This window comes from Triticum aestivum, chromosome 6B, assembly GCF_018294505.1.
Source record: "Triticum aestivum cultivar Chinese Spring chromosome 6B, IWGSC CS RefSeq v2.1, whole genome shotgun sequence".
NCBI classification, from domain to species: Eukaryota; Viridiplantae; Streptophyta; class Magnoliopsida; order Poales; family Poaceae; genus Triticum; species Triticum aestivum.
In genome coordinates, this window is record NC_057810.1 from 181181250 (window position 1) to 181253338 (window position 72089).

At 44.7% G+C, this 72089-nt stretch overlaps 3 protein-coding genes across 5 annotated transcripts; all 3 read left to right on the plus strand.

The window, feature by feature from the left end:
* Positions 1-18285: 18285 nt before the first annotated feature.
* LOC123136455 (pentatricopeptide repeat-containing protein At4g21065) lies at positions 18286-22787 on the plus strand. 3 transcript variants are annotated; one of them, XM_044555830.1, is made up of 4 exons: positions 18286-19729; positions 20348-20420; positions 20559-20665; positions 22720-22787. In XM_044555830.1, exon 1 carries the CDS (start codon positions 18301-18303, stop codon positions 19720-19722), a length of 1422 nt encoding a protein of 473 aa, XP_044411765.1. In that variant the 5' UTR covers positions 18286-18300; the 3' UTR covers positions 19723-19729; positions 20348-20420; positions 20559-20665; positions 22720-22787. The 3 variants fall into 3 exon arrangements, with proteins under 3 accessions (XP_044411765.1, XP_044411764.1, XP_044411763.1); XM_044555829.1 differs by lacking the exon at positions 22720-22787 and adding an exon at positions 20777-22246; XM_044555828.1 differs by lacking the exon at positions 22720-22787 and adding an exon at positions 20796-22246.
* Positions 22788-23390: 603 nt separating this feature from the next.
* LOC123139072 (uncharacterized) lies at positions 23391-31277 on the plus strand. Its single transcript, XM_044558889.1, has 7 exons — positions 23391-23487; positions 23576-23836; positions 23919-24139; positions 24219-24531; positions 24616-24717; positions 24793-24956; positions 31145-31277. Exons 2-7 carry the CDS (start codon positions 23768-23770, stop codon positions 31275-31277), a joined length of 1002 nt encoding a protein of 333 aa, XP_044414824.1. The 5' UTR covers positions 23391-23487; positions 23576-23767.
* Positions 31278-36701: 5424 nt separating this feature from the next.
* On the plus strand, positions 36702-40481 carry LOC123136457 (OVARIAN TUMOR DOMAIN-containing deubiquitinating enzyme 2). Its single transcript, XM_044555831.1, has 10 exons — positions 36702-36831; positions 36944-37049; positions 37598-37693; positions 37791-37836; positions 38554-38662; positions 39200-39291; positions 39368-39430; positions 39518-39636; positions 40054-40129; positions 40223-40481. The coding sequence occupies exons 3-10, from the start codon at positions 37629-37631 to the stop codon at positions 40277-40279; spliced, it is 627 nt and encodes a 208-aa protein (XP_044411766.1). The 5' UTR covers positions 36702-36831; positions 36944-37049; positions 37598-37628; the 3' UTR covers positions 40280-40481.
* The last annotated feature ends 31608 nt before the right edge of the window (positions 40482-72089 follow it).

The window sequence follows — 72089 nt, forward strand, 5'->3', positions numbered from 1 at the left end:
CGACTGTGGCATTTCTTTTAAAGCCCTTTATGTGGTGTCGCTCAGACGCCCGACTGTGGCATTTCTTTTAAAGCCCTTTATGTGGTGTCGCTCAGACGCCCGACTGTGGCATTTCTTTTAAAGCCCTTTACGTGGTGTCGCTAAGACGCCCGACTGTGGCATTGCCTGTTATTTGTTTCATAAATTTTTATGCTACCATGTTATTGCATTTTTATAAATAACTTGCTTTCACGCATCAGAGTTTCATTTATCTTTTGTGACTGACGTCATGAGCATAAAATATTTTCAGCACATCATTGTTATATTATACCTGTGTTCACAATGTTTGCGAGTACATTCAAAGTACTCATTGGCTTGTCCCTGGCTATTGTCTTGGCCAGATTTTCTTGCTCGGAGAGGAGCGACGCGATGCCAGCCCCGGAACCCACTCAATGGAGATAGCAGCCTCGCGAAGATAGGAGTTAACCTGGTCAGCTGTTCCCGTGGGAAATGGAGTCCCATAGACACTGATGTTTCACAACCCGCTTCCGCCATCAACCACTAGAAACCATTTGTTGTACTCACAGGCCAGAATGGTCTTGTACTACATATTTTGTATTTTTGCTTGGAATTTCTGTATCAAGTTGGAGCCTCATCAGCTAACAGTAATCCTGGGGCTGATGAGCACGACAGTCTTTTCTGGAAAATTTATTACCCGAAAAACCGGTCGTGGCAATACATCATTCAAAATACACTCATAGACCGGCTACGGTCAAATCCAAATGAAAAGAAGACAACCCCAAATGCTAGATCCCCGATCGCCCCAACTGGGCTTCACTACTGATCATCTGGAAACAAAACATAGTAACGACCAAGGTCCTCATCAAACTCCCACTTAAGCTCGGTTGCGCCACTTGCGCTGGTATCCTCAGTACCTGCATCTATTTTGGTAGAATCTGTGAGCCACGGGGACTCAGCAATCTCACACCCTCGAGATTAAGACTATTTAAGCTTGTAGGTAGGAAAGGGGTAATGTGGTGGAGCTGCAGCAAGCACTAAGCATATATGGTGGCTAACTTACGCAAGTGAGAGCGAGAAGAGAAGCAACGCATCGGTCGAGAAGCTAGAAGCGATCAAGAAGTGATCCTGAAACTACTTACGGTCATGCATAACTCAAACCGTGTTCACTTCCCGGACTCCGCCGAGAAGAGACCATCACGGCTACACACGTGGTTGATGCATTTTAATTAAGTCAAGGGTCAAGCTCTCTACAACCGGACATTAACAAGTTCCCATCTGCCTCATAACTGCGGGCACGGCTTTCGAAAGATAATACCCTGCAGGGGTGTCCCAACTTAGCCCATCATAAGCTCTCACGGTCAACGAAGGATAAACCTTCTCCCGGGAAGACCCGATCAGTCTCGGAATCCCGGTTCGCAAGACATTTCGACAATGGTAAAACTAGACCAGCAAGACCACCCGACTGTGCCGACAAGTCCCGATAGGAGCTGCACATATCTCGTTCTCAGGGCACACTGGATGAGACAGGCTACGAGTAAAACCAGACTTCGAGTTTCCCCTAGGTGGCCCCGCAGGCGGCTCGGTTCGGACCAACGCTCGGAGGAGCACTGGCCCGGGGGGGCTAAAATAAAGATGACCCTCGGGCTCACGAAAACCCAAGGGAAAAGTGATAGGTGGTAGGTAGTCAAATTGTAAAACCAAGGTTGGGCCTTGCTGGAGGAGTTTTATTCAAAGCAAACTGTCAAGGGGGTCCCATAAATCACCCAACCGCGTAAGGAACGCAAAATCAAGGAACATAACATTGGTATGACGGAAACTAGGGTGGCAAGAGTGGAACAAGACACCATGCATAAGGCTGAGCCTTTCACCCTTTACCAAGTATATAGATGCATTAATTAAATAAGAGATATTGTGATATCCCAAAATATCCATGTTCCAACAAGGAACAAACTTCATCTTCACCTGCAACTAGCAACGATATAAGGAAAACCAGGGGTATGGGAGGATGACAGGTGGGGTCCTTCTGTCATACACACAGACGGTGCATAAAAGAAAAAGGGGGGATTTACTTGCGCTCGCGGGGGATCGAACCCGGGTCGCTGGGTTGCAACCGAGTGGCTCGAGCGACTGGGCTAGACGACGACGGCTGACAGAGGAGGGGTTCTTCTCCTCTTACCAAACTGCTACGGTGTCTACCAAAAACAGAGGAAGCAAAGGAAGGCAAGGGCGCGGCCAGAGGCGGCGGAGGGATCAGCGGAGCACCTCCGGCGACCTAACGGAGTGGCGGATGGGTGCTACGGGATCACAAGAGGATCCCGCGCTCACGCTTGGAACGCACGATGCCCAACGGCGACGGATACACTGCCGGCGACGAGGTCCAGAGAGGGCGGCGACGAACTCGACCACGATGAGCCGCGGGGTTAAACAAGCAGCAGCGAGCACGGGTCTACCCTACGTGATACGGAGACTCTGATGGACATGCGCAGAGACGCTAAGGAGGTCGGAGCACTCACCGGAGACGAGGTCCGACGGCGGCGAGATCGGGCGCCCGCGACGGCCGCGGTTAGAGCATGCAAACGAGGGGGGAAAGGGGGCAGGAAGCTGTGTGTGCTCACCACAAGCATGCTGGTGCGCTTGGTTTGGCGGGAGGTGGACGAAGACGGTGATGGTGATGGACGAACACGTTCGGCGGACGGGTTCAAAGATGAGGAAGAAGAGGTCGTTGCAGGGGCTCCGGCTCCACGTAGTCGATGACGAGGACGTAGGGGACAACGGGGAAGAAGAGGGACACGCTAGACGGGTAGAGATCGACAGAGAGCACGCCGGCGATGAGGACGCGCTCCCCGATGCGTTCGGGATGGCAATGGCGCGATCGATTTGGTGGCTAAACCTACCAGGAAACGGCGGCGGCGGACGAGGGAAACCCTAGGCGAAGCAGGGGACAAGGAATTGGGGCTTAAAAAGGCTAGGGTGAGCGGCGCGAGCTCACACGCGCTCGTGCTCGCGGTCCCCATGGCGACGGCGAGAGGAGAGGGAAAAGGTGGGTGCGTGGAGCAGGGTAGGCGCTGACGAGCGGGGCCAGACTAGCCACGTGGCGAGGGTCTAGCGGGGGTGCACGCGCGCGTAGGTGAGAAAAGGCAGGGAGGAAAAGACCGAGCGGGCCGGCTGGCGTGCTGGGCCAGCTGATGCGGGGTGCGAGCTGGGCCGGCCTGGGAGGCCGAGGCCCAGGGGTTGCTGCTGCTGGCTACTCTGCTGATGCTTTTCCCTTTTTCCTTCAGGCAGAAAACAAAAGGAAAAGCACAGGGGAATTTGGGAGGATTTTGAGAAAAGTGACCATATTCTCAAGGTCCTAAAATTGTGTAGTATTTGATAAAATTGATTTGGGCATTTTTAGAGGAAGTAAAATAATTCAAGTTTGAATTGAGTTCAAACTTGAGCCATTTTAAAAGCTAACCAAAACAACTTATAAAAAGGCTGAAATTTTACAGGGAGGTAAATGACATGGTGACAGAATATTGAGGCAAAGTTGAACATTAATGAAGGAGGGTAAGATGGCACTTGCAAAAAGAAAGAGAAGGAGAGATGGTGATGCATGGAGGTGGTGATGCATGGATCACACATAGAACATGCAACAACATATCATGCATGCATATCATGGAAATGCAAGTTGACATCAGCACAACAGAACATTGATATGCACATGATGCAAACATATGATGGCAAAAAGGAATATGACAAGAAGCCCAAACGCAATAAGACAAGGTAAGCATGGCAACGAAATGAGTAGAACAACATAACAAAGCAAAATGAGACAAAAACATGGGACCTCGAATGGAATTGGATGGAGACCAACATAGATATATTGCCAAATATGGAAGTTTTACATCTGGGGTGTTACAAGAAGGGACAGGGGAGTAGACTCTGTGCTCTATATTGTACTACTCCTACATGCGTCCAAGCATGGGAGAAAGAGGAGAGACGTTGCATTTTTCTATTCCTTCAATCAATCAATCAGGGAGCTTCGGTTCCATCTTTTTGGCTTTGGCAATGCCGTCCACAATGGTTCCCACGATGCCAAAAGCTATTTTCACATTTGGCTACACATTGTGGATGCCCTTAACCGTACCACTTGGTTTTGCTCCTGTGTGCTATCTATACAAATCTCAATTATATTGATCTAAAAAATTATAGAATCAAAGATTAGTAAAAAGGAGGTGATTTTGCCGCGCGGATGGCGGGGGAGGTTTCTTATTTTTGGAGGACGTTGTCCTGGCGGTTTGCTAACATGTGGTCCCACGTGTCAGTGCTTTACCAAGCTAATCCGCGTCCCACATGAAGCAGAACAACGGCAGAAGCAACACGTGGTTAAGTTGAAGAAGATGAGGGAGAAGCGACCAAGCTGATCCGCGTCCCACATGAGGCAGAACAACGGCAGAAGCAACACGTGGTTAAGTTGAAGAAGATGAGGGAGAAGCGACCAAGCTGATCCGCGTCCCACATGAGGCAGAACAACGGCAGAAGCAACACGTGGTTAAGTTGAAGAAGATGAGGGAGAAGCGACCAAGCTGATCCGCGTCCCACATGAGGCAGAACAACGGCAGAAGCAACACGTGGTTAAGTTGAAGAAGATGAGGGAGAAGCGGATTCAGCAACGAGTGAAATGATGGTTGCTTCGTCCCTCCAACTTCTTTTTTTAGCATTATTACTTCGTCCCTCCAACTTAACTGCGGGAAAGGTGCAGCTTTGTGATTTGATGCCTCATTGCTCACTACTACGCCGGCGCCATGACTGGGGTGCTTCACCCCGGCTGCTCTGCACCGTATTCCGGTATGGCACGTGGACCCGGTAGCTTGATGTCCCACATGTCGGCGAAAGGGACTAGAAGATTTATGAAAGCGAGCGCTCCACTCTTACGACGGAGGAGTAGACGACACGACGGCCAGTGAACTGTCACTTGTACTGTATAGTACTATAGTTTTGCTGTTTCGCATGATCCATCGATACAAACCTGATTAAACAGGAAAGGGCGGGATTTTTCCCGTGCGGTAGATGATACTGGCCATACATTTCAAAGGTAATTTTAATGTATGCAAATTGAATAATTATAAGTAACAATATGATATCTAGTAAAACTAAAAACACATTTGATTTATTGTGTTAGAGTGTAGTAGTAGTGATGTATTGCATAGTTGTTAGATGTAACATGCGAGAACGTGTAGAGCTGTAGTTTTGGAGGGCCTACAGAGAGAAAAGCGTAGTACGGTCACCGAACTTCAGAATAAGCTGATTATGGTCACTATATACGTTTTGCGGTGATTATCCGGTCACTTGCTCACAGTTCAGCATCGGATTGCACTCTGTTGACCGGCCAAATAGTCTGCGTGGCGCCATGTTGACTAGTTAAATTGACCACGTTCCTTGTGGGTCCCACCTGTCAGTTCGCATAGGGAAAAGGTCAGATAAACACAAATTTACGCAGGCGCGACAAGGCTCCAACCCATGCGCGGGAATCACCTGGTTGTGTATGTGTCTGTCAGGGCCTGATGTGTGCGCATGCACATGTAGGTTGAGCACTTGAGCGTGAGAGTGTGTGTTGGTCGTGTGGTGTACTGGTGTGTGCATGCATGCGTGCGTGTGTGCGTGTGAGTGTTGCGTGCGTGCATGGCTACGTGTGTATGTGTGAGTGTTGTGTGCGTACGTGGGTGCATGTGTTTGTGTGAGTGTTTCGTGGATGGAGTTCGTGTGCATGCGTGCGTGTGTGTATAATCACCACACCAGCTCCTGTGTGTTAAAACAGACGGCTCAGCATACCAATACAAGGCCACCTTGTCCGCTGTGCCCGCGGTCATGACTTCGCACCACCGTTAAAATATTTTTTGTCGTTTGTTTTCATTCTTACTAGCAAGATGCCCGTGCGTTGCACGTAACATCAAGATGCATTTGTTTGACTTGTTTATCTTGTGAGAGAAAAGGATGAACGAGGGAAGGCCTTATTTGCAAATGTGGAGAGGTGTGTGGGTACCTTTTTGCAAAACTGTCATAGTTTCTTTCCTATCCGTCAGATATAAACTGGACAACCTATATTGCAGGATGGCAGGCACACCATCATCACCAACTCTGTTTTTTATAAGAGTGTATTTTATGTATTTTATAATAGTGTAGATGTAGAGTAGATACAAGTCGATAGGTGGGCACGATGTTAATGAGATAATGTGATGCAACACTAGATGAGGTGCCACGTGGAGCGTTCAACTGGTCAACTAGTCATGTCATGAGCAAATACAAAGTTGCACGGTGAGCCCGTGACTGTATAATAACCACTAAACGTAAACGGTGACCGTAATGAGTGGATTATGAAGTCCAATGTATGTATCGTGCTTTCACTTCAAATACAATGATCGTCATTGCATATATCGCGAGAGAAAGATGAAACACGCGTGAATTTTCTGGGGGCTTAATTTTAGAGGACATGGAGATAGTTTTGTGTGCATATGTGAAAGGGGCGTACAGGGGGGTATGCAATGGAGAGAGAGATGCTCTTCGTTTCTCTTTATTATGACTAACTTTGTATATAGTATAAAAATATACAAATTCACTGTGCGGAATAAATATCATTGTGGGCACAATGCAATGCAAATTAGCGTTCGTACTCCTCCATATAACTTTGTAATGTTGTATATATGTAGAAACTCTAAAATAATTTTTTGGCCACACTTTATTCAAAAGGAATGTTGTATGCGAAATAAACGTGAAGAGAGGGCTTTTTAGATCAATGGGGTACGTGATGTAACATGTGTGAATGTGTAGTTGATGCATTTGGCGGGGCCTAGAGAGGTATGTGTGTGTATTACGTATTCGAGAGAGGCATGGATAGAGGGGCCGACGGGGGTGGGGGTGGGAGAGATAGCACGAGAAATAAGGGTGGTCTGGAGAGAGAGACGAATATGACGTCACGACAAGAGATTCTATTCCCTTGAGTGTGTATATGCAAGGGGGGAGGGAATAGAGGCACCAGGAGAATTTTTCTATGTGTGTGGTGTTTGTGTTGGTCTGTGTGGGTGTGAGAAGATAATGAGATGTGGGGGCAGAGGGTGTGTCACCGCGTGAGGTCCGGTGGGTCGAGGTGAGGCCCTTTGTTCGGTTCCGTCCTGCGCCACATTGGTCGGCCCATGACACATTTAGGAAGACCCATGGATGACTAGTCGTACAAGACAAAGATAGCAGAATTGTGAAGGACTCTGTGTCCACTGACAAAGCCGGCTAGGATTTGTAACCCTAGGTTCTCGGACTAAGGTAACCCCTTTATCTCTGATATTACTATTCATCCAACCTAACTTTAAGGGGCATCCTACAGAATGCTCTGCTAGAATCATACTCGTCGATTAGGAAGAGAGGTGTGAGATAATGCGTGAGAGACAAGCGTAAAGATAATGTGCGTACATGAGACACGTAGGCAGGTCCATGTATATAGAAAGGGTCGATGAGGATTGTGCGTGTGTATGTTTGCGAGAGGAAGAGTGCTTGTGATAAAGGTTAGTGAAAACAGTTGTAAATGGTTACGAGAGGGAGGGAGGGTTATATCTAGAGAATGTGTGCGAGAAAGACACCTCGGGAGAGAGTGTGTGAGCATGTGTGAGAGACCGCCGATGGAGAGTGAAACTACACGTAAAAGACTTCTCTACACATTGATTAAAGATATAAATTGTATCCAAATATTAGGATGGGATCATGATATTTGCAATTCGTGTAAGGAGCGGTCATTGATCCATCAGACATCTAGATTCTATCGAATTTGAGCATGTCTATGTTATTATTCGACACAATTGATCGACATAGTTAGTATTTTGAACTCCAGACAATGCATCGCTTTAGCAATCGAATATAAACGTGAGTATAGTTCATGTTGTGTGTGTAAATCACATTATACATACGAAAGTTACACAATGGACATTTATAAATAGCTACCTATGAACTAGTATACATTTGAATTCAACCTAAGGTGGTTTAAAAAAATCGAATTCAACATGAAGTCCATTCAATTATTTGAATTTGATATCATGGCATTTGTAAACCATACCTAAATTATGGGGGCACCAATCTTTGCTCTGATTTTGTACATAATAGCATATGTAGTCGTGTACAAAATAGATTCAAATTTAGCTCCTCCATTCCAAAATAATCGTAGTTATAGGATTTTCAAGTGTCAAAATTTCAAAAGAAGCGGATAATTTAATGAGGTTTTCAAACATACAAGGTCAAATATAACGTTGTCTATTTAGGTCAATCCTCATAGTTCAAGAGTACTCTAAACGTGAATGCTTGTGTTTCAAAATTTCGAACGAAGCGCCAAAAGAGCCTCTACTCGCCCGAAACCGCGTGAGACCAATGTTTGGTAGTACAAGGAAATTACTTTTCTAATAACTCCGACCTGTGAAACCTACCGGCCCGACGTCCAAAGGTCTAAACCGGGGTAGGTTTGTAGCTTCATCTAGACGCCACGCAACCGCCTCCGAAAAACATTCATACACAATGGCCGCCTAAGCACACATGCGCACGGCCGAAATCGCTCCCGCCCACTATTTGGGACACCTGGGATTACCATCCTACCCCCAACTCGCAGTAGGTCCGGAATTTAAGAGGGGGAAAAGTTTGTACTTTCCCCAAATTTCAAACAAGCGCGTCCCATCTTCTGTTCAAAAAAGCCAAAAACAAGCGCGTCCCAGACCGAAACATGGTTCCCCCCACCCGCCCGATTCCCCATTCGTACTCCGTGGGCGCCAAAACTACCTCTCCACCAGCCGCGAAACCCTGGCATCCTCCGTCTGCCACCCTATCCCACCCACCAACCGCCGCCCTCCTCCATCACGCCGGAGTCGATACCCCGACGTCGTCGTCCACCGCAACCTCAACCGCAACGCCCTCCACGGCTAGTAGTTGAAGCCGAGGCCGAGTCGTCCGTACCCGAGCCAGTTCAACCACGCCGTCCTGCGCCTCACCGCTGTCACTCCAACTTCGCCACCCTCCACCGCACCAGAGTTGTTCCTGCTACGCCGTCCTTTGCCGCCTCAGATCTGCTTCCCCTCCACCGACATTCAGCCACAGCAACACAGTCAACAATTTGGCCATGGGTTCATCCAAGCCTGCACCCTCCAGAACATCGGTTTCCCCGGTAAAAACAAGAAGATCGGCACGACATGTGGAGGTGACTACACCGACAACCGAAGAAGGTACTCCTCTTCCCTTATTTGTGGAAATCTTACGTCTCTGCTTGCACAGTATTCATCCCACAGAAGACACTAGTTGACCGCTTCTTCTTGATACCAGATGTTCCTAGTAACTCGTGATGCACAAGGTTTCTCCTCATATACTATTTCACCTTAGCTAGAGGTCTGTCGCCCCCCCTGAATTTCAATTTCTGGCCAGTTGATTCCCAATTAACGGAAGCATTCCCCGGTGTAACAGGCGCTAGTACGACTATTACACCGGGGAAGCAGCGCCTTGGTGTTTATCTTAGGGGCGTCTGCGGCCTAGAGCTACTGGCGCCCGATTTGGAGGTCGGCCGGGATTAAAGGGATGGCTTGGCGGCGCTGCCAAGCACGGCGGTGGTGTGAGGTCAATGGGAGGGCGGGGCGGCGGAGGCACGGGTCTGGGCTGGTGGTCGCTGGTGGTTCGTGAAAGATCGTCAACAGCGACTGGCGGAAGGTAGACGAAGGCCATCTGCCCGTTCCTTATAGATCAGGCGGTTCATTAAAAAAAACGACTGACCTATTTATTTTCAGTTGACTGTTATCTTAGATATGACCACATGTGGTGGTGTGCTCGAGGAGTACCCGCATTTCCTGTGCTCATATATTACAAAATCATACGGAGTAGAATCTAATTTTGTTTGCCATGCAATGTTGTAGAGCTATCATATGTCTCCTGCCATTTATTTTTAAGCCACCTGCTATCTGCTACTTTTACAGTGCACTAGTTCTGCACACACTTCACCCATACTCTCACTATTGTGTTTTTATGCAAGGGTATTTTAGACTCTCTTGCCGAAAGAGAAGCAGCAAAGAAAAGAGAGAAGTCGCTCCAGCTTGGTATACGGGTAGGCAAGACACGTTACAATGCTATAAAGGGTGCAGTGTCAGCAGATGGAGACGGTAAATGTAGCTCTGTAGTTGATGACCTCGCTCAAAATGAACCACCATCCCAGGTACTTGCTTTAACTTCGCGGTGTCATATGTGGTTGCATGTTGGTGTCTAGCTTGTATTTGAAAGGCGGAAGTTGGTCTTTATTAAGATAAGGAAAGATATTTTTACATGAACCACCATCCTGTGAGCACCAGAAGACAAATAGCTAGTCAAGGCAGTGGCCGAGCCAGTGACAAGCCCAGCAAAGACATGCATCACCTGGAAGCCAACTAAAAAGCCGCGATGGTGGTGAAGCAGCCCGCCTCCCACCAGGCTCTTAGGTCCTAGATGATCATGTTCACCACTCCAGCCGGATGTCTAGCTTGTATTGCTTCCGATTTGGTTAAACTGCATCTGCTTAGCTTACACATTATACCTTTGAATATGACATGCCTTTCTGTTTTTGGTACATACTAGTACATCTGTGTATTAACCATGTTCTTACATCAAACTAATGTTCTTGTGTATCCCTCATCAATCACTTATGACGAGGCAGGCAGGCAAGGTGACTACTCCTCATTTAAAGAATGCAGCGTCAGCCTCCCGACATGATTCTCAAGAAACAGAAATGCCAGATGAAGATAGTGAACGTAGATCTGTAGTTGATTACAACATTTCCCCTACACTAGCATCGCAGGTGCTTGCTCTAACTTGGCAGCGTGATATGTGGTTGCATGTTGCATATGGTGTCTAGATTGTAATTCTTCCAATCTGGTTAAACTGCATGTGCTAGTCTGCTTAGCTTATCTAATGACATTATACCTGTTAATGTGACATGCCTTCCTGTATTTAGTACATAGTACATCTGTCTATTAAGCATGTCCTTACACAAAACTATTGTTTTTTGTATCCCACATCAATCAATATGACGAGACACCTTTAGTATATGCAGTGCGATATTAGTTGCATCTTTCATATGATTTATAGCATGCGCTGCTTCTAATTTGTTGAAATTCCATTTATGATGGGACGCTTTTAACTTGGCAGGTCATATTGGTTGCATCTTTCATGTGGTGTCTAGCTTGCATTGCTTCTTATTTGCTGGAATGGTTTCTGCTTAGTTTACACAAACAGTTGTGAACATGCCATGCCGTCCTGTTTTTCGTACATATTCCATCCTGGTATCATGTGTTTGCCTTACATCAAAGTAGTGATTGTCAGTATCATGCATGAATGAGTTCTGAAGAGAGAATTTTATTGCTTTTTCTTGTCGGTTTTACTTGACAATTCAAAATCAATAAAGCGGAAGGAAGTTAGCAAGGCAGCGGATAAAGGTGCTCCTTCCGAACGGAGGGCCTCTACAGTTTCTACTCCTCCACACCCCCAAGATGATTTCCAAGACAACACATGCATAGACACTCAACAAAGTTGTGTTTATGATGAGCACGTCTCCCCTAGTGCAGCATCACCGGTGCTCCCTCTAACTTGGCACTGTTATATGTGGTTGCATGTTATGTGTGATGTCTAGCTTGTATTGCTTCTAATTTTGTTGAATTCCATCTGCTTACTTTACACATTATACTTGAATAAGACACGTGTTCCTGTTTCTAGAACATACAATATCTGTCTATCACACCATGTTCTTACATCAAATTACTACTGTTGTGTAACCTGCAACAATCACTTATCATAAGACACGTTTGACTTCGGAGTGTGATATAGGTTACATCTCACATTCTTTTCTAGCTTGTACTACTAATTTGTTGAAATGGCACTTATGACGAGACAGTTTTAACTTGGTAGAGTGATATTCGTTGCATCTTTCATATGGTGTCTAGCTTTCATTGCTTCTAATTTGTTGAAATGCCTTCTCCTTAGTTTACACATCATAAGCTGTGAATATGCAATGTGTGAATATGCAATGGCACTAATGACGAGAGACCTCTAACATGGTAGTGTGATGTTGTTTGCATCTTGCATATGATTTATTTCTTGTACTGCTTCACATTTGTTTAAACGCCATTTATGATGAGACACTGTTAACTTGGCAGAGCGATATTTGTAGCATCTTTCATATGGTGTCTACCTTCCATTGCATTGCTTCTAATTTGGTGAAATGTCTTCTTCTTAGTTTACACATCATAGTTCTGGTTATCTCTTCCGTCCTGTTTTTCATACATATTACATCCTCCTATCATGTGGTTGTCTAACATCAAAGTTTAGTTCGTCTGCATCACGCATCAATTTGTTCTGAAGAACTAAATTGTTATTCGTTTTTCTTGTCGGCTTGACTTAACATGGCACAGAGAAAGAGGAAGAAACACAGAATGGCAGGGAATGAGAAGCGGATGAATCCTGCAGATTCTGCTGGTACTGATGGTGCAATAGAAGGTCAAAGTCCAGCGGAAAATTCTACAAACACGGCATCCCATGCTACACGAGTTGCAAAAAAAGCCAAACAGAAACAAATAGCTGCCACCAAACAAGCAGAGACAGCCCTAGTTCTTGCAACACCTACCACAGTACTACCAGCTGCACGACTTACTCGTGCGTCAACTGAGCTAGCAGCACGTTCCCAAGCTCCCTTGCCACCTGACACTACTTCCCAAGCACTCTTGACACAAGACGAGTTGGCAATATCAGATGAACCTTGTGAGCTTCAACAGCAAGAAGGTAGTTGCTGGAGTCAAGTTACAGTTGCATGCTTCTTTATATGTAGTCTCACAGTTTGATGTACACTAACACTTCCTATGTTCGTTGTTGGACTAGCACCTAGGCGCAAGAGGAAACAAACATCAGGGATAATGCTCGATAGGTTAACTAAATCTAGAGGAGGAAGAATGGAGATCCGTTTTGAGGCAGGTTTAAAAAGGCCACGTGATGCTACAGAGTCAGCCAAGTTAGTATCAGAGGCAGCGGTTGCCGTTAGGTGTCATGTACGTATCCTCCCAACATGGATTCAGTACAGGAATGACAAAGACGAAACCCAGTTCAACACCTTCCTCGACCATTTATCTGTAAGTATGGTTATGTATGGAAACTAGTAATATCGTCTTGCTCTGTCCCATACTTTCTAGGTTGCTGATAATGAGACTCCCATAATTTTCAACAGATGAGGTTCAAGTTGGATAGCCAAGATGATGCAACCAGACAAGCTTGCACCCATGTTTTCAAGTCTGCTCTGCGACAGTATCGGTATAACTTGAGGAAAACTCACTTTGAAGGCAAGGCTAACAGTGAACTTTCCCAAACATCTCCAGTGGAAAATATATCGGATGAAGACTGGAGGGGCCTTGTTAAACACTGGTCTGATCCGAAGTATCAGGTACATTATATATATGTGATCAGATCACATGTTGAAGTCCTATTTACGCATGTGCCACACAAATCTATCTTCTTGTAGGTGAACTGTTCAAAGAACAAGGCCAACCGTACGAAAGTGAAATTCCAACAGACGACAGGATCTCGTAGCTATATTGCACACTGCGAGGCTCTTGTAATTAGCTGTTGTTTCACTCTTTTCGCTGTACCATATTATCAGATCTATATTGACTTGTTCGAAATGCAGAGGAAAGCCCGCAAGGACCAAAAAGTACCTGAACCAAATGCTGTGGAAATCTTCAAGGACTGTCACACCAGCAAGAAGAAGGGCATGACTACACCAGTCAAAGCCGTTGTTGTAAGTCCTTAATCCTCATGCCTTTTAACTACTACTTACTCTGACTTGTGCCTTGAACTGCATGGTTTGCAGCCAATGTCTATTACTCTTTTCAATTTTATACACAATTGTCTTAGCGTATCATTGCACCTTACAAGGTTTAAAAGAGAGGAGTGATGTTCCTTTGATCTTGACCCGTAATCTAGTTCCGTGCTGGACTTGCCCACACAACGTTACAATTGCCTGTTTGTCTGTTCTCAGTTGTTTTGTGATATGAATGATGTCATACTATGCTTACCGTATTATAAACTTCGTCTCTTTATCCTTAGCCCTCAATACAATGTGAAGAAATAGACAATACATTAGCGATGGTACATGGTCATATGTTTGGAACCTGGTTTTATTATGTACTTTGCAATAAAATACAACTAATATTTTACATGGGTTCACCAGAATAAGTTCTGTATATAGACCAAAGCTATTTTGTTTGGTTTTGCTGCCTCCTTAATATCTTCTGTTCTGGTACTACTAATGTAAAACCTCAACTTTTCAGCGAGCTATGGAAAAAATGGTGGAACCGCCACCTTCTGAAGGTGGCGAGGCAACTAACCGCAATGTCAGCTCTTGCTGCAGTGGGTCAGTACCTGTCCACTAACAGTGCCAAAAGCACGTTCCTGCGTAATACTGGGTTGGTTGTTAAGGCAATATCGTCCAAACTGCCTCATGATCAAGATATGCAAGCTCAAAGCAATGTTGTATCTGCGCTCCAGACACAAGTCCATTCCCTAACAGAGACCCTTTGTGAAACAAGGAGAAACATTGCTCAATGTCGTCAAGATATGCATGGTTTTGAAACCAGACTATCAGACATTTGCTATGTTGTTCAGGAGCCTAGGGGAAATGAAGGCGAGGGTTATGGTGCTCCATCGGACAATACAACATGAAAACGTAACAGTCAGGTCAAATGAACTGAGCTTCTGAACTTCTGGTGGTGCATTTATCTGCTAGACTGTTAAGTTTTATGCCAACCTTCCTTTTGTTATATAGTTGTAATTTGTTTTGGTGCGATACAAAATTTATTCTTAACGTGTAGCCACCGGCTGAAGAAAACAGCAAGCCATGTTTGTATAGTGTAGGGTGTTCCCTATATTTGCACTGGTGGCGATCTTTGATGCCGAGTGGATGTAATCTGTGCAATCGCCTTAATAGCCTAGCGTTAGTTTCGGCCTTATTTATTTCCTAGTCTTCTTTTTCCCTGGTTTGCTAGTGGCCGCAACTACCATGGGCCATATACGGGCCGTAGGATCCATGGGTCTCCTACGGGCCGTCGATAAATGGGCCTGTAATCGGTGGGCCTCGGGCCGTCGATAAATGGGCCTAGGGCCGTCGGATAAATGGGTCTACATGGGCCGTAATCGGGCATAATTGGTATCGGCCCAGCACGGTAACGGGCCGTTAACAGGTCGTAGGACTGCAAAAGCTTAATTCTGTCACAGGCATAACGGGTCGTTAATGGGCCAGAATATAGGACGGGCTGGCCAGAAACGGGACGACTCTTGCCACGGGCCGAATTTGGCCCATTAGGGTAACATGCCAGTAACGGGCTGACTCTTGCCATGGGCCGAATTTGGCCCATTTGGGGAACATGCCAGTAACGGGCCGACTCTTGCCAATGGCCGAATTTGGCCTATTAGGGGAACATGTCAGTAACGGGTCGGAAGTAATCGAGGGCCGAAAAGGAGCCCAAGAACGTATGGGTCGTCAATAGGCCGAAAGCTAACACGGGCTGGAAACGGCCCATGTAAATCACGGGCCGTTAACGGGTACAAAGAAAATTACTGTTCATTATGGGCTAGAGTCACCGTGGGCCTGTAAAGGGCCGAAAGATACGAAGGCCTCATATGGGCCGAAAGACGTTGTGGGCCATACATGGGCCAAAAGTGAAATGGGCTGGTGTTATATTCGACGGCCCACTTGACGTTGTTGGGCCGATTTCCTTTAGTGCCTAACGGGCCATAAAATGGGCTATTTGCAAAGAGACCGTTAACAGGCTTTTCATGGGCCAGCCCGTTAACTTTTGACCAAGTCAAACGGGCCGGCTTTGTAAGCTAAATGGGCCAGTGGTGGGTCGTGGCACGTGTCGACATATCATAGGCGCCTATCTGACCCACTGACAAGCTGACACGTGTTTCGTCTGGCCAATAAGAATTTTACACGTGGAAAATTCCCATTGGTCGGGGCTGTTAACGGGTTATGGGATCCAAAACCCGACCCGATAGCTTAACGGCGTTCTGTTACGGTGGATGCCACGTGTCAGTCACCCTTGACGAAAGCACTTCTGTGACGCGCGATTTATCGTCATGGAAGTGGACACTTCCATGATGATAATTTTGGTAATGTCATGGAACACTTCTACGACAGCACAAGTATGACTATCTTGATTCTGTCATAAATTTGTCATGGATGTACATGCATGACAAAAAACGCGACCTACTGTGACCAAACACGTATCATCATGGAAGTGTATTTTTTTTGTAGCGATGGCGATGTGAACTATGGGTGTTAATCATATGGCGATGTGAACTAGATTATTGACTCTAGTGCAAGTGGGAGACTGAAGGAAATATGCCGTAGAGGTAATAATAAAGTTGTTATTTTATATTTCCTTATTCATGATAAAGGTTTATTATTTATGCTAGAATTGTATTAATCGGAAACTTAAATATATGTGTGAATACATAAACAAATACCATGTCCGTAGTAAGCCTCTACTAGACTAGATCACTGATCAAAGATGGTTAAGTTTTCCTAACCATAGACATGTGCTATCATTTGATAACGGGATCACATCATTAGGAGAATGATGTGATGGAAAAGACCCTTAGCTTTACATATGATCGTTGAGTTTATTGCTATTGCAGAATACCGGACCATGTGTGCTATCAAACATCACAACATAACTGGGTGATCATAAAGATGCTCTATAGGTATCTCATAAGGTGTTTGTTGAGTTGGCATAGATCAAGATTAAGATTTGTCACTCCGAGTATCGAAGAGGTATCTCTGGGCCCTCTTGGTAATACACGTCATAAGAAGCCTTGCAAGCAAAGTGACTAGGGAGTTAGTTGCAAGATGATGTATTATGGAACGAGTAAAGAGACTTGCCGGTAACGATATTGAACTAGGTATGAAGATACCGACGATCGAATCTCGGGCAAGTAACATACCGACAGACAAGGGGAATTACGTATGTTGTCATAAGGTTCGACCGATAAAGATCTTCGTAGAATATGTAGGATCCAATATGGACATCCAGGTTCCGCTATTGGTTATTGACCGAAGAGTTTTCTCGAGCATGTCTACATAGTTCTCGAACCCATAGGGTCCACATGCTTAACGTTCATTGACGATATATTATTATATGAGTTATATGATTTGGTGATGGAATGTTGTTCGGAGTCCCGGATGAGATCACGGACATGACAAGGAGTCTCAAAATGGTAGAGAGGTGAAGATTGATATATAGGACGATGGTATTCAGACACCGGAAGAGTTTCGAAGTGCACGGGATAGTCATCGGGTCACCGGAAAGGGTTCCGGACACCCCCCCAGTAAGTGTATGGGCCTAATGGGCCAAAGGAGGGGACAGACCAGCCCATTAGGGGGCTGGCACGCCCCTCTCCTTGGTAGGCCGCCCCTAGGGGAAGGGAAGAAGATGGGTGGCCCCTCCTGCCTTTCCCTCGTCGTGCAAGAAAGCGGGGGGGGGGGGGCTCCTCCTCCTGCCTTCCCCCCGCACTCAAATAAGGAAGGGGGGGAGGGTGCGGCTTGGGAAAGACCCCAAGTAGGATTCGGTCCTACTTGGGGTGCCCCTTGGCCTTTCCCCTTCCCCCCATCTATGTATATGTGTGAGGAGGCGTCACACATAACCACGACAATTGTTTAGCCGTGTGCGGCATCCCCCTCCACCGTTTACTCCCTCGGTCATATTTTCATAGTGTTTAGACGAAGCCCTGTGAAGATAGCAGCACCGTCACCATGCCGTCGTGCTGCCGTAACTCATCCACTACCTCGCCGTCTTGCTGGATCAAGAAGACGTGGACGTCGCCGAGCTGAACGTGCACTGAACCCGGAGGTGCCATACATTCCGTACTCGATCAGTTGGATTGTGAAGAAGTTCGACTACATTAACCGCGTTACTAAACGCTTCCGCTTGCGGTCTACAGGGGTACGTAGACACACTTTCTCCCTCGTTGCTATGCATCTCCATGAATAAATCTTGTGTGTGCGTAGAATTTTTTTATTTTGCATGCAACGTTTCCTAACATGGTGCCCATGAGCGCGGCCACCCATGTGTCAGATTGCCAGGTTGAAACCTGGGTGAATTGAACCGTTGAAGGAGAAGGGCGAGCGGTAGGAGGCTGGAAGGTGGGACAGCAAGAGGGTACTATTTTTTCCCCACTGTGTACATTTACGCTTTCTCCTCAAGAATACGTAACAAAGGATATGCCTTCCGGACTGTTTACATGGCCCCGCCGTCGTCTTCTCCTCCCCTTCCGGCATGGGCGGCGGCGAACGCCCTCTTCCGACGCCACCGACGCCTTCTCCCGCTCCTCCTTCCTCCCGCCTCCCTCTGCGCCCTCCTTCCAGTCCTCTCCCACTGCCTCGTTTCCGGCCTCGCCGGCAACCCCTTCGTCGCCTCCCGCCTCATCCTCGCCTCCTCGCGCCTCTCCCTCACATTCTCCCTCCTCCTCCTTTCCCACCTCCCAGCCTCCTCCCTCTCGCCGTTCTCCTTCAACTCGCTCATACGCGCGTCGCCTCCAAGCCTCGCCCTCCGCCTGTTCGAACAAATGCGCCTTCGAGGCGTTCCCACGGACAACTACACCCTCCCCTTCTTGATCCATACCTGTTCCGGCAGTGACACTCCACTGGGACAGTCCCTGCACGGGAAAAGCGTCCGTCTCGGTTACAGCTCCCACGTCTTCACGCAGACGGCGCTGATGAACATGTACTTTGGGTGTGACCTGGCTGTTCCCGCTGGCAGGGTGTTCGATGAAATGCAGGCGAGGGATCTGGTTGCATGGACCGGCATGGTCTCTGGTTATGTGGCCTCTGGAATGCACCTTCGAGCTGCTGAGGTCTTTAAGGAAATGAGAGGTAGTGAGGAGGTTGCAAGGCCTAACGTGGCAACGCTGGTGTCGGTTGCTTCTGCCGGTGCTGGTCTTGGCTCCCTGGAGTATGCTAAGGGGCTGCACGGCTATGTGGAGAAGGTGGGGTTGCGAGGCGATTTGATTGTGACGAATGCACTGATGGATATGTATGGAAAGTGTGGTAGCATAGAGTCAGCTCGTGCTCTGTTTGATTTCATGCATGAGAAGGACCTACTTTCATGGACAACGATGATTTCAGTGTTGGCTTCTCATGGACATGGCAATGAAGCGGTTGCTTTGTTCTTAAGCATGCGAGATGTGCGAGTACTGCCGGATTCAACCACCTTCATTGTGGTTCTGTCTGCTTGTAGCCATACTGGACTGGTGGATGAGGGGATATCAATCTTCAATTCCATGGCGAGTGAGTACAAGGTCACCCCAGATATTAAGCACTATGGTTGCATGGTGGATCTTTTCAGCAGGGGAGGGCTTCTTTCACGTGCTTATGAGCTTATTGACAGCATGCCTTTTGAGCCAAACTTGGCAATTCTTGGAGCATTGCTGAGTGCATGCAGTGTCAATAATGAACTGGAGATTGGGGAACTAGTTCTCAAGAAGATTGATTCTGTTTGCTCCTATAAAGGAGGTGCTGGTGTGCTTCTGTCGAACATCTACGCTAACCAGAACCTGTGGCATGAAGTTGATTCCATTAGAAGGAAGATAAGAAGTGGTACCATTCCGAGAAAGCCACCTGGTCAGAGTTCGGTGGCATCAGAGGTTCCTTTCATGAGTTTGTGATTTGGAGGTGAGGGTGTCCAGTCTCTATTGAGTTGCTCTTGTCATTGTACGGATTAGGAAGTTACCACACAAATACAGTAATCTTATCAAATGTTGCTTGTTTCAAGATGTCATGATTCTCATGGTTAATTTTTGGAAAATGAATGTGTAAGTTGCATAATACATGCCACTAAACTAGATTTTGAGCATGTTGATTGCTGGATAGAGATCAATATCTGTATAAGCAATAGGAATGACAATATTGTTTTTTGACAGAGTAAGTTTGGATGACACATTTGCCTATACTTCTGTTATGTAGCAAGACATACATTCTTGTGCCCCAAAGCATGACTTATGTGCATACTCTCCTTCTTTGATGAGCATCAGTGAGGGCTAGTAGGACCTGGTAAATCCTATGATTCCACTAAATATTATGTTATATTATGTCCTCAGCTCATATGTGGTTTGATTTCACATGTTTCCACTTGTACTTCATTTGCACCTGAGTTAATATTATTCAGCCTATCAAATATTTCATATTCTCTTGTTTAGATTCCCATGAGAATTTTTTATTATGATGAAGTCATTATTAATTTTCCAATCTTGGTTAGCTGACCCTTCTTTTTTGTATTTTTTGCAAATGCAGCTTTTAAAGAGAAATCCACTTTGTTGTCCCTGTTAACCTTGACTGGCAAAATGGCCGATTTCCATGCGGACTGGTAAGGAAGGCTCATCAATTGCTTTTACGACAAGGCAGCACTATCTCTTCTTTGCTTTTACTATTGAGTATAGTCGTGAGCATATGATACTTGTGGCATCATAAGTACGTTGATCGACTGTACTTCTGTTTCTAACAGGAGATGAGGTCTCTGGGCAGCATATTTTTCAAGATTAGCTTTCCATAGCGCGCACGGAAACACTAAACTTAAGACACGAACTTCTTCCCTGCTAATGAAACAGCACGGTAAGTACACCAACTTCCCTTATCATTTAGGAAGTAAGACAAAGTATACCATCTTATCCACTGTTTCCATCCAAACAAATACATATACACACCATGCACTCATACATGCAGGCGTGATGCCTTCTTGCAGCATTTTCACTGAAAAAGCATGAGGCATAAACAGTCAAATGTTTTGTACCGGCTTACAAATTGCCTGGCTGGGGATTGAAATGTGTGGCCAGGGCCAGGGCTGATGCGTGTGCCATGTAACTTTGAGCTTCTTCGTTAGCAACACAAGGATGCCTAAAACTTGTCCTTCTGATAAAAGAATTCACGTTCCTGAACTGAAGTGGAGAAGTATGCTATCAGAGCCCCCGAGCATGTTACTCCCTCCTTTCCGGTTTAAATCCACGCGCATCCCTAGATCGGCAATTCGACCAATGTAATACAAATTGTATATCACAGAAGTTATATCACTAGAAAATACTCCCTCCGTCCGAAAATACTTGTCCTCGAAATGGATAAAATGGATGTATGTATAACTAAAATAAGTCTAGATACATCCATTTTTAGGACAAGTATTTCCGGACGGAGGGAGTATTATACTTGAAGTTTCTAATGGTATTTCTTTTGTGATATATAACCCGTGTTACAGTGCTCAGTTTGTTGATCTAGCGTACGCATGGTCCTTTTAAACTGGGAAGGAGGCAGCAGCATGTATACCTAGTGTTTGTGTGAACTCAACTGCCCACTTGAATGCTACTGCAATCCGGTGGCAACTTGCCAGCATCTTGCTTGGATACCATAACATTCTAGTAATATTTTCACGAAGTGATGGATGCTGAGTTACAGTATCTTTTTCTTGTGTGGTGTTGTTATATCCATTGCCGAAATGTGGATTAGATTTTCCAATTATTCGTATCAGCCATATCCATGTGCGTGCATGCTAAGCTGCGAGGCAAGTTGTTGTGGTAGGGACAAGGAATAGAGAAACGACCGGATAAAGGTGCCATCAGCAGACTGCTCTCCGTCCTGTTGCTGTATTCAAACAGTAGTACAATGGTGGCTCTTGGGCTGGCTAGGAGGCATGTTCCCTTTTGGAGATTCTGCCTTTGTTTGGCAAAATACTGAGAACGAAATACTGTTTGGGCAGAAATACTGTTTGGGCAGAAATCACATATTTGACCTGAGGACGAAATCAAATCACAAACTGACCTGGTCACGAAATTTTTTCACTCTGCTGACCCTTTGGTGTGGTGCCCGACAGCTGGGCGCCGCACCCTACTGTGCAGCGCCCATCCCTTAGGCGTCGCACATCCTGCCAGCGTGGCAGCCCTGGTCCAGTTGCGGCCCCACACGCACCTGTGCAGCGCCTAAGGGATAGGCACCACACTGTGACGTGCAGCGCCTATACCTTAGGCGCTGCACAGTGACTTAAGCGCGGTCGCCCCAGCCCGACCAAGAAGTTTCTTCATCTGTTCGCTCTCTGGACAGAGAGCAGCGGCGGCGCCCCCATCTAATCCCCCCCCCCCTCATCCCTCTCCGATCTGAAGATTTGATCCGTGGATTCGATCCCCAATCCATCCTACTAGGTAAACTCTTCCGTTCTCTTTCTTTTGCTCCATAAATTTGTTGCCATTTTAGAGATTTGTCCAAGATTTGATGGAACCCTTGATTTGTTTGATTTGCTCGATTTAGGATGTGTATTCATATTGGTAGTACCGTAGTGTTATTTATTAGTTCACAATATATGATTCTTGTTAGTGAAACCCTAGATTGTTTAGTTTTTATAGATATATATGAGATGCCTATTTTTATAGATAACTATGAGATGTTGATTTTTGTAGACATATATGAGATGTTTGTTTAGATATATATTAGATGTTGAGTTTATTTCAAATATTAGATGTTGAGTTTATTTAAAATATTAGATGTTTAGTTTATTTGAACACATATGAATATTCATTGTGTGAGAAGGAGATGTTGAGATTCTTGTAGTTGAACACATATTATATGTTTAGTGTATATTTGAGATGAAGATGAACTCATATATGTTTATTGTTTGAAATTGTAAGGATGGTTTGGCTTCTGGACGATGTCTACGACGTGCAACACCGGTCCTACATGATGCGCGAGAAGGATAAGGTAATAATGAGTAATCTAAATCTTTTGCAAATTTGCCTTTAGTTGAAATTTACATGCCATAAGATTTGTCATTACTTGTTTTTTGCGGAAGCTTGAACCTCTGAAGATTCGGTATCACGGGGTCTCTGGTCCTGCCATGCCTTAGGACGAGCGGTACACACCGTACATCAAGCGGGCAGGACTACTCCCGTGGATTCTGTTGGTCGGCGGGTCCACGCCGAATCTGAATGCTCCACTGGTGTCCGCTCTTGTTGATCGATGGAGGCTGGAGACGCACAGTTTCCATCTTCGGATTGGGGAGATGACCGTGACGCTCGAGGATGTCTCGTTGATCACCGGTCTTGCTATCGTCGGGAGGCCTCTCTGTATGAGTATCGATTCTAATGGGTGGCGTGAGCAGATGATTGCTCTTATCGGTATGGCTCCTACCGAGGCTGAGGCTGATGTAGAGGAGGGAGAAGAGAAGAAGAGGGAAAGGAAAGCAGCCGATTCAAAATAACTTTGCGACGTGCCCTCCGGATGCCACTGATGATGTGATCCAGACACATGCTCGTGTGTATATGTGGTACGTTGTGTCGAGGACTTTGTTTTCTGACTCCACTGGCAAGAACGCTCCATGGATGTGGCTGAAGGCGTTGACCGTCTTCGATAACAAATGGAGCTGGGGTTGAGCGACTCTTGCCTACTTGTACCGACAGGTAGTTGGTCTGTTTTGTGATCAACTCATTTCTTCATTAGCAATGCAAGATTGCTGTCAAGTTAACATTGTTTTTCTTTCATATGTAGCTGGACGGTGTGTGTTGCAGGATCACAGATAGTGCAGGCATTGGTGGTAATTTGCTTCTACTTTCTGTATGGAGCTGGGAGCGTCTGCCTGTTGGACGCCCGAAGAGCGTCAGGTTTGATCCTTGGTATGCAGATGAACATGACGAATTACGGCGCCCCACGTGGGCTTACAAGTGGGATATCGTTTCCGAGATGACGAATGATGTCAATCTTATGTACCAAAAGTACATTGCCGAGTTGGACACGATTACGCCTGAGCAGGTAAGGAGGTCATTATTTCAGTCCTTTCTCATGCTTGCTTGAAAAATAGTCATCAAATTTGCATTGTTGCCCTGTTTCATAGGTGGAATGGCAGCCATATGGTGCGGGTGAGAGCTTGGGATACACCGAGGAGTTCCGCCTCAACCCGATGTGCTTGTGGGATAAGGATCTCTGGCTTATGCGGTGCCCACTGATATGCAACTGGGTGGTTGAGTTTCATTTGCCGCATCGCGTGTATCGTCAGTTTGGTCTGTTCCAGCCTCACCCGCCGGACTGGGTGGACACGGACAAAGCACTTCATAGGTAAGAGAGCATGTCTGCGTATTGTCTAAGCATTGGGACTCCTTTTGATTGTGCTAATGTTTGGTTTTATACCACGCAGGTTGGACAGGAGAAGGCAGCGGAAGATAAAGGACTGGGACAAGCATCATGCTTCGTATGTTATCCGCTTCCAGCTTTCTGTGGAGCAAGCTCGTAGCACTGCATGCGCCCCGCTTCGTGAGCACAGCCAACAAGATTTTGATAACTACGTACGATGGTTTATTGGAATTACTCGAGTTGAGATATTGCCGCCGGCATATAATGAGGATATTCTTAAAGAATCCGTAAACTTTGAGGATCTAGCAAAGGGGAAGTACAACAGAGATGTCAGGAAAGGGCAAGGAGTCCCTGTTGTTCCGGTGATTAACTATGTGGTAAAGTGTTCCCTTCTTTACTTTCCCGTTGACCGTATTACACATATTTGAATGACTAACGCATTCATTCTTTCTCATTCGTAGCGCACCGAGATCAAGAAAGCAGCTGATGAGAGCCAGTCTATTCTGGAGAAGACACCGGTTGGAACTGGCAATGATGATGGTTCACTACGAGCATTCCTCAAGGTACATATCGCATTCACTATGAGAGCCAGTCTATGTTGCGAAGTTTGATATCTTACACACTTGTTTATGTTACAGCGTCAGGCCAAGAAGTTAAGGCGGTTATCGAACCTTCTCGGTTGTCATGATCCTGAATATGATGAACCATCTGCCTCTAGGTCTGGTACACCATCAGACCCCGCATCTCACCATGAGGGGGACGATGTGAGTTCCTCATATGCTTATATGGATGATGAGGGTGCGCTCACCCAAGAGGTATGACTAAGCCTTTAGATGTGATTCTCACTTGATTACGACACCGGCCTTGACCATATTGTTTCGTTGTGTGATAGGGCCATGAGCTTGATGATGACATGATTTTGGCGGACGCTCAAGCTCGGTCCGCATATGTGTTCAAGCCTAGACAGCCCAGACGCCGGTACACGCCCAACGACTATGACAACAGAGGCAACCCAAAGGTGGTCGCAGGGACCTCGCGGATGGCTAGCTTGGATGATGAGGCGGAGGAGGAGGCGGAGGCGCAGGCGCAGGCGGAGGAGGAAGTGCACCAAGAGGAGGCTCGTGCTCCTAAGAAGAAGAAGATTGCCTGCAGGCGTGGCATCAGGAACACGCGCGGAAGGCATTAGTGCTTTGTGTTAGGTTGATGAACTTGTGAGGTTATGTTATATGTTGGTGAACTCTTACTAGTGTGGTATTTGTGTTTGCGAACTTGAAGTAATGTTGAATTGTCTTAAATGATATGATGTTCAAGTTATTAGTTCTCTTTGCTTAGCATGTGCAGTTTATAGTACTTTTATTGATGTTCTAGTTATGTGAGTGCTGCTGCAGGAGGCCAAAATGGCATCTGTTTCTGCAGTTTAGCTTATAGCAGCACTGCAGCGCCCAACAGTTAGGCGTTGCACTGTACTGTGTGGCGCCCAACGGTTAGGCGCTGCACTGTACAGTGCAGCGCCCTACCCTTAGGCGTTGCACTACTTCCATGGCTATCCAGAGAGCCACAGTTGGCTTGCATCACATCCATAATACTTAAAATGACTGCAGCATCACAGCAATTTGAACAAACACAAATTTTATGCCGACGAGTTCATAACTTAAGACAATTCAAACATTACTACGACATGGTTAACGACACATTCATTACAAATGACAAATGGCAGCTTGTCCTAGAAGATAGTTCACCAACATCTCACATGCCCTCACAACTTCACGACATATTCATTAGAAGATAGTTGACGACGAGTGCACCGAAGCGAAGTCCCTACTGAGTAGAGCGAGGCCATTTCCCCTTCTTGTCACGTGCCGAGTCCTCCTCTTGCGCCTCGCGAGCCTTTGCAAGCTTTCTTGCCCTCTCCTCCTCACGAGCAAGTTTCGCTTGGCGTGCCCTCTCCTCCTCTCGTTTCTTCCGCTCCATCCTCTCCTTCTAACGACGCTCTTCCTCCAAGCATCTTCGAAACGATTCTTCGAATCGCCGTTGCCTCCTAAGACAATCTGCGTATTGGTTCTTTTTCACATCTTCTGGCACTTCAAGATCTATCCACGTGAAGTACTTGCATAGAGGAGGCGGTGACTACATAAAAATTTGTTGTTAGTGTTGACACAAATTTGAGAGTAACATTTTACTTCTCGAGCTTACCGGTGGTTGGTCATAGGCGTTAGTTGGAAGTGCACGATCATAAGCATAGTTCGGGCATACAAAATATCTCTGCCCTTCCGTCCATGCTTTCTTTCGGTCGATGGACACCTTCACCTTGCAAACATCTCCACACCAACATGGCAGGATGTTGACATCTTTCTCCTTCACCTTGTCCAAAGATGCGTCCTTCCACTTGTTCGGCATGTCTTCTTGGTTAGCACACGGTGGCCTCGTCATGGAACCGGATGAAGCCATGCCTACAAAACCGAGAATTATTGGTCAACCCTAACCCCCACTTAACAATAAACACAACCCTAAGACCAACATAACCCTAACACCAACATCAAGCACACATAACCCTAACCCTAGCATACTATGGAAGCCTAACCATACCAAATTAGCAAAGAAACACAAATTTCCAAATCCTAGCAAAAACTAGGGTTTCCCCCAAACTAGCAAGATTTGAGCAAATGTGACAATTCCTATGGATGAAAACGAGGGGATCGGAGGAGATTACCTTAAGGGAGGGGATTGGCTTCGAAATCCACGGTCAAATACTCCGGATCTGAGAAGGATTTGAGAGGTGGAGAGACGAGGGCAGAGGGGAGGCACTGAGCTTCGGGTTTGTGTGGAGGGTGGGGGTGTGTGGGTGGGGATGGGTGGGAGGGAGTTGGTGCAGTCTAATAAATGTCCAGGTGTGCAGCGCCCAAGGGAAAGGCGCCACACTGCACAGTGCAGCGCCTTGCCCTTATGTGACGCCCGGATAATTAAGCTATAGTAACCCTCACCAAATGATGCCACGTCACCTCGATTACTGTTGTTAATCACGCGTAGTTCAAAACCGATTCGAAATTCAAATTTAAAATAAAGTCAAACCAGTAAAATTTTCAAATGTCAGAACTAAAAGGTACAAACGGTGACAAATAAAGCATAGGTAATTATGGTGAAGAAATCACCCTTTTATAAAATGTTTGAATGCTCTAAAATGATTTAAGCAGTAGCTAAAACAACTAAATAAATGCCTTTTGTATTTTATAAAATACTAAACTATTTTATTTGGGGGTTAGACCTTTTTGTGACCGAGGTATAACTAGTAATAATAATTTAGGTGCAACTTTTATGTTTTATAAAACTAAAATAATATAAATCCGTAGAAGAAAATAAATAAAAGAAAAGAGATAAAACAGAAAAACAAAAGACAAAAAAAAATATAGGAGAGAAACCCCCCGGGGCTCCGGCCCAGCAGGCCACCAGCCCAACTGGGCCACGACCTGCCAGGCCGACCCAAATCTCCTTTGGCCCAACCGGCCTCCCCATAACCCCCACTCCCCCCCGGTCCAACCCTAGACCCGCCAATCGCACCACTCCCCCCCCATCCCCGCTGGATCTGGATCGGGGCAAAATCCCGATCCCCTCGCCCCTCTCCCCGCGCACCCGTCGCCGCTCGGACTGCGCCTAACGCCGCTCGGAGCTCGTCCTCGCCGGCGCCCCTCCCCACCGGCCTGCCTCCTCTACGACGTCGTCGCCGTCCTCCTCCTCGCCCCCCGTTGCCCCGAACCCCACGAACCCCCCTGTGAGCCCCCGTTCTTCTCCTCCGCCTCGCCCCGCACGCGCTCAGCAGCGCCGTCCCGACGCCCGCGGCGTCGCGCCCGCACGCGCGGCACCCGCGCCGTGGCCGGCTCCCTGCTCATGACCGCGCTCGTGGCCGCACCCCCGGCCTCCTCTTCTCTCCCCGTCTCCGTCGTCCGTTCCGTCGCGTCGACGGGATTGCCGAACGGCACCACGGCCACCGCACCGCCTCCCCCCTCCTCCCGCTCGCTCGCACGCCCATGGTCGCGCGCCCGCGCCGACCGCAGCTGCGGCTGCCCTTCCCCGTCCCCCTGTGTGCCGCGCCCCCTCGCTGCGGCTCCCCTCACTGCCGACCCGCGCCCACCCAGGCCACCGGCCCCCTCTTCTCCGGCGCTCTGCCGTGGTCGCCGGCGCCCCAGTTGGGTTGCCCCTGCCGGTCGCGCCCGACGCCCGTGAACCCCCCCACACCCGCTATGGCTCCCTGTGCCAATGACAGGTGGGCCTAGCCCAAAATGTTTTAATAAAAAAGGAATTAAAAAATATTAAATAAATAAATAAATAATAATTAACATAATTAAAATATTAATTAATTAATTAAGTAATTAATTAAGTTAATTAATCCTGATTAGATTAACCTAATCACTAATTAAACTAATTAATCTGTTTTAGTTAATCTTAGTCAATGACAGAGGGACCCACACGTCAGGTTGACCAGGTCAATGGTCAATGTTGACTGCTGACATCACTCTGATGTCATGCTGACGTCATCATTTACTATTCTGGATAGTGTTGGATTTAAATAAATAATTAAATAAAATCAGAAAATAATTAAATCTTTAGAAAATCATATCTTTTAATCCGTAACTCGGATTAAAATATTTTCAACATGAAAGTTGCTCAGAACGACGAGACGAACCTGGATACGTAGCCCGTTCGTCCACCACACACCCCTAACATATCAAACCCGCAACTTTCCCCCTCCGGTTCATCTGTCAGAAAACACGAAACACCGGGAATACTTTCCCGGATGTTTTCCCCCCTTCACCGGTATCACCTACTACCGCGTTAGGGCACACCGAACACCGCGTATTGCCTTGTTATATTTTGTGATGCTTTGTTTGCTCTGTATTCATTATTTCTTCCCCCTCTTCTCTCCGGTAGACTACGAGACCGACGCTGCTGCTGACCAGTTCGACTACGGAGTTGACGACCCCTCTCTCTTGCCAGAGCAACCAGGCAAGCCCCCCCTTTGATCACCAGATATCGCCTACTCTTCTCTATACTGCTTGCATTAGAGTAGTGTAGCATGTTACTGCTTTCCGTTAATCCTATTCTGATGCATAGCCTGTCATTGCTGCTACAGTCATTGATACCTTACCCGCAATCCTAAATGCTTAGTATAGGATGCTAGTGTTCCATCAGTGGCCCTACACTCTTGTCCGTCTGCCATGCTATACTACTGGGCTGTGATCACTTCGGGAGGTGATCACGGGCATATACTATATACTTTACACTGTTACATTACCTGTGATACTGTTCGGAGTTGGGGGCTGAAGGGGCAGGTGGCTCCATCCCGGTAGAGGTGGGCCTGGGTTCCCGACGGCCCCCGACTGTTACTTGGTGGCGGAGCGACAGGGCAGGTTGAGACCGCCTAGGAGAGAGGTGGGCCTGGCCCTGTTCGGCGTTCGCGGATACTTAACACGCTTAACGAGATCTTGGTATTTGATCTGAGTTGGCTACGAGCCTATACGCACTAACCATCTACGCGGGAGTAGTTATGGGTATCCCGACGTCGTGGTATCAGCCGAAGCACTTCAGACGTCAACGACGGAGCAGCGCGCGCCGGATTGGAACGTAAGCCTGCTCTTGTATTAAGGGGGCTAGTTCTGCTTCCGGCCGCCCTCGCAACGTGCAGGTGTGCTATGGGCGATGGGCCCAGACCCCTGTGCGCTTAGGTTTAGACCGGCGTGCTGGCCTCTCTGTTTTGCCTAGGTGGGGCTGCGACATGTTGATCTTCCGAGGCCGGGCATGACCCAGGAAAGTGTGTCCGGCCAAATGGGATCAAGCGTGTTGGGTAAGTTGGTGCACCCCTGCAGGGAAGTTAATCTATTCGAATAGCCGTGATCTTCGGTAACAGGACGACTTGGAGTTGTACCTTGACCTTATGACAACTAGAACCGGATACTTAATAAAACACACCCTTCCAAGTTCCACAGACAACCCGGTGATCGCTTTTCCACAGGGCGACGAGGAGAGGATCGCCGGGTAGGATTATGCTACGCGATGCTCTTGGAGATGCTACATGGAGATGCTACTTGGAGGACTTCAATCTACTCTCTCCTACATGCTGCAAGACGAAGGCTGCCAGAAGCGTAGTCTTCGACAGGATTAGCTATCCCCCTCTTATTCTGGCATTCTGCAGTTCAGTCCACTGATATGGCCTCCTTACACATATACCCATGCATATGTAGTGTAGTTCCTTGCTTGCGAGTACTTTGGATGAGTACTCACGGTTGCTTTCTTCCCCCCTTTTCCCCCTTTCCTTTCTTTCTGGTTGTCGCAACCAGATGCTAGAGTCCAGGAGCCAGACGCCATCGTCGACGACGACCCCTACTACACCGGAGGTGCCTACTACTACGTGCTGCCCGCTGATGACGACCGGGAGTAGTTTAGGAGGATCCCAGGCAGGAGGCCTGCGCCTCTTTCGATCTGTATCCCAGTTTGTGCTAGCCTTCTTAAGGCAAACTTGTTTAACTTATGTCTGTACTCAGATATTGTTGCTTCCGCTGACTCGTCTATGATCGAGCAATTGTATTCAAGCCCTCGAGGCCCCTGGCTTGTATTATGATGCTTGTATGACTTATTTATGTTTTAGAGTTGTGTTGTGATATCTTCCCGTGAGTCCCTGATCTTGATCGTACACGTTTGCATGCATGATTAGTGTACGATTGAATCGGGGGCGTCACACCTTAGGCGCTGCACACCTAGACATGCCAGTCCAGAGAGCACCAGGAGCGTTCCAGTAGCTTTTCCACCCCAAAATTTGCTAAGTCAGTGTGCAGCGCCCAAAGCCTAGGCGCTGCACCCTACTGTGCAGCGCCCAAGGCCAAGGCGCTGCATTGTGTAGTGTGGCGCCTTGCCCGTAGGCGCTGCACGCGGATTTAGCAAATTTTGGGGGTGCAAAACCTACTGGAATGCTTCTGTTGCTCTCTGGACTGGCATGTCCAGGTGTGCAGCGCCCAAGGCCAAGGCGCTGCACTATGTAGTGTGGCGCCTCGCCCATAGGTGCTGCACACCTGGACATGTCAGTTCAGAGAGCAACAGAAGCATTCCAGTAGGTTTTGCACAGTGTGGCGCCTAGCCCTCGGGCGCCACACTACACAGTGCAGCGCCTTGGCCTTGGGCGCTGCACTAACTGATGTTTTCAAATACCTACTGGTTTTTTTGTTTTGTGATTCATAAAGATGCCACATAATCATATCCAAATTACATGTAGTAGTCCAAAACATAGAAATACTAGTCCAAATCACATACTCATACACACATAGCACATATACTTGTCCAAATCACATAGTCATACACACATAGGGTCTCACATAGTCATACACAGAAATATTAGTCCCCTCACATAGTCATACACACATAGCACATATACTTGTCCAAATCACGGTCCATGTAGTTTCTTCTTCTTCTTATTCTTCTCCCTCCTCCCACCACCAAGGGATCTCACCTTCCCCCTCCGTGTCCTCCACCCCCTTCATTGTTTCCATACCTATGAAAATGGTAATATAATAGTTAGTCACACAATACAAAATGACAACACAAGCATTGAGCCAAAAGAACAAGATCATAGTAAGTCACATACGACAATGGTCCATTGAGCCAAGAGAACATTCCTCCACTACGGCCACCGCCGAGGCGAAGATCACCACCACGGCCTCCACCAGCACCACGGCCTACACCACCACCGCGGCCTCTACCGCCACCACCACGGCCTCTACCACCACCACCACCACGGCCTCTACCAGCACCACGGCCAAGACCATCACCACGGCCAAGACCTTCACCACGACCAACACCATCACCACGACCTCTACCACCACCACGGCCAAGACCATCACCACGGCCAAGACCTTCACCATGGCCAAGACCATCACCACGGCCTCTACCACCACCACGGCCTCTTCTAAGACCAAGTTGACTCCCTCTTTGTTGCCTAGTTCCTCGTTGGCTTGTTTGATTTGAGTGGTTTGGAACTCCACCACTTGTTTGACTTGGTTGGCTACCCCTTGGTTCACTTGGTTGGCTATCATTTGCTTGGCTTGTGCTTGCACCATTTTTCTTTGATCTCTTTCTTGGTTTGGGACAAGTTCTTGTGTTGTGTCCCCCATTACTGCAGCCCCCACAACGGGATTGCTCACGAGGCTCTTGGAATTGGCCGATGTCGTATTCTCCACCGCCACCACAGCCCCATCCGTCCATGTCACCTCTAAGACACTTTGTCTTACGTCTTCCCCGTCTAACGACCTTCAATTCCGGGTCCGGCCATAGTTGAACTCCATGATACTCCGGCCATTGTGATTGGTCCAAGTATGGCTGGAACCGTGGAGTCCATGTATTCTTTACCGTCATGATTGAGAACTCGGACTCCCTCACGGTAAGAGGGTGATTGACGTCCACATTCCTAACCCGGGATGCATTTAACAAGTGCGAGCATGGGAGATGAAGCAAAGACGACCTCATGCAGCTGCAATCACACCGTGTTAGGGAGACCTTGAAAGCCCGGCCTCCGTGTTGGCGGCCATCGTTTGTGGTTCCTTCGGGCTCTTTCACCTCATACTTCCACTCGTTGTCGTCATATAGTACAGCTTCTTCGGAGTCTGCCTTTCGTGATTGAAATTCCAACCATTCTTCAACCTTTGGTGGGAAATTGTACTTGTGCTTATCCTTGTTCTCACCAACAATCTGCTTATCAGTCTCCATTGAGTGCTTTAAAAAGTATTCATTCATCTTGTCAAATGTGTATTGAACTATTGCCGTCACGGGTAATGCACGTACACCCTTGAGCACCTTATTGAAGCATTCTGCCATATTGCTTGTCATTTGACCGTACCTCCGGCCATTTTCATCGAAAGCACGTGCCCACATATTCCTTTCGGCAATGTTCTTATTGAGAAACTCCTGACCGCCGGGGTCAAGTTTCTTGTGTCTGAGCAATGCATTGAACAATGTGGAAAACCGCTTGTTGGTGAAAGCGAGACAACAATCCTGAAGATCATCGGCCAACTCCTTGATACCACATGCCCTATAGAAGTTTGCACAAAAGTGCCTCATGCACCATCGATGATGCAACTTTGTATGTCCGGGAATGTTAACCACCACCGCATTTAGAATTCCAGCATGGCGATCCGATATGACACAAATTTCCCTTTCAGCCGGTAATACCCTTGTTCTCAGTTGACGCAAGAACCACTCCCAGTTATCATTGTTCTCCACCTCAACCAAAGCGAAAGACAAAGGCAACACCCGGTTATTGGCATCACTTGCTATTGCAACCAATAAAGTGCCCTTGTATTGTCCGGTCAAGAACGTGCCATCAATGGCGATGACAGGCCGACAATGCTCAAAAGCCCTCACGCATTGCTCAAAGGCCCAAAATGCACGGCCAAATACTCGGACGGTCCTCCCGTTATGAATCAAAGTTTGGTGCCCATGAGCCTCAACCACGTGAACCATGCCTAGGTTTGTGGCGGCCATAGCTAACAACAACCTAGGGAGTCGGTTGTATGCTTCCTCCCAATTGCCATACAACATCTTGAATGCGGCTTGCTTCGCCTTCCATGCCTTGCCGTACTTCACCTTGTAATGAAAGATGGCTTTCACAAGGTCAATGACACTCTTGATGCTCATTATTGGAAGTGTGGATATTTGGTTGGACAGCCTGTAAGCAATAAACTCGGACGTGAGTTGTCTGTGTTGTTGGTACACAAGCTTGCCATCCGCATTCTTGTGCCGGCACATGTGAGTTGGTAGACAACTCACTATGCGCCAAGTGGGACATCCTTTCCATGGCCTTGCACGCACAATCCATGGACATGTTGGCACTTCACATTTGACCGTGTAACGCACATTAACATCCGACTTGGCCATTTTATGTGGACGATAATGTGTAACCGAGTAGTTGTCGAGCCACATCTTGAATTCCAAGAAGGATTGAAACTCACAACCGGGATATATCCCGTTCTTGCCGTCTTCCAAATCACGGTGAGAACTTGGCCTAGCTCCAAGAGATATGCATTTGCCACCATCCACAACGGCTTCATCCGCGAGACTAAGATCCTTGAACAATGGTGTCTTGTGATCCCGCCCGAATACCTTCTTGAATGCTTCGGCCTCCTTCGGCGTGAACCCCTCCTCATCAACTTCTTCATCGGGACCATCGTCATCCGAGTCCGATGCATATGCAAGGGAAAAAGGGATGGATTGATCCATTGTCTCTTGCACATGATATTGGTCGAGATCACCCACATTGTTGTCATGGAGGTCAACTTCGTTGTCATCCTCCTCGTACTCATCATTCTCCTCTTCAAAACCTTCATTTTGGTTGTTTGGAGTCGGGCTCAATGTTGGCCAATCTTGTTGCGTGAATTGAGGTTCACTCATTTGATCTTGGTTCATGGGTGGGGGAGTGCTAGCAACCAACGGGGAGGGGTTCCGGTTCAAGTCTAAATTCAAAGTAGACTCAACCTTCTTGGAGGCAAATAACTCAAGAGCCTTGTCTAGAGATTCGGCAACCGTCTCCTTGTATGCAACCCAACGTTGCTCGGAGTTCACACGCATTGTCTTCCAACGGATGTGCATTCCAAAACCAACATTATGCCTTCCCTCGAACTCAACAATGTCACTTGGGTCCATCCAATTCAAATCTTTCCCCACTTGTTCCAAAAGCTCCGCATAGCTAGGACTACTCTCAAACACCATGTCAAGCTCATCCGGGTCCGTCTCAACATTGCCTTTCAAAAAGGCCTCTTTATCCACATGATGAACATAAACACATGTTCTCCCCATCCCTACAATGATCAAAAACACACATATATCAAGTAAATACTCAAGAAAAATATTTGCACACATATGCCCTAACATATATATGAATTAATAACCCTAACCCCCACATAACAACCATAACCATAGCATAACCCTAACACCAACATCAAACACACATAACCCTAACCCTAGCATACTATGAAAGCCTAACCAACCCAAGTTAGCAAAGAAACATAACATCATTCAACACAAATTTGCAAATCCAAGTCAAAACTAGGGTTTTCCCAAAGTAGCAAGATTTGAGAAAATGTGACAATTCCTATGGATGAAAACGAGGGAATCGGAGGAGATTACCTTAAGGGAGGAGTTGGCTTCGAAATCCACGGTCAAATACTCAGGATTTGCAAGATTTGAGAAGGATTTGAGAGGGGGGAGAGGGGAAGAGAGGAGGGCCGCAAGTCTAAGGGTTTGGGTGGGGTGGGGGTGTGTGGGGTGGGGGTGGGAGGGGAGAGAGGGTGGGGCCAGCCCAAGTGGAACACAGACTGTGCAGCGCCCAAGAGCTAGGCGCTGCACATTACAGGTGTGGCGCCTAAGCCTTAGGCGCTGCAGTGCTGTCTGTGGGGCCGCAACTGTACCAGGGCTGCCACGCTGGCAGGATGTGCGACGCCTAAGGGATGGGCGCTGCATAGTAGGGTGCGGCGCCCAGCTGTCGGGCGCCACACCAAAGGGTCAACAGAGTGAAATTTTTTCGTGACCAGGTCAGTTTGTGATTTGATTTCGTCCTCAGGTCAAATATGTCATTTCTGCCTAGTACAATGGTGGCTCTTGGGCTGGCTAGGAGGCATGTTCCCTTTTGGAGATTCTGCCTTTGTTTGGCAAAATACTGAGAACTTCGCTCGAAGCTGTTCTGAAGAAGAAAAAAACTTTGCTCAAAGAGTGTTACTCCCGTCTGTAGAGTCTAGCCTTGTCTGGCTTTTGCAGTCAACTGATACGGCCATGGTACCTACTCCATGTGGCAACTGGGTAATCAGCTGGCAACGCTTCCTAAGGGCATGTACAATGGGGGCAGCACTTTGCTGCTGCCCCAGGCCATCCAGCCAGATAAAAAAAGTGAAGCATCTGTTCGGTTTAATTTCACCCAACGCCAACAGCTGAGACGCTCAGTAACAGGGCCCCCTCTATCGTCATCTTCGTCCTCCCCACCAGGCGCCCAACTCAATCTCTCACCTCCTTTTCTTCTCTCTCTCTTCTCTTTTTCTTTTTTCCCTCATGGAGTACCGGTCTCTTCTGCAGGCTACCCTGACACACTGCGAGGCTACTATCTTTGCTCCACGCTGGCATCCGAGCCTAGTTGGCTGCGGGGCATCAGCTTTGAAGCATACCGTTGGCCATGCCCTAAGAGAAGTTCCACCATGAGTGAAACGCATGTAGTAGGACACGGAAAAGCTGGCTGGCTGAGGATGGCGTTTTTCTCCCGGTGGGCCAGTTTCTCAAGTCCCTCGCACCCGATTCTCTCTCTCAAGTGCCTTGCAGCCGATAACATTTCAGGCAAAGAGAGGACGGGGCGTCGACCCATTGGCTGGGCAGCTGAGGTTGCTGCCAGCCCACCCGAGTTCAAGTCCACACGTGATGCTCGCGGAGTTTCTCCTATAAATAAATGCCAATGAGAATTAGCCTTTGGATTGGTCTCATTTTTTTAACATTTCAGGCAAAGTAGGTCGCCTCGCGCCAGGCAGGACACCTGGAAGGCTGGACGGGGGAGCTCGGCCACCGCAGCCAAAGCCCCAGGAGCGAAAGCCAAAACCGAAAGCAGAGGCGTGCCAGATCCGCCCAACTTGCCTCCCGCTCCCTCCCTTCAGAGTTCAGATCAGGTTCCTTGCTTCCTCCCGTCGCCTTCTTTCTTTCCCATTCCGTACCTCGCCCGTTTTCATACATCCCCCTCCCCCCTTCCCTCGTGCTCCTCTTACCCCTCCCCCAATTCAGAGCTCTCCGTCGATTCCGACGCAGCCGCCGCCGACTCATCCTCCTCCACCTCACCGGAAGGCCGCCTGGCCACGCGCCCGAGCCGAATCCCTCGCCCTGCCTCCCGGTACGTACATGTTCGTCTCCCGCCAGCGCTCCTCGCGAGGTTTGTGTGCGTGTGTGTGTGCGCGCGCGCGTGATTCCGCCTGCTTGCTTCTCCTTTGCCGCAGCTCGCGAGCGCCCCAATCCCTTGACGCCTCTTGCCTGCCATGCCACCTGATAGTGTGGGATTGGTTCGAATTGGCCGTTCGTGGGTGGTAGTTGGCGAGTGGGTGGATTGCCTGGTTATGGTATACCGTCTCGTTTCGCCTCGTTATAGCGCCGAGCCGGTAGGAGGTGCCGTCGGGCGTAGTACCTCGCCATTACGCGGGGTTCGAATTACCAGATCACGCGTCCGCAGTACCTGCTGTCGTTAGTTGTTACGTCACGATGTCAACCTGGGCATCTTCTCCCTGTTCCAAGTGAAAATGTACACTGTCTCCAGTACTATGTATTTGCTGTTATTTTAACGTTCTTTTCCAATCTGACGTCTAACTCCAAGTGGAAAATGTCAATTGGAATACGCAGTACCAGTCCTATTTGAGCGCAGTTCTGAATCTTTGTTCACTGTTTCAGTGATTCAGACGTGTTTCCTGGCTGCGTGGAAATGGAAGGCGTTGTTGTAAGGAGAGTGATCCCTTCGGACAACAGTTGCCTCTTCAATGCGGTCGGGTATGATTCTGCACCTGTGTATGTCGCAGTAGTAAGGAAACGATTTCGCAGATGATGCCGTCGCTAACTGTGCTTCTCAACACCTCTCTTGGTGCAGTTATGTGATGGAGCATAACAAAAATAAGGCTTCTGAGCTCAGACAGGTAACTGATTCTGATATCTGTTTGGCAATTTGGCACAACCGCTGTGTTGTCCGAGCCAACTGAACATTATCGCATCAGTTGATCAAAATATGTCATTATATAAGTTCTAAAAGAATTTTATCTATATCAGTTCAATAAACATCCAGCAGCTCATATATATGACTCTTAGGATATTTTGGTATTGTCGTCAAAACGGCATGGGACCATCTCATCCAGAAAAGCTGTTCCAATCAATGCAGTTGCAAGTCATCACACTACTGGTTTTGACAGAAAATTGAGACCACAACACATTTAATGTACAGTAGAAAGAGAATAGCATGCTTATCGAGTACCCTAGATCGATTTTAGAATGATAAGCTTCTGTCCTCCAATGAGGAAGTAATCGTGCATCATTCACATACCAGCAGCTTCAAAACATCAAAGTCCTTCAAATACTTCCATGATATTTTGTCCTTCAAATCATGTGTGTCAGTAACCTAGATGTGTTCTGTCTGTACAATCTATCTGTAGAAAACAAAAGCCAACACGATTGAAGATGACATTAGTGTAGGTCAGATAAATGAAGCAATAAAACATTATCTTGTACACCATGATGTTCCTTTTAGCTAGAAACTGTTATTTACAAATTGTTGGACTGTACGTGTTATCTCATTTTTGCTTACCTTTCTAAACTTACAGTGCTGACTTTGCTACTTTTTATTCCCCGTTTGCTTGAAGGTCATAGCAGCAGCGGTTGCAAGTGATCCTGAAAAGTACAACGAAGCATTTCTTGGAAAACCAAATGAAGCGTATTGTGCTTGGATTATGGACCCTGAGAAGTGGGGAGGTGAGTTTCAGTGCTATGATTCATGTGCAGCAATATCGATGCTGAAACTACTTAGTTTGAAATGCTCCTGTACAATTTTGTTTGAAGACTGGCAGCGATGCAGTCATATCATGTCCCAGAATTTGCATTAGACATCCTCCTTGCCCCAAGAGAAAAACATAATATCGGGACCTTATCCTAAGAAAATTGCCATGACTCAAGAACTCAGTATTCCTCATTAGGCATCTCTACCATAAAACTATAAGCCTCCATTAGTAATATACTACCTCTGTAACTAAATATAAGATGTTTTTGCAGTTCAGTTATTTAGTTATGGAGGTAGTAGTAATTAGTTCATATGTTCTGTTGTTCTTGTGGTGCAAAGCAACCACTTGCAACATGACGCACTCCAGTTGGTCAGTGGAGGTGTATCTGTTCTACATCTGTTACAGGCATAAACACTAATTTTCATATAAGTTTTTGTTTGATGGCGGTTTTCATCAGATGTCAGTGTGTGCTGCTGCTTAGTTCACTAATTCACTTTTTTTCGTTGTAAAGGTGCCATAGAACTTTCAATTCTGTCAGAATATTATGGGCGTGAAATTGCTGCATATGACATCCAGACAACACGATGTGATCTGTATGGTCAGGTCGGTGGCTCTGTATGTTTACTTCTGTTTGTTCAGAATCTTTTGCTAGTTCTTAGCTTTACATCCACTGATACAGGGGAAGAACTACAATGAGAGGGCAATGCTCATTTATGATGGGTTGCATTACGATGCTTTAGCAGTAAGTTTTTGTGATAGCAACCCACTATTGAAAACGACACAATGCGGTATTAACTAATTTTATCTGTTTTTATCAACAAAAATTCAGATGTCTCCAGCTGAAGGGGCACCAGAAGAATTTGATCAGACCATCTACGTTGTTGACCAGAACCGTTCCATTGGTCCAGTAGAAGGCCTTGCTCTTAACTTAGCGAAGGAGGCACATAGGTATGTATTTGTCTATTATCACTTAAGTGTTCCGAACCATAATGCTTATTTCAGCATGTAACCTTTATATTTTTAACTCTTCAAACATTGATTGAGGCTAATGGTCAGTGGTCAGCAATTGAACTTAACATTCTAATGAGTAATGCATATGGAGGGTGTTGTAACACGATGTAAAATTTGCACTGATAATAATTAAAAATAAATGCTCGTGACCTGTTCTGTAACTAATGTGGTGCTAAATAGCTTTAGTTCCTAGTCCTTTTTTTAATCTGTCAGCATGATCACGAGTAGTCGTTTTAGCTTACCCTTCTGGTCTCGAGATTGTCAGAAAGCAGCTGTAATCTGTCAGCTGACTATAAACCAAGATAATATTTTGGTAGAAATGTTACTGACTTTGGTTGGGCATGCAATTTGTAGGAAGAGGAGCTACACAGACACCGCAAACTTTACATTGCGCTGCGGCGTGTGCCAAATTGGTGTCATTGGTCAAAAGGTGAGACTCTCAATGCCTTAACCGCACAATATTTCTACCAATCTGTGGGGAAACCTATTTTATAGGGATACTGAAAGCCCTTAAACGTTGCAGGAAGCTGTGGAACACGCGCAAGCCACCGGCCATGTCAATTTCCAAGAATACAAATGACCATAGAAGATATACTAGTTCTTCTTCTTCCGCTGTTGTTGTACACTCATTTGTTGCAATTGTTTTCTTCCTGATATGGTACTATTGCAAAATATTAATTTGTTACAGAGCAAATTTAATAAGCTCCAGTTTGGATATTGATTTTGATGTTCATATTGACTACTAACTTGAAGCATTGAAGATCCAGTGATCAATGTATCTAGTAATATGTTGTGATCTTGTTCTTTTTTCTTTTTTGTCCTTCAAGTGGCTCCACGTGATAATAGAAGGATTTTTCCTCTGAAATTCCTTTTGGCATGGACTATCTCATACATTTCTTGTGCGATACTGAAATGCTACTTCTCAAGTTTGCTGCTCTTCTGTTGCTGTGAGATGCCTTCGGGGGAACCCAGCGGGCACTTTTCCTAGGAGCGCGCCACTTGGTGCGCCCAGCCACCAAGATGTGTGGCATGCTGGATGCACCCTCGGGATTTTGTTTTTCTTTCTGCATGTGTTTATTTGTTTTATTTTTTGGGGGGTTTGGTTTTTGCCTGATTTTCCCTACATTTGTGAGAAAAACACTTCTTTCCGTGCTTTCTGGAAAAAAGAAAAGCACAACTATGCTTCCTCGAAAAAGAAAAAAACACAACCTATGGTTCCATGAGATGTATGACTGTGCTTTCCGAAAATGAAAAAATGCAGCCGCCTGTGCTTCTGCGAGAAGTATAACTGTGCTTTCTGAAAAGGAAAAGGCATAGCTGCGCTTTCAAGAAAAAAAAAGAAAGAGCACAGCTAGGTTTCATTTTATTCGGTTTGGTCTTTTTGGTTCAGTTTCTTTATTCCCATTTTTTTGGAAAAAAGTTTGTGGAAACCTACTAACATGCGATCTAGGTTTGAAAATCTTGGGGCGAGAAATTCAATGATGAAAATGGTTCGTGATTTGGACACACAATTCAACATTTTGAAACAATGAATCTATGAAATAAAGGGGAAAATACAAAGTTACGAGAGTGCGCAACTTGTCAGCACCAAAGAAGGTGGAGTGACCTTTGCAAGAGGTACCCCTTAATCAGTGATTTCGGGGATTCGGGCAGGGCAACTCGCTCGATCCCCTCGAATTTTGTGTTTATGTGTTTAAACGGCCCTTAAACGAGCTTTAGAGTTACCCATGGGCTGAGAATGTTGATTTAATCTGTTTGTTTCCTAATTCCATTTTCTCCCTCTTAGTAGATGGACTATCCCACATGAACCCCTTGCGGGAGAGTTGCAGCGGATACCGCAGGAGCACCCAACGGTGCCACGTGTCGTGCGCTAGGCGCACCCGTAGGAGTACGTTAAATTTTGTTTTTTGCATATGCTTTTTGAGATTCTTAGAAGTTTTTCTTGACTTTTTTGGGTTTACAAAATTTGCTTAGATTTCTTGTTTTTATTGTTTTTTTTGGGGGGGGGGGGGGGGGGGGGTTGGACTCTTTAGTTTCTTTGGGTTTTTTTTACGTCTAGCAGGAGTGTGTGCTTCTTCATGAAGTGCAGTTGTGTTTAGGCGTGAATCACATGCATGCTTTCCGTGTGAAAGCACATGTGTGTTTTTCATGTGAAAAGCACATTCACATGTTATTTGTTTTTTTCAGGAAATTTGATATTTTTATTTCCATTTTTTGTTTCTTTTTTTGGTTTTTGGTTCTTCTCTTTTTTACCCTGGTTTTCGTGTGATTCATAATTGTGCTTCATGCATGATAATTATTTCTCCACATTCCGCAAAAAAAAAGATAATTGTGTTTCCGCATAAGTGGAGCACATATGTGCTTCGGTGTGAAGCACAAGTTACTACTAGTTGGAAGCATAGATTTACTCAAAATAAGTTCGTCGCAACCTATGAACATGCGATCTGATTTCAAATATCTTGACACAAGAAACGCAATGGTGAAAACGGTTCGTGATTTGGACACACGGTTCAAGAGATAAGAACATTCTAAAAAATGAATATACAGAAAAACACAAATAAACCCACCCGTGCCTCTAGTGCGTGGAAAGAAATCTCACCCAAACTCTCGTAACGCACTGCAACAGAGAAGGTGGGAGTGACCTTTGTAAGGGGTACCCCTTAATTAGCATTTCGCCCTCTTAGAGCATCTATAGTCGGGCAGGCCAATCCGCCACCCCCGATAACATTCGTGGGCGCATTCAGACGCGTCCATGGAGAGTGTCGACTGACCCCTTGAATGTCTTCTCTTGCAACCATAATCCCCACTTTCCAAAGCTCAAATCCGTGCAAACACATGCACGTATAAAATTTATTCAAAATGCATGATTCAAACATAAAATTCAATGATTTTCAGCGTGGATCCATGTATACTCCACAAGATCATTGAGTAGGTTCACGTGTACTTGTTGATCTTGAAATTGTTGACGCATCTCTAGAAAGTTCAAAACATATGCTCCGCATCTTGTTCCGAAAAGCGGATTTGTACTCTGCGCTTCTCAAAGTCATGCATGTTGACTGCCCCTTTGCCATCATCCTTGACAATCATGTTGTGTAAGATTACACAATATGTTGTCAACTGTCAAAGTGTCTCTGGTTCCAACATAATTGCAGCTCCACGAACAATACCCCCAACGAGTTTGGAGCACTCTGAATTTCTTCTCCAAATCCTTCCTATAACCTTCTTGCATTTGTGCAAAGAGACATTGTTTGTTACCTCGAGGCTCAGATATTCAGTCTTCACAAACGGCGCCCACTTAGGATATATACTATCGGCAAGGTAGTACCCCATTTGATAGTTGTGCCCATTGATAGTGAGCATCCTGCCACAAAGTCTCTTGAACAATGGAGATTGCTGGAGCACTACGCATGCCAAATCCACAAGTCCTTTGATGCCACTACCGCAAGTATGAGGGTGGCCTCTTTGCTGTGACATTGATATTGCCCGCACTAACTTTTCGGGCAGTTCTTCCATTGTCAATGAATGCAATCAACTGTACAGAGCATACCTGGGAAACATCATGATGCTCCAATTGCCAATTACTTTTTTGTGTCCTTGACAGCTGGTTATCTCAGGTAGGCCGGTCCAAACACCTTCACCACAGTGCGGGGAAATTTCACCGTGTCCTTAAGGCCTCTCGTCTCTCCCATCCATATTTTAGCATCAACGACCGTATGTGGCTTTACCATATGCAAGCATCTTGAGACTAGCCGTGCATTTGTGCATAGGAGAGAAGGACTTGTCCGCAACAATCCTTCCTTGGCTTCAAGTAAGGATCATATTCCTCCACGACACTCACTATGTGCAAGAACAAATATTTGCTCATCCATAAGCAACGGCGAAAAAATCATCATGGTATGTTGGGCCTTCTTTGAAGTAGTCGTTGTACAGATGCCGTGCACCAACAATCTATCACGGTTAAGAACTCTCCTACCCTTTTTTATTGAATCCTTGAAGCTCGAAACATGCTCTATTTGCTTCTCCATTTCTTCATGGATGTTCATCACCATCATCATCATCATTTTAGCATCTTGGTCGTCCAAATCTGATGAATCGACGAACTCTTTGTATATTAATTCGTCGAGGTCCTTGTTCTCATATTCATCATCCTACGAATCCATCGTTTGCCTACAAATAAGAAAAAAAAGGTTTTTTTTTATATTTTTGCCCCTGGGTCCTTAGCCATACTCATTCATCCCCACGCTCTTAACTTTTGCTCACTTTTCCCCACTCCCTTGCCCGAAACCCTCAGAACTGGTCACAAACGATGGATGCCGCCGGTCAGTGCTTTGACCGTTAACTCTGACAACTGGGGCTATGTTGACTGCGTCGCCCGTTGGACCTGATGAGTGGGGTCGCGTCGGACGGTGCCGCTGTTCGCCTGTTGGGCCGTGGTTAGACTGTTGGCCCCTATGCGCGCTGCAACGACAGAAGCCTGTTATGCATGCACGACATGTCCAGTTAGCCTGCTATGCATGCACGTAGCTAGCCTACCTGCATGCGCCGCTGCACGCCACCACGATGCACTGACCGGCCTCTTTGTGCACGCGAGCCGCCACGTTCGCCGACCGGCCTCTTTCTTCACGCGAGTCGCCACGGACGCAGGGACGGTTGCTGCCGTTGGTTCGTCTCATCTCGCACGTGTGTCTAACCAATGTAGAGCATTGTTTCACACTTTTAGATCCACTCGCATCTATTCAACGTGGCAATTAAAACTTGCTGGCAATTAAAGTGGCATATCGGTCGACGCGGCTCGTTTAAACATAGCAAATCCAAAGCGCGGCCGGTGCCACTCCCCTTCCCTTCCCCTTTCCCTATTTAAACCACCACCCCTCCACCTATTCTCCACACGTACATTTGCGCCACCCCCTTCTCTTCTTCACCCAAACCCAGAGCACTCTCAAAGCGAGGCAAGGATGCAGTACAACGACCCCACCTTCGAGCTCCCACCGACTGTGCCGGAGAGACGGTATCCGGCCGGTGTCGTTGTGGAGAGGACGCTCCGCGTGTGGGCGTTCTCACGCTGGAGGGGCGCAAGGGGCTCGCCGGTGATGTTCCGACTGGAGGAAGTGTGTCCAAACGCCAACACTCCGCCGATAGAGCTCATCGTCACCTTCACCAATAGATTTGATGTGTGCTAACTCCTCGGCAAGGTGTTTTGGTGTGGATGTGAATTCATCGCATTCACAACCCACAACATCTTCACAAACTTCGGCTGCATCTTCCCCACCTGCGACGGTATGCACAACCTCCCCTACTACCTCGGCGAGGACAGCATGGAGGAGGAGCACTGAAGAGAAGGCGCAGTGAAGATGATGGCGAAGGACTGGCCGGTCTCGTGAAGCTTGTCTTGCCCGTTAGGGCTTTTTATATATTTTTATGTTATGTCGTTGATTGTACCGTGAACTCTTTTATGCACCCTATGTTTTATGTAAAAACTATGCTATGCTTACTACTTTCTATGTTATGGATGTATGCTTGCTACATGAGATGTCGGTAGATGGATATGGTGTCGTAGCCGAACCGTAGACATGCTCTCTAGATGGATATGGTTCCATAGCCGAGCCCTAGACATGCTCTCTAGATGGATATGGTGTCGTAGCGATCCCTAGACATGCTCTCTAGATGGATATGGTGGCTAATGGTGCCACATGACTTTATTTTAGACGTGGTTTATGATGGATACCATGATCTACATAATTAAATCTGACATGTTCTTAATAATAAAATGGGATCCCTAATAAATTTGCCATGTTCTACAAAAAAAATCGTGTATAAAAAAACAAAAAAAAATCATGTATACAATATTTTTCTTGCAACGAAAACATGTTTATAATACCCGCATGTCAAAAAATAAAAGTGTTGTGCCGTAGGCTATATACAGAAGGAAATTGCCACGATATGTACAAATAAATTTGACATCGGCAAGTTCAATAAAGAATTGGGATCCTAAAGAATTTGTCATGGTATCTACACTAACAATGACATGGAAAAAGTTATTCTTAAGTTCGCCATGGCAATTATCTATACAAAAATGCCATGGGACAAAAGTTGTACTACTAACAATAAATCAATTTACCATCATGCACTATTTTTGTTCGGTATGGTAATAAATGGATTTACCATGACAATAATCAAGTAAAAAAACAGAGCCAGCGCATGCACTATTTCTAGGCCTCTTTTATCTTTGTGGGCCTTCGACAGTCAACGCAATGTGACGGCCCAACCAGAGCTTAGTTTCAATTTGGGCCCTAGAACTACGTTTTTTTTCTTCTGCGGTCGGTGTTGTCTGATGAAACTGAAAGTGTCAAAAACTAACACCTATAGAGATTCAGAGATGGAGATAGAGACATAATTTAAGCAACACAGAGAGCACATGATCCACAAATTAAGCAACACAGAAAGCACATGATCCACAAATTAAGCAACACAGAGAGCACATGATCTACAAAACCTTAAGCAAATCGTAGAGCACATGACAAGACACAAATAACATCTCTAACGAGTGATGACCAGCAAGTAAGAAATTCCTAGAGCAACTATACAAAAATAAAATCCTAAAGCTATCAGATTCGCCTGCTTGTTCAATTGAATTATCTGCTTCAAGTTCTTGTTCATTTTTTTTAATTTCCCCTTCAGATCTGCATCCCCAACTGTCAGAGCAGCACTTTCAGAGACCAAATTTGCTGGTGCTGACAACAGATTGAGCTCCCGGGTTGAGGCCCCATTGAATTGAATCCGCATAACGTAGTCATCCAGCCATTCAAAATGTGTGCATTTCTTCACGATGTGAAATGAAAACATGAACCCTAAATCTTAGATCCAAGGAAAAAGAATTAAAATCAAATAGAAAAAGAAATCAGAGAAAAATCATGAGATCTAACCTGTCCCTCTGGCTTGCTCTCGCATTGCACGAACTCGTGCCCATAGTTGCCATTCTTGATCTCCTTTGAAGTCAACCGTATCAGTGGCACGCTGCGTGGGCAGTCAGGACATCACTTCATGGTAAGTGGACCATACTTGGTCCACGAGGGGCGGGAGGCTGAAGTGGAGCTCGACATATCGCCCAAAGTCACCGGAGAATAAGAAGCAGAGGAGTGGCTCCTCTCGTTGCCGGAGAAGAAGAAGAAGAGGAGTGGCTCCTCTCATCGCCGCAGAATAAGCAACAGAAGGAAGGGGAGACACAACCAACAAGTCTCGCGGATCTCCCCACGATCCAACGATGCGAAGCCGTCCATGTGATCCAACGACGCGGAGCCTGCACACAGCCTGCCCTTGGAATTCCTTCTAGAAGACCACATCTGGGGATTGTCGCTTGACGCTAGGGTATGCTCGGACGACTGACGTTCGGAGCAAGGGTTAGGCGAAACCCCGCAGGGGTTAGAGGGGTTTTGAGCTGGTCAACAGGGTTTCCAAGGCTTTGACTGAGCATATCTAATTTGAAAAAATCACAAAAATATGAAACATTCGCCATCCATCGTTTTATAAGACACACTAACGAGGAAAAATACTAAACTTGGTATACGGACATTCACAAAAAAACCTAGCTAGCACGATCGAGGTCAAATGAGCACCATTAATTTAAAAAAATCAAGAAAATATAAAACATGCGCACAACGTTTTCTTGTGTGACATGTTACCAACCAAAAATCATAAACTTTGTCTATGGACATTTTCATGAAAAAATCTTCACACATATAAGCTATCACGTACAACATTTCATAGAGACCAAGGAGAGAAGGTAGGGTTCCCTTCAGTTTTAAAAAATTAAGAAAAAACAAAAAAATCACCAAAGCTTGATTTCAAGTGAATAAGAAGGATCTGAACTTATTTTTCCATTTTCATATTTTAAACGTGTTTTAATGATTTTCTATTAAAGTATATTTTTTCAAAAAATGTAAAAATATAAAGTTAATTCAATAAATAGTGATTCTTCAAATCTACACTATATAGATTGAATAGGTGTTAATAAAAAAATATTTGGCTCATTTGGAGTAGGTCCAAAAAAATTGATTACAAATAGGGCTGTTTACCCTAGCTTGGGAGCTCATTTGAAGCACATTTCTCATGACTACAAGTTTTACCATGCAAAAGAGATCGGATTGATCACCTAACGTTTATAATAGTTCAACAAACTTTGCAACTCACACCACAGGGCAATGGACTTCAAGTGTTGGTTCAAATTCAAAGTTTGCCTCAGTTTTGTGTTCTACCTCAAATTTCGCATCAAATTACAAATAGAATTATTACACCTTACAATTTTTCACAGTAGTTCAAATTGACGACATAATCCTTATTACAAATCCTTAAAGTTCAAAGTTTATGACTTGCATTCAAGTTCAAATTCAAATCTTTGCCTTGCTCCTTGTGTTTCGGGATGGGTTAACCGTCTTGCTGCTGGTTTCCCTAGCTGGGATATTTTGTGCTTTTGAAAGCTTTATCTTGTTGCTTCTGATCTTCACTTCTGGTGGTGGCGGTTTTGTTGAGCTTTGACTGACCGAGCAAGTGATGACCAGTTGACGGTCATCTGTGGGTTTACTAATCCTTAAAGGAACTTCATTTCCTCCTCTCTCATAGCTTCAAAACCTTCATAAGCCATGGTTTAAAATTCTGCATCAGATGATGGTTCAACCGAAGTTTCTTCCTCTCTAGGTCTTTTCTATCCTGTGCCTCTAATTAACCTAGAGCTATCAAAGAGAAATAAGCTTAGCCATCGATAAAAAAGAGAACAAATGCAAAAAAGGGGAAAGGTTGCACACATACCAAGCTGCTACTTCAGTTGCTTCATTCTCCTCTAAACTTGCTGCATTCTCCTCTGTTACTGCATTCTCCTCTAAACTTGTTGTAATATCCTCTGCATTTGTTGCTGCCCATTATTCCTCTTCTCCAAATGATGCATCAACTGGATTGGTACAATGCCTAGCAATATGCCCTAGGATACCACATCTTTTACACTTACATTGTTTTTTACACGACCCTCTTCACCAGCTCTTATCCTGTTTTTCCTTGGTCTTCCTGGTGGTCTAGTCAGTACAGGAGAATGGCGTTTGAACCCTGGGTCTACTATGTTTCATTGGTCTTTCCCCAAGAGTGCAGGCATATTTTCAACATAAGCAGCCCTAAATTTGGCAACAGAGAAATATTCAGAGCAATACTGATGAACTTCACCATCTTCACCTCCAATAACAGTCATGAGATGTAGGGCGTGTATGCAAAGCTCCCCGCAGATCTGCCATTGCCTACAGCTGCATTCCTTGGTTGCAAGGTTCACTGGATATCTCCATTCCCTATTTTTACCGTCAGTGTATGTCACCTCAGCTTCGTATGTCAACGATCGAATGCATTTCATCCTTAGTCCTCTTGCCTTGGCATGCAATGCCTTAACCAGAGATGGGAGCATAAGATGGCCAACATATGTGTTTCTGCAATTCTTTTACGAAGAGTCATATTTATCATGATCATCTGCCTAATATTATCAAATGCTTGCCACAACAAAAGCCCTTTCACTGACTTGAACTTTGCATTGAAACGCTCAGCAAGGTTATTGGTCACATAGTCTACTTTGCAGATTTCACCGAATTTGCTTCTTGACCACACCTTTCCATGATGTTCATCCATGTACTCCTTCACCAAAGGATTGTGAGCATACAACACTCTCAAATGGTGCTCATGCTTCCTCAAGCTGCATGTGTATGATGCTGGCCATAGGTTCTCATCATAAACTTTGCCTTTAAATTTCTTTTTAAAATTCTATGCTAGGTGTCGCATACATTCCCTATGTTCCACTCCAAGGAATACAATTTCTACTGCACTCGCTAAACCCTTGCAAGCATCTGTGTGTATAACTAAACCTGAGGGTGTATCTATAATGTTGCACAACTGCTGCAGAAACCAGACCCAACTCTCCTTGTACTCTACCTCCAACACACCAAATGCAACTGGGAATAGCCAGTTGTGTCCATCAACTGCAGAAGCTGCTGCTAGCTGGCCTCTCCATCTTCCATTCAAAGCAGTTGCATCGACAGCCAAATAGGGCCTACAACCATTCAGAAACCCCTGCCAGCAAGCCTTGAAACAAACAAAAGCCCTCCTGAAGCACTCCTTCTTCAGTGCCTTCCCTTTTAATTTGTACTTAACTATATGCTTGTCAATCTTTACAACACTCCCTGCACTAGCCGTCTCCACTTCAGCTTTGAAGGTGTAAAGCAACTGAAAACTCTCATTCCATGGACCATTAATCCTTTCAAGAGCCCTTTCCTTAGCATAGAAAATCCTCATGTAAGGTATATCAATCTTGTACTTCTCAAATAGCTTCCCATGGAGTGTTGTTGGACCAATTGTTTGTGTTTCCCTCATCCAATCCAAGATTGCATCTGCCACCCACCTAGTCTTTGCAAGCTTTGATTTGTCCTTTACCCCTCCCCCTCCAGGTGGGCAAGTGTGCCCGTGTTTTTTTCTGAAACAAAATGAAAAATGGTGTCAAACACAATGAAGAAACAATACACATGATCTGAATATAGAATGGATAAATAATCTTATAAAAAGATTCAGTTGTAATACTTGAATCAATTTGCTCTTTAGCATAGTGTATGCATGCAACCTCCACCTACACCTATCATAAGGGCAATGAACGGTAAATCTTCCTAGCTCACTCCTATCAACCTCATAGGAGTTTTTAGTGAGAATGCAATATGTAGTCACTACATTACGACAGTCCACCATCGATTCAAATACGGTTCCTGGAGTAAGCTTAGGATTCTTCCTGTTCCACCCTATTGTTGGCATGTCCTCACCATCATATTCTTGTAAAACTAAGGAGTCGATGTTCTCTTCCCTCTCCTCATCGTCAACGTCATCAAATCTAGCACGACTGCTAGGCTCCTCTGGATATTCATCTTTCACTGCCTGTTAACTGACTCTATCTACCAGTTCATGGAATAGAATCTCATCCTCATCATCATGTAGAGGCACTTCCTCGTTAGGCTCTGCATCTACTTCTACATCAGGTGCAGAAGGGAGAGGAGAAGTGGCAGAATTAGCGGCAACCGACATGCTGTGGCTTTCAGAACCACTAGATTTACTTGGTCTCGACCTACAAGGAGTGCGAGGATGCTCGCTATTAGCAGAGATAGATGATGTCTGAACACCCTTCCCCTTCGGGATATGTTGTTTGCGTGCCTGAAGCACACCGATATGGATTTTACCGAAATGGCTGTCAGCATTCAAACTAAATAGCAACCCAGATGCTCATCACAAGTTAATGGGAAAAATCTCTGCTCGGCACTATCGAAATATCTCAGTTGAACAACATCGGCAGGGCTCCACGGATACTCACAACAGAGTGCCTCACGGAAATCTGTGAACGAAATGCTGGTTTCTACCACTTTCAGATAGAAAAATCTAGAAATTAGACATGGTTTAGTTCCACGCAGCTTGCTAGTTTCCATTCTAACCGCCAGCCGAAAAGCAAGTGTAGGATCAACCCTATTCGATTGAAATAAAGGGCGCAGTTAGGCAAAAAAATCAGATAAATTGCACTGATTCATGCCAACGATGGTCAAATACAACCTAATGTATGGATCTCCTAATCAATTTGAGAGGAAAATGATGCTTACCCAGGTGGAATCCATGAATTATCCGCCTTTGATTCGACCCAATCATCTCCACGGTCGATGGGCCGGACGGGGTGCTGCCCCGACATCGCTCCCTATCCTAGATGGGGAGAGAGGGTAGATGCGGCGGAGGCGGCATGACTGCGACGGAGGCGGCATGACGGCAGCGGTAGAGGCGGCACGACTGCGGCGGAGGGGGCGGCGCAGATTCAGGTTACAGTGAGTGTTAGTTTTGCGGCCCCACTCGTTAGCACGTAACGGTTAAAATGTGGACTCGGCCCTATGCGGCCCCACTCGTCAGAGTTAACGGTCAAGCCATTGACCGGACGGAAAGGGAGTGGGAAAAAGTGAGCAAAAGTTAAGAGCGTGGGGATGAATGAGTAGAACTAAGGACCAGGGGCACCGAAATAAAAATCGCGAAAAAAGGCTGCACATTTCATCAAAAACATAGAAGGTGAGGGTTATGTTCGAAGGAGTAGGACATATCTGGGCGACGTCCGATGGCGGTGACAGTGTCCGGGGGTGGCATGGATGACGACGCTATCGGTTGGGGTCGTGGTGGCGACGCTGTGGGTTGGAGACGACGGTGGAGCTAGGGTGGTGGCGGAGCTAGGGAAGGGGCAGAGCGCACGAGGCGAAAAAGAGGAGAGGAAGAAGGCAAATTGGGCTAGCTTGGGGATGATTTGGGATGTGTCTGGCCTATCGAGTCCGACGTGGCAGACATGTCCGGACGTCCCCATATCCACCCCACTTATGGGTCGGGTTTGAGGGGTACAGGGCAGCCTGTGCATTTGGGATGGGTGTGGGGTGTCCCGTTGGGTGGTCATTTGTGATCGGACGGTGACTGGGTTGTCTGCCTGGACCTTTGGGGAGGGTTTGATTGGTCCGGTTGTGGATGCTCTTAGTCCTCATGGGTTCTTAGTCCGCTTGGACGTTTGGCTTAGTGCGAGATGTATCCTCTCCAGTCGCGCTTGGTGCGCGCTTGCCTTAGTGGGCGGGCGCTAGAGCTGTTTTGGTAGGTTATACGAACCGTTTTGGAACCTTGGATGTGGTTTCCCCCCGTTGTTTTGGTGTTTTTATCAGTTTTCTTCAGATTTGTATGTGTTTATTCGTTTTTTTTTCAGTTTTATATTCTATTTTTTATTTTATTTTATTTCTATCTTTGAAAGACATTGTTGAATTTTTCTAAATACACATTGAACATTTGTCATATATAGGTTGAATGTTTTTAGATACAGGCAAATACTTTTTTAAAATATATGTTGCACATTTTGCGAAGTGCACGTTGAATATCTTTTTAATACACGATGAAATTTTTTAAACACACCTTCAAATATTTTTCAAAAATGTCATGAACATATACTTAAAATGTGCAAACATTTTGGTGTATGTTTATGAGCATTTTTTTAAATGTCATAAAAAATTTAATACACAGTGAACATTTAAGCACATATTGAACATTTTTCAAAAGTATCATGAATATGATTTTAAAGTGAAAATATTATTTTAGTGTTGTCAAAATTTATTTAAAGTCATGAATATTTGTTTAGACGTTATGAACAATCTGTTTAACATTGCATGAACATTTATAAAAATATCATGATTTTTTTCAATGACACAATTTTTTTAAACTATACCAAGCTTTTTCAAATACCGCGAGAACAAAATTGTAACACTCCCGGAATTGTTTTCTAATACACAGTGAATATTTTTTAATAGCTAAATAAAGTAATTTTCCATATGTATTTCCGTATTTGGTGCATTTGCCACATATAAATACAAGTAAGGAAATAGGAAACAGAAAGGGAAAACGCCAAGCCTCACTAAGGGCATGTACAATGGTTGATAAGATAGTCTTATCTTAAGTCTTGCATGTGATTTAGAGATGACAAAAAAAATTATCCACAATGGGTCATCTCTTAGTCTTATCTTCAATAACTAGCAATTCCTAAAAATGTGGTGAGACATATTGTGCTAAGAGATCACCTCTTGTCTTCTCTTAAATAAGAGAAGACAAGCTTTTTCTTATGCGTTCTCTCTCCTCCACCTCATCATATATCCTATATGGCACTCCTAAGATAGCACCATTGTACATGCCCTAAAAGATCGCTATTGGATCGGCCACTCCAAGCTGCCCCCAGGCAAGCGAAAGCTGCATCTTGCTGCGTGAGGGCTATATCTGGCTTACTGCAAGATGCCCTGGCCTTGGCTCTGGCGCAGGCGCTGATATATCTCGCCTACAGCGAGCCTAGAAAATGTCTCAGTAAAGGCGAGCTCCAGATTAGGCCCCCATCGAGCCACTGATCAGACGATACAGGCTATATTCTCGTTTTTCTACTTTTTTATTTTCTTTTGCTTTATTTATATTTTTAGGTATTCTATATCAAAAAGCACTTTACTTAAAACGTTAAATGTGTACATAAAAATGTTTATCATGTACAAAAAATGTAACAAAAAATATACAACCTAAAATGTGTATACAAAATGTTGACCATTTACTTATAAAATGTTATTCCAAGCATTTAAAAAGTGTTGAACAAGTGTTCGAAAAAATTTAAACTTGTATTTGAAAAACGTGAAATGCGTATATAAAACATGTTGACTGTGTATTTAAAAAATATTAAACTTGTATTTTAAAAATGTTAAATGTGTATATAAAAAATGATGACCATGTATGAAAAATTGTGAAACTTGTCTTTGAAAATGTTAAATGTGTACAGAAAAATGTTGAGCATGCATTCAAAGAATGTTAAACTTGTCTTTGAAAAATGTTAGGTGAATGTTGACCATGTATTAAAAATATATTAAACTTGTCTGTAATTTTTTTAAATGTGTATATAAATATTTTTGTTCATGTATTCAAAAAATTGTTAAACTTGTATTTAAATGTGTATATAAAAAATGATGACCATGTATGAAAAATTGTGAAACTTGTCTTTGAAAATGTTAAATGTGTACAGAAAAATGTTGAGCATGCATTCAAAGAATGTTAAACTTGTCTTTGAAAAATGTTAAGTGAATGTTGACCATGTATTAAAAATATATTAAACTTGTTTGTAATTTTTTTAAATGTGTATATAAATATTTTTGATCATGTATTCAAAAAATTGTTAAACTTGTATTTGAAAAATATTAAATGTGCATAAAAATGTTGACGATGTATTAAAAAAATGTTAAATTTGTCTTCAAAAAATGTTAAATATGTATGAAGAAATGTGACCATGTATTCAAAGAATTTTAAACTTGTCTTTAAAATGCTAATCAAGCATTTGATTCTTTTAAAGTGTACAGAAAAAAATGTTGACCACATATTTAAAAAATGTTAAATTTATATTATAAAAAGTTAAAGGTGTATTAGAAAAATATACTTTACATATATGAAAAATGTAGAATGAAACCAAAAGAGAAAAATAATAAATACAGAGAAGAAATAACAAACGAAACAAAAAAAACTTAGAAGATGAAAAAAGGAAACAAAAAAACTGATGAAAAAGAGAAAGAAAGAAACAAAACCGAATAAAAAGAGAAACTAAAGAGGAAAACCCAGTGAGAACCAAGAAAAAAAATAAAGAAAACCAAAGAGAAAAAGCAAAAAAGAAAGAAAGGAAAAACCACAAAACAGAGATAATCGGTGAAAAAAACAAAAGGTATGTTTTTTTAAAGGGGAATATGTTAATATCAAGTAGATACCAATTACACTCGGTCTCTGCACCAACAAGTTGCCAAAAAATATCCAGGATGCAATAGCCCAAATTAAAAGAGGGAAAAAAGAGGAAGAAAAACCTGCCACGGTGATCAATCATCTGCAACAGCAGCACTCTAACCATCACCAAAGACAACCCCCGGATTAGAAAGAAGGTACTCCAAAAGTAACGCCTCTGGGAAGGAAACAATGCGCAAACATTGTCGTTGCCTTATCAAAGATCGTAGGTTTTCACCTTAGAGAAAGACCGCGTTTCCGAAACAATGCCTTCAACAGGGCCACTGCGAGACACAATCAATAAAGGTCAGATCTTGGATTTCACCCTGGAAATCACGACCCGGTACTCAAAGGAGCACCACCAACAAAGAAGTCCCCAATGTTGTCGGAATGTCGCCCCACTTTCGGAGTCTACTACTACGAGTCACGTAGCACCAAGCTCACAGGAACTCGTGCTCGGTCTGGACGGGAACATATCCTGTAAGCCAAGTCTGAACAATTGCGTGTGAATCAAAGTATTCATCACATTCAAGACCCCGCCTTCGCCACTTAGAGGTCCTCCAATCATGCCATTGCATTCTCCACATGCGTTGATCCCTGGAAATCTTGGTGCAGACATGTCCCAAGGTGTCAAGTCAACAAGAACAAAGCTTTGCGATACCCTGGTGAAGCTGGTTATGCTGATGTTGCGGGTGCACATGACCGGCCCTTATCCAATCAAGGTGTCCAAAGAGCGCCATATATGCTAGTCCTTGTTTTCTTCGAAGGAGAAATCCGGAACTCACCGATGGCCATATCAAAGAGGAGTAACAAAAGGTAGAATGGTGACTCCGCACGAAGACCACTAGGGGAACGGGAGACTCGTCTTCCTGCCGCTCCAACCCGTTGCCGCGCCTGAAGGCCCGCCCACGGCCAGAGATCCACCACTGCCGATAGCCACCACAACCAAGAGGTAGAGCAGCAGCCACCAACCCTTACTATTGCAGCCTGCGCTGCCTATTGACCTGATTTGTCCATCGTGCCAAGACACTCTCCACCACCGTGTAGCCCGTTGTTGGGAAACGTAGCATGCAATTTCAAAAAAATTCCTACGCTCACGCAAGGTCTATCTAGAAGATGCATAGCAACGAGAGGGGGAGAGTGTGTCTACGTACCCTCATAGACCGAAAGCAGAAGCATTTGACAACGCGGTTGATGTAGTCGAACTTCTTCTCGTTCCGGCCGATCAAGTACCAAACGCATGGTACCTCCAAGTTCTGCACACATTCATCTCGATGACGTCCCTCGAACTCTTGATCCAGCAAAGTGTCGAGGAAGTAGATGAGTTTCGTCAGCACGACGATGTGGTGATGGTGATGGTGAAGTGATCCACGCAGGGCTTCGCCTAAGCACCGCGAGAATATTACCGAGGGTGTAATCCATGGAAGGGGCCCCGCACACGGCTAACAGATGTTGTTGTGTGTTCTAGGCGCCCCCTCCCCATGTATATAGGTGGGAGAGGGAGGAGAGCAGCAAGGGGGCGCCCCAAGTAGGAGGAATCCTACTTGGGCGCCTCCCCAATTCGGCCTCCCTCCTTCCATAAGTTCCGGAGGGGGAAGGAAGAAGGGAGGAGGGAAGGAAGGGGGATGCCGAATCCCTCCCCTTCCTTCTCTCTTCCCCTTCTTTCCTTCTCCTCTGTTTCGGCCCATATGGGGGGCACAACAGCCCCTGCTGGCTGCTGCATTTTCCCTCTTGGCCCATTAGGACCATATCTTTTGCCGGGGTGCCCGGAACCCGGTACTCTCTGGAACACTTCCGTTGTCCGAATACTATCGTCCCATATATCAATCTTTACCTTTCAACCATTTCGAGACTCCTGATCATGTCCATGATCTCATCCGGGACTCTGAACAACATTCGGTCACCAAATCACATAACTCATATAATCAAAATCATCATTGAACGTTAAGTGTGCGGACCCTACGGGATCGAGAACTATGTAGACATGACCGAGACACCTCTCCGGTCAATAACCAATAGCGGAACCTGGATGCTCATATTGGCTCGTACGTATTCTATGAAGATCTTTATCGATCGAACCGTTATGACAACATACATTATTCCCTTTGTCATCGGTATGTTACTTGCTCGAGATTCGATCGTGGGTATCTTCATACCTAGTTCAATCTTGTTACCGGCAAGTCTCGTTACTCGTTCAGTAATACATCATCCCGCAACTAACTCATTAGTCACTTTGCTCGCAAGGCTTCTTATGATGTGTATTACCGAGAGGGCCCTAAGATACCTCTCCGATACTTGGAGTGAAAAATCCTAATCTCGATCTATGCCAACCCAACAAACACCTTCGGAGATACCTGTAGAGCATCTTTACAATCACTCAGTTACGTTGTGACGTTTGATAGCACACAAGGCATTCCCGCGGTATCTGAGTGTTGCATAATCTCATAGTCGTTGGAATATGTATTTGACATGAAGAGAACAATAGCAATAAAACTGAACGATCAATATGCTATGCTAACGGATGGGTCTTGTCCATCACATCATTCAATCCCGTTCATCAAATGATAACACATGTCTATGGTTAGGAAACTTAACCATCTTTGATTAACGAGCTAGTCTAGTAGAGGCTTACTAGGGACACATTGTTTTGTCTATGTATCCACACATGTATCAGGTTTCCAGTTAATATAGTTCTAGCATGAATAATAAACATTTATCATGATATAAGGAAATACAAAATAACAACTTTATTATTGCCTCTAGAGCATATTTCCTTCAGTCTCTCACTTGCACTAGAGTCAATAATCTAGTTCACATCGCCATGTGATTTACCACCAATAGTTCACATCTTTATGTGATTAACACCCATAGTTCACATCGCCATGTGACCAACACTCAAAGGGTTTACTAGAGTCAATAATCTAGTTCACATCGCTATGTGATTAACACCCAAAGAGTACTAAGGCGTGATCATGTTTTGCTTGTGAGAGAAGTTTAGTCAATAGTCCTGACACATTCAGATCCGTATGTATTTTGCAAATTTCTATGTCTACAATGCTCTACATCGAGCTACTCTAGCTAATTGCTCTCACGTTCAATACGTATCTAGTTTGAGACTTAGAGTCATCTAGATCAGTGTCAAAGCTCGCATCGATGTATCTCTTTACGGTGAACTCTTTATCACCTCCATAACCGAGAAACATTTCCTTAGTCCTCTTTAAGGTAAGTAAGGATAATTTTGACCGCTGTCCAATGATCTAGTCCTGGATCACTATTGTTCCCCCTTGCCAAACGCATGGCAAGGTACACAACAAGTTTGGTACACGTCATGGCATACTTTATAAAACCTATGGCTGAGGCATAGGGAATGACTTTCATTCTCTCTTTATCTTTTGCCGTGGTCAGGTTTTGAGTCTTTACTCAACTTCACACCTTACAATACAGGCAAGAACTCCTTCTATGACTGATCCATTTTTAACTCCTTCAAAATTTTGTCAAGGTATGTACTCATTGGAAGTCTTATCAAGCATCTTGACCTATCTCTATAGATCTTGATGCCCAATATGTAAGTAGCTTTATCGAGGTCTTTTATTGAAAAATTCTAATTCAAGTATCCTTTTAAGCTATCCAGAAATTCCATATCATTTCCAATCAACAATATGTCATCCACATATAATATCAGAAATGCTACAGAGCTCCCACTCACTTTCCTGTAAATATAGCCTTCACCGTAATTCTGTATAAAACCATATGCTTTGATCATCTCATCAAAGCGTATATTCCAACTCCGAGATGCTTGCACCAGTCCATAGATGGATCGCTGGATCTTGCACACTTTGTTAACACCTTTAGGATTGACAAAACCTTCAGGTTGCATCATATACAACTCTTCTTTAAGAAATCCATTAAGGATTGCAGTTTTGACATCCATTTTCCAGATTTCATAAAATGCGGCAATTGCTAACATGATTCAGATAGACTTAAGCATGCTGCGAGTAAGAAAGTCTCATCATAGTCAACCCATTGAACTTGTCGAAAAACTGTTATCAACAAGTCGAGCTTTGTAGATAGTAACATTACCATCAACGTCGGTCTTCCTCTTGAAGATCCATTTATTCTCTATGGACCGCCGATCATCGGGCAAGTCCACCAAAGTCCACACTTTATTCTCATACATGGATCCTATCTCAGTTTTCATGGCCTCAAGCCATTTATCGGAATCTGGGCTCATCATCGCTTCTTCATAGTTCGTAGGTTCATCATGGTCTAGTAACATGACTTCCAGAACAGGGTTACCGTACCACTCTGGTGCGGAATGTGCTCTGTTCGAGCTACGAGGTCCTGTAGTAACTTGATCTGAAGTTTCATGATCATCATCATTAGCTTCCTCTCTATTTGGTGTAGGCATCACGGGAACAGATTTCTCTGACGAGCTACTTTCCAATCCGAGAGAAGGTACATTTACCTCATCAAGTTTTACTTTCCTCCCACTCACTTCTTTCGAGAGAAACTCCATCTCTAGAAAGTTTCCATTCTTGGCAACAAATATCTTGCCTTTGGATTTGTCGTAGAAGGTGTAACCAATTGTTTCCTTGGGGTATCCTATGAATACGCAGTTCTCCGATTTAGGTTCAAACTTATCAGGCTAAAGCCTTTTGACATAAGTGTCACAACCCCAAACTTTAAGAAATGACAACTTAGGTTTCTTGCCAAACCACAGTTCATACGGTGTCGTCTCAACGGATTTAGACAGTGCCATATTTAACGTGAATGCGGTTGTCTCTAATGCATAACCCCAAAATGATAGTGGTAAATCGGTAAGAGACATCATAGATCACACCATATCTAATAAAGTACGGTTACGACGTTTGGACACACCATCACACTGTGGTGTTCCATGTGGCATGAGTTGTGAAACTATTCCACATTGTTTTAAGTGAAGACCAAGCTCGTAACTCAAATATTCACCTCTACGATCAGATCGTAGAAACTTTATTTTCTTGTTACGTTGATTCTCCACTTCACTCTGAAATTCCTTGAACTTTTCAAAATGTTTCAGAGTTGTATTTCATTAAGTAGATATACCCATATCTGCTCAAATCATGTGTGAAGGTTAGAAAATAACGATACCCGCCACGTGCCTCAACACTCATCGGACCGCATACATCGGTATGTATTATTTCCAATAAGTCATTGGCTCGTTCCATTGTTCCGGAGAACATAATTTCAGTCATCTTGCCGATGAGGCATGGTTCGCAAGTATCGAATGATTCATAATAAAAAATCCTTCCGTATGGAGTTTTTTCGTGCGCTTTACACCAATACGACCTAAATGGCAGTGCCACAAATATGTTGCACTATTATTATCAACTTTGCATCTTTTGGCATCAATATTATGAATGTGTGTATCACTACGATCGAGATTCAATAAACCATTTACATTGGGTGTATGACCATAGAACTTTTTATTCATGTAAACAGAACAACAATTATTCTCTGACTTAAATGAATAATCGTATCACAATAAACATGATCCAATCATATTCATGCTCAACGCAAACACCAAATAATATTTATTTAGGTCGAACACTAACCCCGAAGGTAGAGGGAGTGTGCGATGGTGATCTTATCAACCTTGGAATCACTTCCAACACACATCGTCACCTCGCCCTTAACTAGTCTCTTTTCATTTTGTAACCCCCGTTTTGAGTTACTAATCTTAGCAACTAAACCGGTATCAAATACCCTGGGGTTACTATGAACACTAGTACAATACACATCAATAAGATGTATATCAAATATACCTTTGTTCACTTTGCCATCCTTCTTATCCGCCAAGTAATTGGGGTAGTTCCTCTTCCAATGACCATTTTCTTTGGAGTAGAAGCACTCAATTTCAGGCTTGGGTCCAACTTTGGGCTTCTTCACGGGAGTGGCAACTTGCTTGCCATTCTTCAAGAAGTGCCCTTTCTTTCCTTTGCCCTTTTTCTTGAAACTAGTGGTCTTGTTAACCATCAACACTTGATGCTCTTTCTTGATTTCTACCTTCGTTGATTTCAGCATGGCGAAGAGCTCGGGAATCTTTTCTGTTACCCCTTGCACAGTATAGTTCATCATGAAGTTCTAGTAGCTTGGTGATAGTGACTAGAGAACTCTGTCAATCACTATCTTATCTGGAAGATCAACTCCCACTTGATTCAAATGATTGTAGTACCCAGACATTCTGAGCACATGCTCACTGGCTGAACTATTCTCCTCCATCTTGTAGGCAAAGTACTTGTTAGAGGTCTCATACCTCTCGACACGGGCATGAGTCTGAAATACCAATTTCAGCTCTTTGAACATCTCATATGTTCCGTGGCATTCAAAACACTTTTGAAGTCCCGGTTCTAAGGCGTAAAGCATGGCACACTAAACTATCAAGTAGTTATCATATCAAGCTTGCAAAACATTCATAACGTCTGTATCTGCTCATGCAACAGGTTTGTCACCTAGCGGTACATCAAGGACATAATTCTTCTGTGCATCAACAAGGATAATCCTCAGATCACGGACCCAGTCCAATCATTGCTACTATCATCTTTCAACTTAGTTTTCTCTTAGGAACATATCAAAAATATATAGGAGCTATATCACGAGCTATTGATCTACAACATAATTTGCAAATACTATCAGGACTAAGTACATGATAAAATTTTCAATTAATCAAATTACTTAAGAACTCCCACTTAGATAGACATCCCTCAAGTCATCTAAATGATACGTGATCCAAATCAACTAAACCATGTCCGATCATCACGTGAGATGGAGTAGTCATCAATGGTGAAAATCTCTATGTTGATTATATCTACTCTATGATTCATGTTCGACCTTTCGGTCTCCAGTGTTCTGAGGCCATGTCTGTACATGCCAGGCTCGTCAAGTTTAACCGAGTATTCCGCATGTGCAAAACTGTCTTGCACCCGTTGTATCTGAACGTAGAGTCTATCGCACCCGATCATCACGTGGTGTCTCAAGATGACGAACTGTCACAACCGTGCATACTCAGGGAGAACACTTATGCCTTGAAATTTAGTTAAAGGATCATCTTATAATGCTACCTCCGTACTAATAAGCAAAATAAGATGCATAAAAGATAAACATCACATGCAATCAAAATATGTGACATGATATGGCCATCATTATCTTGTGCTTTTGATCTCCATCTCCAAAGCATCGTCTTGATATCCATTGTCACTGGCTTGACACCTTTATCTCCATCGTAGCGTCGTGGTCATCTCGCCAACTATTGCTTCTACAACTATTGCTAATGCATAGTGATAAAGTAAAGCAATTACATGGAGTTTGCATTTCATACAATAAAGATACAACCATAAGGCTCCTGCCGGTTACCAGTAACTTTTACAAAACATGATCATCTCACACAATAACGTATATCACATCATGTCTTGACCATATCACATCACAATATACCCTTCAAAAACAAGTTAGACGTCCTCTACTTTGTTGTTGCAAGTTTTACATGGCTGCTACGGGCTTCTAGCAAGAACCGTTCTTACCTACGCATCAAAACCAGAACGGTGTTTTGTCAAGTTTGCTATTTTAACCTTCAACAAGGATCGGTCGCAGTCAAATTCGATTCAACTAAAGTTGGAGAAATAGACACCCGCTAGCCACCTTTGTGCAAAACTAGTTGCATGTCTGTCGATGGAACCGGTCTCATGAACGTGGTCATGTAAGGTTGGTCCGGGCCGCTTCATCCAACAATACCGCCGAATCAAAATAAGACGTTGGTGGTAAGCAGTATGACTATCACCGCACACAACTCTTCATGTTCTACTCGTGCATATCATCTACGCATAGACCTAGCTCGGATGCCATTGTTGGGAAACGTAGCATGCAATTTCAAAAAAAATCCTACGCTCACGCAAGATCTATCTAGGAGATGCATAGCAAGGAGAGGGGGAGAATGTGTCTTCATACCCTCATAGACCGAAAGAGGAAGCGTTTGACAACGCGGTTGATGTTGTCGAACTTCTTCTTGTTCCGACCAATCAAGTACCGAACGTATGGCACCTCCGAGTTCTGCACACGTTCAGCTCGATGACGTCCCTCGAACTCTTGATACAACAAAGTGTAGAGGAAGTAGATGAGTTTCGTCAGCACGACGGCATTGTGACGGTGATGGTGAAGTGATCCACGCAGGGCTTCACCTAAGCATCACGAGAATATGACCGAGGGTGTAATCTGTGGAGGGGGCACCGCACACGGCTAACAGATGTTGTTGTGTGTTCGAGGCGCCCCCTCCCCATGTATACATAGGTGGGAGAGGGTGGGGAGCAGCAAGGGGGCGCCCCAAGTAGGAGGAATCCTACTTGGGCGTCTCCCCAATTCGGCATCCCCCCTTCCATAAATTCCGGAGGAGGAAGGAAGGAGGGGGGGGGGGGGAGGGAAGGAAGGGGGAGGCTGAATCCCTCCCCTTCCTTCTCTCTTGGCCTTCTTTCCTTATCCTCTCATTCGGCCCATATGGGAAGTTCAGCAGCCCCTGTTGGCTGTTGTGTTTCCCCTCTTGGCCTATTAGGCCCATATCTTTTGTTGGGGGTGCCCGGCACCCCTTCCGATGACCCGATATTTACCCGGTACTCTCCGGAACACTTCCGGTGTCCGAATACTATTATCATATATATCAATCTTTACCTCTCGACCATTTCGAGACTCCTCTTCATGTCCGTGATCTCATCCGGGGCTCCGAACAACATTCGGTCACCAAATCACATAACTCATATAATACAAAATTGTCATCGAACGTTAAGCATGTGGACCCTACGGGTTCAAGAACTATGCAAACATGACCGAGACACCTCTTCGGTCAATAACCAATAGTGGAACCTGGATGCTCATATTGGTACCCACATATTCTACGAAGGTCTTTATCGGTCAAACCGCAATGTCAAGATACGTTATTCCCTTTGTCATCAGTATGTTACTTGCCCGAGATTCGATCGTCGCTATCTTCATACCTAGTTCAATCTCGTTACCGACAAGTCTCTTTACTCGTTCCCTAATTCATCATCCCGCAACTAACTCATTAGTCACATTGCTTGCAAGGCTTCATATGATGTGCATTACCGAGAGGGCCCAGAGATACCTCTCTGATACTCAGAGTGACAAATCCTAATATCGATCTGTGCCAACCCAACAAACACCTTTGGAGATACATGTAGAGCATCTTTATAATCACTTAGTTACGTTGTGACGTTTGATAGCACACAAGGCATTCCTCCGGTGTCCGGGAGTTGCATAATCTCATAGTCGGAGGAATATGTATTTGACATGAAGAAAGCAGTAGCAATAAAACTGAACGATCATTATGCTAAGCTAATGGATGGGTCTTGTCCATCACATCATTGCAATAATGATGTGATCCTTTTCATCAAATGGCAACACATGTCCATGGCTAGGAAACTTAACCATCTTTGATCAACGAGCTAGTCAAGTAGAGGCATACTAGGGACACGATGTTTTGTCTATGTAGTCACACATGTATCGAATTTCTAGTTAATACAATTCTAGCATGAATAATAAACATTTATCATGATATAAGGATATATAAAATAACAACTTTATTATTGCCACTAGGGCATATTTCCTTCACCCGTCGCCCCTCAGTTCCCCAGGCCGCCGCCGCTGCAAGGCACAACCATCAGACCCTAGCGCCGCCATGGCATGGGGCCCCACTCCAGCGCCACGCCTCACCATGGAATAGCTAGCCCGTGCAGCCCACACATGCGCTAGGATACGAAGGTCCCGCCGCCGCTGGCCCAGACGGGCTTTGCCTGGCCACGCCCCTTGGCGGCGGCGAGGGAGGAGGGGGTAGACCGACGACGTGATCTGGGGAGTGATCCTAGCTCAACTGATTGGGGGAGTGGATGTATACACCCAACACCTGGATTGAAATCCTCATGAAGGCGAATTTAGATTCCTATTTATCCTTGAGGGTCAGGCTTTCCTAGTACTCATGCATTTATTCTTGAGGACTAGGCTTGGTGTGTAGCCAATTAAAAATCCTGGTACTCATGCTTGAATGGTTGTGTGCATCCCTAGTTGATGCAGAGGCCGTCAAAGTGAAATCGCCCCTCCCCCCACAAAACCTGGGAAAACGGAAAATAAAAAGTGGAAACGCGGCTCGTTCCGCCTTAAGTAGTGCCCTACTAGTTCATCACCAACACGAGTGAAGCCCAGTGGCTTGCAGTCCTTCCAATCAACCAGGAGACCAAGGGTTGAATCCCTTGCACGCTCCCTTTTTAATTCCTATTATTTGAAGTGCCCGCTATTGGGCTGGCCCGTTGCTGCACAGTCGACATGAGAGATCCTTCCGTCTCGCTTAATGCGATATATAGTCACCATGGGCAAACCCTAAACGGCGCCCTCTGCGCCCGTTCCTTCGGTGTACGCAAACGGGCGCACACCCCAAGCGCTGAGATGGGCCGGCCCATATCGCGTCCCACTTTCCGGCTATAAGTGATGCAAAAAAGAGTGTGGAAGTGCCCGCTATTGGGCTGGCCCGTTGCTGCGCAGTCGACATGAGAGATCCTTCTGTCTCGCTTAATGCGATATATAGTCACCATGGGCAAACCCTAAACGCCGCCCTCTGCGCCCGTTCCTTTGGTGTACGCAAACGGGCGCACACCCCAAGCGTTGAGATGGGCCGGCCCATATCGCGTCCCACTTTCCGGCTATAAGTGATGCAAAAAAGAGTGTGGGCAGCGGGTTTCGAACCTATGCCCTCGCCGTGCAACGAAGTTGCGTTAGCCAACTCAACCAATAGCATGCACGTGTTTATAGACAACCTTTCCACCGCTTTATCTTCATTTTATTCTTCCTTTTCTTTTTCCTATTATTTTTTTCCTTTCTACCAACAAGCAAATGCGAACTTTTTAAAATTCGTGAAATGTTTAAAATTGAATGAACTTTTATCAAATCGATGAACTTTTTTAAAAATTCGACAAAAATTTTAAAATTACATGAACTTTTTAAAACGTGAACAATTATTGAGAACATGAACAAAAATTTATATATGACGAGCGATTTTCAAATATACACTGAACATTTTTTCGGTGTACGATGAACAATTTTTAACTACACAGCGAACATTTTTGTGATATACATTGAAATAATTTAAAACCTATTATACATGTTTTTGATATAAGATGAACAAATTTTATACATTGAACATTTTTGTAACATACTCTGAACAATTTTTAACTACACATTGAACAATTTTGTGATATGCGCTGAAAAACCATTTAAATACCCATTGAACATTTTTGTAATATAATCTGAACATTTTTTAACTACACATTGAACAATTTTGTGATATGCGCTCAAAAACCATTTAAATACCCATTGAACATATTTTGATGTACACTGAACGTTTTTCTTAAATTCGTGAACTTTTTTTTGAAGTTTGTATACTTTTTTCAATACCAATGAACTTTTTTTCAAAATCGGTGAACTTTTTTCAGAATCGATGAACTTTTTTCAAAATTGATGAACTTTTTTTCAAATTTGATGAACTTTTCGTAGAACCGATAAACTTTTTTCAAATTCGATGAACTTTTTTCCTAATTTGATGAACTTTTTTCAAATTGATGAACTTTTCTTTCAAATTCGATGAGCATTTTTGAAAATCGATGAACTTTTTCTAATTCACTCAACTTTTATTAAACATCAATGAACTATTTTTTTTAAATTTCGTTAAGTTTTTTCAAAATTTGATGAAGTCTTTTTCATAAAAAAAAAATCAAAATTTCCAAATTGTTTGCAAATAATTCGCAAATCTAATAAATAGCGCTGATGCATTGGTTCATAATTATTTCGCGTTCTTTGTAGTCACTAGTCCTCACAAGCTGTAGTGGTTAGCGAAACAGTTCCTTTGTTGTAGCCGCAAGTCGTGAGGTCGAGTGCCTGTGTCTGCACTTTTTTTCGCGAGACGTTTTTACCTTCTACTGTGCACGGTGGGCCGGCCCATGGGGTGCGGCATGCGAGCGCCAGATGCCTGAACTGGCGCTTAAGGCGCCGGTTAGGAGCTCCCGTCTCCATGCTCTAGCGCTTGGTGCGCTCTTGTCTTACAGGGCCGACCAATTAAACTAGTTTTGGGACGGTCCTACAGACCGGTTTAACAACCTTAGACATGTTTTCTCTTTTTCTGTATGTTTTGTGCTATGTGACTGATTTTCTTTGGTTTTTTTATCAATGCATGTCTATTTGTTCTTAAACACACTTTGTGTATACATGTGAAACTTTTTTTTCATACATGTTGATCATTGTTTCAAAATATGATATTTTTTAAATAAATATTATGACGTTTTTTTGGAACATGTAATTTTTTCAAATGCACGTTGAGCATTTTGTCTAAATGGCATGACTAATATTTTAAATTACACAAACTTTACTTACATTGTATAACCATTTTGTAAAAAATGTCACAAAATATTTATGAAATATGCGATTTATTTAAAAATGATAAAGACATTTTTTACTAAATTACACGGACTTTGTTTTACATTGTACAAACATTTTTTTCAACAATGTGAAGAACATTTTTTTGAAATGCATGGAATTTTCACAGACATTTTTTAAATTATGTGAATATTTATTTTACATTGCATATATTATTTTTTAAATGTCACGAACTTATTTTAAATGTCACACACAATTTTATTGTTACCAACATTTTCTAAAAGTTGCGCGAACATATTTGTACGTTGGATGATTAATGTGTCATGGCCACTTTTAGAAATTTAACGAAATTAAGTTTTAAAATAGTTCAAAATACAAACAGAAAAGGTCAAAACAAAAATAACAAAAGAACATAAGCTAACAAACATTCTCTACTAGGCCGACCCACTTTATGCTCTGCCTAACGCGAAGGGATGCTCGCTGTCATAACAAGTGAGGTACAGTCGCGCCCCGTCTCACAGCACACACCCTCAATGGGGCGCGGCTATGTGTCGCTTGTTGTCACTCCTAGCATAGGGTCGCCTACAGGAGCCGTTGTTGGGCCTGCCCAATAACCATGTGGTCGCGTCATGCTGATGTCACTAATTTTACTTGGAGTAATGGGCGACGAGAACCCACTATGTGCAAGCTAGACTCATCCTTTTGCGATACCGATTAGGGCGTTCAATTCTGCACACACATTTTGTTGTTGTGAAACATAGCATGCAATCTCAAAAAATTTCCTACGCTCACGCAAGATCTATCTAGGAGATGCATGTCAACGAGAGGGGGAGAGTGTGTCTACGTACCCTCGAAGACCGAAAGCGCAAGCGTTTGACAACGCGGTTGATGTAGTCGAACTTTTTCTAGCTTCGACCGATCAAGCACCAAACGTACGGCACCTCCGAGTTCTGCACACGTTCAACGCGTTGACGTCCCTCGCCTTCTTGATCCAGCAAGGTGTCGAGGAACTACATGAGTTCCTCAACACAACGACGTGGTGACGGTGATGGTGAAGTGATCCGCGTAGGGCTTCACCTAAGCATCGCGAGAATATGATAGGAGGTGTAAACTGTGGAGGGGGGCGCCGCACACGGCTAACAATTAATGTTGTGTGCTAGTGAGGCGCCCCCTCCCCACATATATATAGGTGGGAGGGGAGGAGAGGCAGCCAGGGGCGTCCTGTAACACCCGTGTGTTACTTAAGAGTAATTAAATTGCATCTCTTGCCATTTAGAATTAAATTTTGCTTAACTATCATTTTTCTAAGAACTCAGGCATGCTAGTATTTATAAATAATTTTGGAGATAAATATCTTAAGACCAGTACGTACATGCCAATCATTAGTAGATTTTCTTTGTATTAGAAGATGGTGGAGTACTGCATTTGCTTGAGCAACCCACGTACACGTACATGCATGCATCAATGCATGGCATGCACCGCATCCATCGTGTCTACTCGATGCACTGCATGCATGTAGTATCTATCTTGTCAACCAGTTGCCTTAATGCATGTACGAGTAGCCTGCCGACTAAGTCAGTATGGTTAGCTACATTTCCTTCTCTCGATAGTCTAGCTAGCTCTTGTACTGCACTGTACTACCATCTAGGGCAGTAGATGTTTTTGCACGTGGTGATGAGAAGGCTTTTTGCATGGCTACATGTCTTTTCCTTGGGAGATAGAATGTATGTGTCATTTGACTGGCTCGAAACGTCTGCATGCATAAACTAGTAGATGCATTGAACCAGCCATTAGGTGAGGCAAAGAGGCACTAGCTTATCCTTTGGAGCGAGCAGGAGTTACCGCTCAACAAGGTTGCGGCTGGACGGCGATTAATGCGTTCACAAGGAGCTACTCACCTTTTGCCAGTATATAAGACGACCAGGTGCTGTAGCGTAGGGACATCGACACACTAGTCAGAGTCGTCTGCTGGAAGAAGAAATTGGAGCTTGCGCTGGTGTTCTTCATAGCGATCGCGTGGTAGACGGTACTGCGACCGCGTGGTCAGGCAAGTAGCAGTTCCATTGTTCTTATCCCGTTGCTGTGCTCAGTCCTGCGACTTGCACTCTGTCTTGTTGATCCAGAGATATACCACCATTAGTATCTCTTTGCTAGTCATTGTACCGTGATATATATGTTCTCCTGCAATTGTTCTCTGTTCGTTGGTCACGGTACTGTTGAGAAGAAATATATTCTGGTGAGCAAGTAATCGCATGATTATTTGGGCTTACGCGGAGACGTGAGACTTACCTCATGAGCTTCATCATATCACTGACCTCCTTATTTCCATATTCACATGTTGTCTATATTGGTGTCACGACCGCAAACGTATTATACCGGTCGCAGTTCAGGTATGAGACTGTCTGAGTTCTCTGCTGGGAGCGACACTTGTTCCGAACAGGGTATCCGTGATGGATCCTTGGGAATGACCCATACTAGTAAGTCAAGTTGTTGCGCCTCAGGGGACAAAAGGGCTCTACTCTTCTAGAACCCATGTGGTTTTGGTCGAGACCGTTGATGTCGGAGTACCCCTCTTAAGAGTGTAAAAGTGTGAATATTCACCCCTGTGAGTCCCGGGTAGGGAACCTTGCTGGTCACGTGTGATACCAATATGTTTCCTTATACACTGCCGTAAAATAGATTTCCAATATTTCCTTTGAACTCCATTGGATATTATCTTTAAATTCAGCCTTTGGTAATACTTTATTCCTATTACTAAATCCATCCAGTGTTGTCTTATCCTTTCCTTGAAATTGAATTGTACCGTTGTGATATTCATAATACTTTCTCCTTTCATACACTTGATAAAATGCTACTTGCTGGGTATGAATCATCATACTCACCCTCGCCTATTTCTGTTTTTGCAGCCCAAAGTGGTAATGATCCTGAGCATGGCTTGGAGCAGTAGGCGTAGCACGCGCCGGGAGGGAATAAATTAAAGTACTTTAGGAGTTTATTTTCAGCAAGAGCTTTGTATCCCCAGAATAAAGAATACATACTATATATGTGTATTATTGTGAAATGTTTTAGTTTAGGCCTCACACATTTATAATCTTTTGTTTATAAACGCGTGGCGGCTATTATGTTCGAGCCATGTTTTGGGGCGTGACAGCTTTAGTGGTATCAGAGCCAGGTTAACTAAAATTAAAAACTATTGCAACTAATGGGGGATAACCAGGGTATTATTTTTGTGCCTGTAAGTTAGAAACGCTCATTTTTATGCTTATTTTATGTGAAGCTAACATTTACTTGGTTTCATTTTGATTATATGTCCTATCATGGAATTCAGTATTTTACTTCTTATGCATGCATTTTGTTGGTGCTGATATGTGTGGTTGGAATCAGGGATGGATGGCCCAACCATCTTCCATCTTGACTTTGTGCAAATCCTCGAGGAGGTAGCCGATTATTTTCACCTAGAGCCACGAGTGATCTCTACTAGCAGTAGCGGCGGCAGAAATAACCCAAGACCCAGGCAGCCTTTGGGACACTGTAGCACTGTAGCTACAGTCTACAAAGGAAATGCAACTCACGCCCAGGCAGCAGCCCGGGCTGCCTGGGGCCTGTCTTCGCCACTGTCTCCTAGTGCTCTTCGGATGGCTATGGCGAGGATGACCCCGGTGCACATGCAAGTCACTCCACATGACCCCGGTGCATACACTACCTTCTATGGCTATGGCGAGGATGATCATGAAGCTGGGTTCTCGGTGGCTCATGAAGCGCTTAAATCGCTCTACTTTAGTCTGAACTTTGGCCTAGTGGACTTGCACACCTATGAGTACTGGGAGAATTTGCTGGACTTGGCACGTTCTGAGTAGCAACATCAAGAGGAGATTGCACAACTCCAGCAGTACCACGAGGTTCGTAGGAAGCAAGAGCTAGACGAGTTAGAGCAGGAGCATCATGTATATATAGGTCATCATTGCATATTATATTTTATTGCATTTTCGGTTTATCCTAGAAATTCTAAGCAACTCAAGGACCCACGGAGAGAGTTGGGGATTTCGTTATTTTCATATTTGAGTTTTTCTCAAATTTTGAAGAGAGGATCATTTGGTTTTAATCATTTTTCCTTCGAATATTTCTAATATGAAAATAAAAGAGAGAGGATAAAATGACTTCTCCAAATAAAAGAAATATTGGAGGAAAAATATTAAAATCAAATAAGAATTTTATTTGGAATTTTATTGCTATTTTATTTGAATTAGGAAAAATATGCATTTTTCAAAATTGCATTAGTAGCCCAAATAAATGTTCACTTTGTCCGCAATATTATTAGAGGACCGTGAAAATTTATTTCAGGATTTTTGGACTCCGTTTAGTATTTCTTATGGTAGTTTTTCCGCGTCAGATTTTTTTTAAAAAAGATGCACCGATCTAAACGGGCCGTGCCCGACCCGGACACTGCCCGACCGGCCTTTATAAGCCGCAGCCCAGCCCCACTGCCAAACCCTAGCCGCTGCCCGCCTCGATCCTCGAGCCGCCGCCTCCAGCCCATGCCGCCGCCGCCGCCGGAGCCGCCTCGCGTCACCGCCCGC

Coding starts and splice junctions, on each gene's coding strand:
- LOC123136455 (XM_044555830.1), top strand. CDS start 18,301: ATGGCCCCGCCGTCGTCTTCTCCTCCCCTTCCGGCATGGGCGGCGGCG.
- LOC123139072 (XM_044558889.1), top strand. CDS start 23,768: ATGACGAATGATGTCAATCTTATGTACCAAAAGTACATTGCCGAGTTG. Junction 23,837..23,918: donor ACACGATTACGCCTGAGCAG/GTAAGGAGGTCA, acceptor CCTGTTTCATAG/GTGGAATGGCAGCCATATGG. Junction 24,957..31,144: donor TATATGGATGATGAGGGTGC/GCTCACCCAAGA, acceptor TGGCATGTCCAG/GTGTGCAGCGCCCAAGGCCA.
- LOC123136457 (XM_044555831.1), top strand. CDS start 37,629: ATGGAAGGCGTTGTTGTAAGGAGAGTGATCCCTTCGGACAACAGTTGC. Junction 37,837..38,553: donor AGGCTTCTGAGCTCAGACAG/GTAACTGATTCT, acceptor GTTTGCTTGAAG/GTCATAGCAGCAGCGGTTGC. Junction 40,130..40,222: donor TTGGTGTCATTGGTCAAAAG/GTGAGACTCTCA, acceptor TAAACGTTGCAG/GAAGCTGTGGAACACGCGCA.